Consider the following 60,948-nt stretch of genomic DNA (forward strand, 5'->3'; position numbering starts at 1 on the left):
AGATGTTTGACTTTCTGACTCCCAGCTTCAGGCATTTCAAGCATTTAGGGAGTGAACCAGCAGATAGTCAGTGTCTGTCTGTCTCTTTCTCTTTCTCTCTTCTCCAAATAAATAAATTAATGTAAAGATATTTGAGGGACAGACATTTGGCACAGTGGTTAAGATGCTATTTGGAATGCCTGCATCCCATAGCAGAGTGCTGATTCATGCTTCCTGCTAATGCACAACCTGAGAGGCAGTAAGAAGTAATGACCCAGTAATGACCCAAATACCTGGGTTCCTGCCACCAATGTGGTGGAGACCTGGAATAAGTTCCAGGTTCCTGGCTTTGACTTAGCCCTGCCCCAACTGTAACAGGCATTTGAGTCATAAACCAGCAGCTGGGAGATATTTGTCTCTCTGCTTTTCTTTTTTTTTTAAGATTTATTTATTTATTTGAAAGTCAGATTATTTACACAGAGAGTGAAGGAAAGGCAGAGAGAGAGAGAGAGAGAGAGAGAGAGAGAAAGGTCCTCCATCCACTGATTCACTCCCCAACCAGCTGCAATGGCTGGAACTGCACCAGTCTGAAGCCAGAAGCCTCCTCCAGGTCTCTCACACAGGTGCAGGGGCCCAAGGGCCTGGGCCATCTTACACTGCTTTCCCAGGCCACAGCAGAGAGCTGGACTAGAAGTGGAGCAGCTGGACTCGAACTGGTGCCCACATGGGATGCTGGTACTGCAAGCTGCTATGGCTTAGCACACCTCAGTGCTGGCCCCAATCTGCTTTTTAAGATTTGAGGAAATAAGAAAGACAAGAGAGATGGAAAGGAAAGAAGAAAGGGGGGAAGGCAGGAAGGAAGATGTGGGAATGAATTTACTCAGACATAATAAGATGCTTTACCTTCAAGGCATGACTGTTCTCAGTAGCTTCTTGATAAACAATTATTGCTTACAGATTACGGAGAGCAAGTAACCAAGATTAAGCAGGGAAGGAGAGTGGTGAGTTTGGTAAGGATGCTGGCCTGGGTTTAACAAGGGGCACTGTGAAGTGCACTGTCGAAGGTCTAGACGGTGACTTTCCTTGATTGGGTGGATTTCAGCTGAAATGAACCCTGTGCAATGTGTTCCAAGGCAAGATCTTTCCCTTGAGGAAACAGCTTGCTCTTAGCAGACGTTGGAAGCAAAATGTTGGGCTAGTGGCCTCTGCATGGCTTCTGCCAGGGCACCACATCCCCAATTAAATTACGTAAATGCTACCAGTGAGCTAACCAAGGACCGGCTGGAGAGTGTCAAAAGGTACACCTTCAATAATTAGACAAAGTACGATAGTGACTTTATTGTTATTGTCCCTAATTGAGGAAATTTTAGCTCTCCAAATAAGATAAGTAGTATATAAAGGAGCCTGACACTTTGTCCAGTATATTATTACATAGTAATTAATCTGTGTTCAAGCTACTGCTTATTACAAAATGATATTTTACGTAGCATTTGCTGAGCTGAAAGGCTAGCTGCTCCAGGACATGGTGCAAGTTCATGCTCAGTGTCCATGTAAAGCACAGGGTCTCCTTCGCAGCGCTTCACCTGCGTTTGGGATCCGTGCTCCTGTATATCATGCCTTGGCAGTTTTAGTGACTCTGGATCCCTAATAAGATGGATGTTGGCTTGTTCTACCTAGATATGCACTGAGCATTGCATCTCTGCATTATCAACTTGTCATTTCCAAATTGTAGGAGCCCTGCAAAGATCAATAATGTTTTAACTCACAGGACTAAAGCCATTATTAATCTTCCTTTTAGTGCATGGCTAACACATACACACACACAAAAAAATAGAAAATTGTATTTAAAGATTAATGTTGGAATGTTCCATTGAAATTCCAGCATCCACATAAAACATGAACTTGGGTTAAATGAATGGTTTTATAATTCAATTTAACTAAGTTAGAAGGGTTCTAATTTATTATTTTGGTTAGCAATTTTATTAAAAAAAGTAAAATAAGGAGATGTTCAAATTTGTATCATTATTAAATGGTTAATTATAGTATAAACACCATGATTTTGTGAACCAAAATAGAAATACATATCCTTAGAGGCAGGTTTAATCATTTGGATCTAGTAGTACAGTGTTTATTCATTCATTTTTAGTCCATTAGAGTGTAAATTAGATTTGATTTGCTTGCTCTGATTGGCTTAATTGCCCCAGTTACAGCTGAAGTACAAATAAAATTGTAATAAATTGAACAGATGTTTAACCTACTCTACCAAGATCTTTAATAGTCAATTCCAATTGCAATTTACATTCAGCAATTTAACAAGACCCTTAGGAAGCATATTTGATTATTAAAACAAGCTGTTTCTCTGTGTGATGGAAACAAGACTGTTGTGTCATGTGCTTTGGCTTGGTACAAAATTTGTGTGTGTATAATTTTGTTTATCTCATGTTAGGAAAATAACTATAACTATATATATATAACTGATATATGTATGCACATTATGTGTGTGTAACTAATATATGCCTATAGACATTAGCTTGCTAGCTTAAAAAGTGGGAATCCTATTCAAGTTGATGCTAGAAGGGAAATTTTAGAGAACTATAATATTTTATAAAGAAACAAACAATTACTATTACATTTTCCACAATATTTCACTAACATTAAGCTTTACACTAGTGGAAGACACTCATATTAATTAAAGCATCAATTAGGAAACAAAGAACCAGTCCCAGTATTTAGATTCTAGACATCATTCACCCACTGCTCATATGAAAATAAAAATCTTCTTACCAAAAAGTGCATAGCATTGCACCAATATCTTCTATAATCTGTTCATTTTATTTTAATGTGGCTCTTAACATACTAGATAATTTTTGTGTGATCTGCTCTTAAGAATGCTTGTAGAAACTTACACATTGAAGCACCTGTATTTCTTCAAAAAGGAAGTTAGGATGAATTTTATGTCTCGTTCTGCACAATTATAATGTGAACTTCCAAAGAGATTCCCAGTTATTATACACTGAGGCCATGTTTAGGTAATAAGAAAGTTAGTTTACTGAAAAATTAAGCTTTAATATAGATTTAGAATCACTGAGTTGAAAACTGATTACCCATTAAGAGTCAGCTAATCCTGAAGTGAAAACTCTAATGTCTGCAGACATCAGGCAGGCATCTTAAATGAGTGAAGCTCTCGGGTAGGGACAATGGTGAACTGGCACATGTGTACATCCTTTACAGGACACTGCCACACGAACTTGCAGCCAACTTTTGCCATGATAGAATGCAGTCAAGGAAAGACAGAGATTCTCATTTTCATTAATAGCTAGGAATCTACATTTTTGCTGGCATATTCTTGATTTTAAAAATACATATTTATTTCTAATGACTTAAAAAAAATTTTAACATTTCACATGTTAATCAGCAAAACCAAAAATATGTGAACCAACATGTCCCCAGTTTATGGATTGCTGTTGACCCATTTATTGATCCAGTACCAACATTTTACAGTTGATGATATTAAGGTCTAATTCAAGTGACCATCATACCTTAGTGGTCAAACAGAAACTAGACATTCTATATACAGAGAGTTAAAACTACTCCTTTTGATTCAGATCCCATTATGACCAATATATCTACACAATATTGAGCAAATTTCTTGATTTCTCTGACCTTGAGCTTCCCAATGTATGAAACAGAGATAGTGATAGTACTTAGATCATAAGTTTGTTGAAGGGATAATGTGAAGTATGAATAATGTGTAAAGAGGACTTAGCAGAATGCCTGGCCAAAGAAAGCATTTGATAAATGGGAATTACAGTCATGGTCATTGGAATGGTCATTCTAAAGCTTCCTGGAAAGAAAGAAAGAATCTTAATGGGAAAGCCTAATCTGATTATTCAAAAGTTAGAACTATAAATATTTTTTACTGCTTTGATAGTTAATATTAGGGAATGTCTCTGTCATCTGCAGTTCAGGGAAGAAGAGAAGAGGAAGAGTGGAAAGAGAGAAAAAAGGAGGAAGGGAGCAGGCGGAGGGGACATCCCTAAGGAGCACTGTATTCTCAAGGGACCAGCTTACAAACTCGTATCCAGTAAGTGAGCGGTTCTTGACCAATATCTCCCCCTACCACCAACCCTCCATACTGCTGAATAGATGATAACAGAGAATTGATCCCAGGGGAAATGTTCGTTTTTCTTACTAGTTGGTTATGTCTACAGTAGACAGTCATTTCAGGGCACTCTGATAAATGGAAAGTAAATAAAAGGAAAAGCTGTTTGGAAACTGTTTCATTCCATCTTGTTCTTCTATTCTGAGTCCAAAGTGGTATAACCCTTATCCAATCCACCTTTATTGCAGAGGACTGGTTTTTGATGTACATCATGTAAATATGGCAACATTCTAATGCCATATATAATAGGCAAAAATCTAGAATTTACTTTCCAGTTATACCACTCTAGTCACAGGAAAGAACAAATTAAAAGCTTATAACTGTAATAGCAAATATGATCTTCTTGTTATTTTTCAAAAAACCAAAAAAAGAGAATTTGAGTAGCTCTGAGCCAAATTTGCAAAAGAATATAAATTATCAGAATATTGAATATGACACAGCAAAATTTTCTTGACTGTCACTGTTAGGAATTCAATTCAGCAAAAATTATGGTACGCATTAGTAAAATGAACTAAAATTATATACAAATCTTATTGAGAAAATTTTTAAAAGAATTTGTTATTTTCTCATTAAAATGTGTTTCTAAAAATTGCAATACCTTTGCAAATAATATCTGCATTTTTAGAAATTGTTTTCTATGATTTTAAAGGATTTTTGATTTTATTGCATAGTAAAATGAACCAAAAACATCATGCTAAAAAATGACACTTAAGATTAGGATTTTTGGCATTTTGTGTAAAGGGTAACTTCAAAGGAAGACTCTGATGCCTTGCATTAATAAGGAAGCATATGTTCTCCTGGTAACCCATAAGGAATAGGCTAAATATAAAGCAATAGAAGAGTTAAATCACATCCTGAGCAAATAAACTAAAATTCATGAGACATTTCCTAGCCCCCACATTAAATTTTCTTTAGGTAAAATTTGAGTTATGAATGCCAGTGTTATCTTATGATATCAAGGGATGAAACTGTGGTGAAGTAACTGAATTGGTCTCTTTTTGGAAAAAAAATGTTACAGGTCAGATTGTACCTGAATTTTCTTATCACTGAAAATGTTTTCAGGCACTGTCTAATAGTGCTCAATATTTTAGGCAACATTTGCTTACAAAACATGCTACAGGGACCCATCCAGGGACTGTGGTTTTTTTCTGTTAGCAGAGGAATCTTACAAGTCACTCTCTTTGGGGTCACCACAGAGTATGCAGGCTCTTCATGATCCTCTTCTTGCCTCCGTAACAGCCAGAGAACTCATGGCACACTGTTCTCAGGATCCCATGGATAGCTGAAAACCAGGAATAAATCCTTTAAAAAGGTTTTTCTAGTTTTTGTTTTTGGTTTTTTTTTTTTTTTTTTGACTACAAAAGAGCTCTCATCCGATCTATTTTCAATCATTTGATACTGTTTTTCTACTTCAACTCTTGAAAATTTGAAAACTCAGGGTTGACAGAAAACATGTTCCTCTGTAGCTAAAGAGCCCATGTGATGATTCCCAGGTATCTTCCATCTCAGCACTGAGATGCTGTGCCTTTTTCACCAGCATGGGAATTGTGTGGTATCCTTATACAAAGCTTTTCATTGGTTAGATTTGATTAGTTGAGAGGCAGAGAAACAGAGGGAGACAGAGACAGACAGAGCTCCCATCTACTGGCTCACTCCCCAAATGCCCACAAAAGCCCGGGCCGGACCAGACTAAGCCAGGAGCCCAGAAACCCATCCAGGCCCCCCACATAGGTGGTAGAGACACAAGTACTTTAGTCATCAACTGCTGCCTCCCAGGCTGTACATTAACAGGAAGTTGGGATATGAAGCAAACCTGGAACCTGAACCCAGGCACTCCAATATGGGATGAAGACACCCATCCCCTTAGACAAAGCTTTTAAGCCTAGAGTTAAGTGGAAAGAATGGAAAAACTGACAAGGGACAATTGTGAAGGCCTCTGCCTGAATTACTTGGAGAAGTAGTTACCTGTCGCTCCCCCTCTTCGTGGAGGAACGACACTAAGCCCTGCCTAGGCTTCATATCCGAGTCACGGCACCATTATGTCGCTCCCCGTCTTCGTGGGGGAACGACACAAGACCCTGCGCTGTTCTCTCGTCTGCTCGGCCCTCCCCGGGTTTGCTGCTGGTTCTTCCCGGGTTGGCTACTATCCCTTCCACCTCTGTGGAAGGGCAGTTCCCCCTGGCCGCATTCCCCACTTCCGCAGGGGAGCGGCACACCGCCGGCCGGCTCTCTGGGGGCTGCACGGGTTCCCTTAGATGTTCCCCATAGATGTTCCCGGTGCATGCCGTCTCTCTCCTCCTTTATAGTCCTCCTCTGCCAATCCCAACTCGGCTGCCCACACGCCGAGTACGCTGCTCTCCAATCAGGAGCAAGTCCTACAGTTAATTGGTTGAACTGGAGGCAGCTGTGCGGAAGCTGTTTACTTCTCTCCCAGCGCCATATTGTGGGAGAGCAGATGCATAGAATAAGTCCTAATTCGAGTAACTTAGTCTAGTCCGGATTGCTCCCCACAGTTACCTGTGTAAAAGAAAGGCTTCCTAAATTTTTCAGTTCTTCACAAATTAAGGAATTGCTTTTTTCAATGTTTTTTAAAAAAGTATTATATAAAGGGAACAAATTTCATGTATTTCATATATGTAGTTTTAAGAGCATAATGAATTCTTCCCAGCCTACCCTCTCTTCCTCCCTCTCTCTCACCCTCCCTCCTCCTTCCTTCTTTATTTTTCTTTTAATTTTTACAATGACATACTTTGAATTGAAAGGAGTTGGATCTAAACTCCTCCCCACTTAAGTGAAGGTTCTACAGACCTGCTGCTGGCCTGCATTAATTCCTGCAGCACCGTAGGGTGGAAATGAGTACAGACTAGCATCTGCATGGATATATGTAAGTATATGAGTGTATACACAAGAGTGAGGAGAGTGTCTGGGTGCAGCTGTTATTCCTCACTGTACCATGTTAGCATATAAACAATGCTGGATCTGCCACATAGAGAAATAAGAGATTTTAAAATTACTGGGGCAGGGGTGGGGGTGGATGCAGCATGTGGCACAGTGATTAAGCCACCACCTGCTATGCCAGCATCCCAGGTCAGAGTGTTGGTTTGAGTCCCAGCTTCTTTGCTTCCAATCAAGTTCCCTTCTAATGTACCTGGGAAAGTAGTGAAAAATAGTCCAAGTGCTTGAGCCCCTGCCACCCATGTGGGAGACCTGAGTAGTTTTCTAGCCTCCTGGCTTTGCTGGCCCAACCCTTGCTGGGACCTGTTTGAGGACCTTTCAAATAAATTAAAACAACTACAGAAAAAGAAACTTAAAAAATTACTCTGAAGATTGTCCTTACTACTGTGGCTATAACAAATTGTCACAAATTTACTTACTTAAAACAGCATTGATTCATTATCTTACAGTTCCATAGCCAGACATCACATTAGGCTAAAATCAAGGTGTCAGCAGAGCCGTGTTCCCTCAGAAGGTCTGGGAGATAATTCATTCGCTTGGGTTTTCCAGCTTCTCGATGCCTCTCTTCTGTCTTCAATGCCAGCCCCAAAGCATCTTCGAATCTTGCCTTGACTGACCTTCTAAGAAACCTTGTGATTATACGGGGCCTTCCAGTCATCCAGGATCATCTTCCAGATTCCAGATTCTAATTCAGTCATACTTGCAAATTCTCTTTTGCATGTAAGATGAAATGTTGCAGGCGCAGATTACAGTAAAGACATCTTTGGAGGCTCATTATTCTGCCTACCTTGATGTGAAAGAAGAACATAACTGACTGCAAGCCAGAGCTTCCTTTCTGTTGCAGCTCCCTGAGCAGAACAAGCAAGCACAGCTCTCAAGCCGTCCACAGGAAGATGAGAATGGATGGCTTAAATCCAGGTCATCTCACGTCAGGCTGAATTGGGAATGGGATCAAAATTTAACTTCCTCAAATAGAAGCTGGGAAGGCCTACGTCTTACCCAGCTCTGAAAAGATCAGGTCATGTTCTTGGAGAGTGCATCTGTCCCAAGCTTGCTGGACTGAAAGTGTAACCTCCCAAGAGAAGTCCCCAGTGCATGTACAGTCTTAGTGTTGAGTGCAAGATAAAGGAGCAGCCACAGAATCTTTGGACTTGAGTTGGTCCATGACCAACCTCTGACATAGTCTTTGTACATGATGGTCAAATGACTGCTTCCAAAAATGTTTTGGTGGTGGTGTGGCTGCCCTAGAATTTTCTCCAGGGCTTATAAGCCGTGGTGTTCACTAGTTTGAGAATTAAACACAGTTCTTCGAGAGTCTTATTAACTATCTTTGCTTTAATATTTCTCTTCAGATTTTACATTCTAGCTCTGTTATAAATTTCTTGTATTCTCCTATGAGACCATGATTTTTCTCTGCAATTCTTTTCATTATAAATTATACAAAATTGAAAACATAATATGCTGTCATTCTTCTACTGTAATTATTTTACTGAGCTTTCCTCACTAATTTTAATTTTTTTTTTTTTTTTTTTTTTTTTTTTTTTTTTTACAGGCAGAGTGGACAGTGAGAGAGAGAGAAAGGTCTTCCTTTTGCTGTTGGTTCACCCTCCAATGGCCGCCGCAGCTGGCGCACTGCAGCAGGCGCACCGCGCCTATCCGAAGGCAGGAGCCAGGTGCTTCTCCTGGTCTCCCATGGGGTGCAGGGCCTTAGTACTTGGGCCATCCTCCACTGCACTCCCGGGCCACAGCAGAGAGCTGGCCTGGAGGAGGGGCAACTGGGACAGAATCCAGTGCCCCGATCGGGACTAGAACCTGGTGTGCCAGCGCCACTAGGTGGAGGATTAGCCTAGTGAGCCGCGGCACCGGCCTCCTCACTGTTTTTTTTATAATATATATAAAGTATCTTTTTGGCCGGCACCGCGGCTCACTTGGCTAATCCTCCGCCTGCGGCACCAGCACCCCAGGGTTCTAGTCCCGGTTGTGGCACCGGATTCTGTCCTAGTTGCTCCTTTCCAGTCTGGCTCTCTGCTGTGGCCCGGGAGTGCAGTGGAGGATGGCCCAGGTCCTTGGGCCCTGCACCCGCATGGGAGACCAGGAGGAAGCACCTGGCTCCTGGCTTCGGATCGGCGCAGCGCACTGTCTGCAGTGCACTGGCCATGGTGACCATTTGGGGGGTGAACCAATCAATGAAGGAAGACCTTTCTCTCTCTCTCTTCTCACCTTCTAACTCTGCCTGTCAAAAAAAAAGTATCTTTTTTAAGATATTTCACCCAATTTTAAAATTGTTATTTACCTTATATATTGAGTCATAAGAATTCTTTAATAGTCTAGAAAACAGTTTCTAATTAGATATTTTTGATTTGCAAATGTTTTCTACTGTCCTGGGTTGTTTTTTTTCACTTTCAGGAAATTAGTATGCTTTGAAGCAGGAAATCACTAATTTTGATAAAATGCAGTTTTTTCTTCTTTTATTGCTTGTGGGTTTTGGTGTCCTATCTGATTATTGCTTTGTCCAAGGTCACAAAGATTTGTGCTTGTGTTTTCATTCATTTAAGAATTTTATAGGCTTTTAAAAAAGATTTATTTATTGATTTGAAATGCAGAGTTAGTGAGAAAGTGAGAGAGAGAGAGAGAGAAAGAGAGAAAGAGAGAATCTTCCATCTACTGGTTCACTCCCCAAGTGACCGCAACAGCCAGAGCTGGTCTAGGCTGGAGCCAGGAGCTTCTTCCTGGTCTCCCGTGAGGGGCCCAAGTATTCTGACCATCCTCTGTTGCTTTCCCAAGTACATTTGCAGGGAACTGGACTGAAACTGGAGCATCAGGGACAGGAACTGTTGCCCATATGGCATGCTGGTATAGCAGGCTATGGCTTAACTTGCTATGCCACAACACCAGACCCAGAATTTTATAGTTTTAACTATTATATTTGGGCATTTGATCTACTTTTTTTTTTTGTGGATGGTGAGATAGAGTTCCAAAGTCATTCTTTCACATGTGAATATGCAGTTTTCTCAGCTAATTGTTGAAAGGCTATTCTTAGCCATTGCATAGTCCTAGCATCCTTGTTGAAAAATCAATTGTTAATAAACACGATAGTTTGTTTCTTCACTCAGTTCTATTTCATTGATATATATCTACCTTTATGTCATAGTTAGTTGGTCATAATTAAAAAGTGTCTCATGTAAGTTGGAATTCATGAAAGCATTTAAGTATATTACGATAGAAATAACCAAAAAACAAAAAGAAAACAAAACAAAACAAAAACCAGTCAGGATGTTTTTCATTAATTTCTGCATTACAGAGAAATGAACGATTTGGAAATGTTAAATGACTGTGTACACAGAAATGCTTCAAAATTTTTGTGGAAAAATTGAATTAAAAGATAAACTTATTTTGGCCCTCCAGAAATTGTATTCATGCAGTCATTGCATAATATGTATCTTCCACCAATATTTTGAAGTGCCCTTTTAAATTAAAATCAGTCAAGCTAAAGTAAGAAACAGACTTAGTATAATTGCTATAACCAGTCCATATAGCTAAACATAATTAAGTATTTCCTACCAGTGAGGCTATTTTTACCAAGAACCAAAGCAGATTGTTCTTAGTCATTAAAATCAGTGCTTCCAGCCTGTACCGTGGCTCACTAGGCTAATCCTCCGCCTGTGTTGCCGGCACACTGGTTTCTAGTGCCATTCAGGGAACCAGATACTGTCCTGGTTGCTCCTCTTCCGGTCCAGCTCTCTGCTGTGGCCTGGGAGTGCAGTGGAGGATGGTCCAGGTCCTTGGGCCCTGCACCCACATGGGAGACCAGGAGAAGCCCCTGGCTCCTGGCTTTGAATCAGCGCGGTGCGTTGGCCGCAGCGCTGCCAGCCGCAGCGGCCATTGGGGGGTGAACCAATGGAAAAAGGAAGACCTTTCTCTTTGTCTCTCTCTCTCTCACTGTCTACCCTGCCTGTCCAAAAAAAAAAAAAAAAAAAAAAAAAGCAGTGCTTCCTGTAAGTTTAGGCAGATTCAAGCAAATACCAAATCTAGATTCAAATATGTAGGGAATAATACAAATCCAAGGTGATGTTACTCAAAAAAAAAATCTAGTATTATTCTGATAAGGCGTTTTGCCTGCCTTTAATCTCCAGGATCACTTCATGACCTGGGTAATGGGATTTCTTCAGTTGATAAGTGGGAAAAGTAAAGGCTAGAGAAATTACTTTCCAATATCACAGAAATAATGGACAGTCAGGATTTATCCAGATTAGTTTAAACTCAAGCGAATTGATAACTGTTAAGTTCTGTCTCAAATCTGGGTGTCCAGCATTGTTCAATCCACATCATATTACATAAATTAAAATGTATTTCTATTGATATGTTAACCCAGTCATCACATCCCACCATAATGATTGCTTGTAGTAAATCATGTGGGAAGATGGGAACAAACATAAATTATAGGTTCCATAATGCTTAGAAAGCTTTGGTATTGGTAGCTATCTAGCAGTCCATCTAATCTGAACTTTGGGTTTACCTAGGTGGGAACAGAAACTTGGTGGAATGAAACGATTTATTCAAGAGCACAAGTGGTGAAGCCCAGTATAGATTACAAATATCACTGTTTTTCCTTTAAACTAATAACCCCACTGTACGAAACTCCATCTTTCATCAGTTATTGTTTGGTATAATTGTGATCATACCCTTTAAGATCTAAAACTTTCCGGGCTATAATTCTCTTGAATGCTTCTTACTTAAGTGCAAGTGCAGTACATATGGATGAGAACATTTACTGACCCCACCTGAGCTTAACATGATCTCCTCCAGCTTTCTCAGCTCCAGTAGCCTACTCTTCACCACTTGGAGAGACAGCGTTTGTCAGCCACACTTTGTCCAAACAACTATTCCAACCCAACCTATGCCATATCGCTTACCTGCCAAATTAGGTCTTCGACTTTTTCCACTTTGTTTGCTTAGCCCTTTGACCAAAACACAAAAGGAAAACGTCATCAAAGGTGACACACTGAGTTTCCATTCTATCTCTTACATTCCAAGTGATATGTGTATAATCTTTCCCTATGTTGAACTCTGACAGTCAAAGCTAATTTTTAAGCTTTATTTAGTAAAGGCTACAAATGCCACTTTAATCAAATACTTCATCTTCTATGGAGTCTCTTTTTTCTATTTAGTTTTTCAGGGACAAAAAATTTTTCTTAAGACTCTAGACATTTTGCCTGTAAATAATATAAATAAATTTAGAAACAAACATAAAAGAGTTCACTTTATTTCCCTGTCAATTCACAGAAATTAAAAAAAAATCCAAATTCTTTTCCTTGTTTCTGCCTCTCTCAAAAAAACAAAATCATTGAGTTCAATTATTTTTAATTACTAACTTCTCTGTGCAGAGATAGTTTTAATTAATTCTCCTTTGTATCAGAGTCAAAACATGGAACATAAACCTAGCTGGCAATTCACACTTTTCAGTTGCCTTTTCAGAGTTTTCCACTTTATTCTAAAATCTTCTGCACAAAAGATAATACCACTTTAAACAGAAGCAAGCATTTTATTAAAGTGAGATTCCCACACCGGGGAACAACATGGAAAGCTGTGATCTGAGACGACAGTTGGTTTACTCTTACCATTTGATCACAAAATTTCTGTGCCATCTGTGGGAAGCCACACAGGCAAATGTGTCATCACATCTAATAATGAAAAGAAAAAACAGCCAGAACGTGCTGGAGAAACAGACTGCTTTAATTACCCTCTCACAATGCTCCTGTAGAATTTGGAGAGAAAGCAGTGTGCTTGCAAGTTATTTATGCCAAGAGGTAGCCGCCACTGCTGAAATTAAAAAAAAAAAAAATCAGGATGTACATGGGCCTTGTAATGTCAGTATGTCCATGAACGTGCACAGTACAGGTTGTGGGAGAAATCTGAAAAAGGGATTTGATAAGAAAATAAAACATAGAATGAATGCCCATAGTCTACCATTCATGTACTGGAACCTCAAAATTACAGTCTTCATTTTGAATATAACCGGCAGCGGGAAAGTAGGAAAAGGCTGGCCGTCCATCAGGAAGTCTAGAGCAGAAAGAGTTGACCTGTCCAATGATTAGTGCTGAAATAGCCTTTGGTCCTCAACTTACCCTTTCTTCTTTCGAGCTGAGACCCATGACGTCTGTTGTAATGTGTTCTTGCCCTCTACCACATACATATTCTCAAAAAGATAGGAGAGCATTGCCATCTTCTCATTTATTCTGTAATAACATTAGTTGTGTCCTGGGAAGCTAAAAACAAACAGGAAAGTTACCGCGATTCATGACCTCACCTTCCTCAGTGTTAACATCTACCCCTCCTCATGAGTGGTCGCTCTAAGTGCTTTTTCCACTTCATGCCAATATCAAAGGTGTATACTTTCACTAGCCAGAAAATAACCATTTCAATCGTTTTCATTTTCCATTCAATTTCTGTTTTTTTTTTTTTATATTTAATTTCTGTTCACATTTACCCCAGCTGCCCACTCCTCCCTGTTACAAGTCAAGTAATTCTGACTCTCAACAACAGGAACATCTTTCCATGGTCAGCTCCCTAATTCACATTAGGATGTGGTGTTGAGGAATGGTCACTAGATGAAGGGACAGACATGTTGGCATGTTAGAGCACAGTTACATCTGTGTCCTGAAACTCATTCTCATGCCGACTCGCATTGCTTTTCCTTTGAACCTTTATGCATTCAGCAACTATTGTTTAGCATCAACTATGAGCTATGTTCTAGCAGCACCAGTGAAACAAAAATTTATAATGAATAGAGATCATTGACCCCGAAACTTCAAAGTCTGGTTTAAAATGAAACAGAGAGAGTTTGAACTTTAAAAAAATAGGAGAAGTTGGGTATTGATTATGGATTGTGACAAATATACTAATATAATTTGTTAATAGAGAAAGTTGATTGTGGTGTAGATGAGAATTCTTTGTATAACTACAATTATAGTTTTGTAAATTTAAAACTATTCTGAAAAAGTTTAAAAAATTATAATTACAGCCTTTTTCCTAGGATTTTTTCCAATTGACACATCTTCAATATAATGTATAATATTGTAGACACACACAAATGTTAAGATTTAAAAATACGTAGAAGTCTTAAAAATGGCACATGATACATAGATGGGTTTGAGTAGAAAATATTGCTGTCTAGATCAGTATATTTGAAACATTTCTATTATAAGGTTTTTCCTATGATTCTTTTTAAAAATATTGATTGAACACCTTCCAAGGACAAGACAGTGTTGTGGGTACTGTAGGTACAATCATGCATTTGATGGACAAGATCAGGGTCCTCATGGATCTAATGCGCTGGTGATAATAGATATGATTTTTCTAAAAAGCACTATCTATCGTATTAAAGAGGTAGAAAGTGCTAAGGAGATATTAAATCCCAGTAAGAAGAGGGACAGGGGGATGTTGAGAAATATTTTGCAGCTTAAAATTTAGTGCTAGGGAGGGCCTCCCTCTGAAAATGGACTTTTGAGCAAAACCCAGATATGAATGAGTTTGTGAATTGTTCAGATACCTCAGGGAAGATCATTAATCATCTTCAAACGAAGTACAGAAAAATTTTGACTTGTTTTCCATTTAGCACATGTCACAAGTATTTCATTTTATTTTAACTTTCATAAGAAAAAATCTGTCAACACATAAATTTAATTATGACATTAAATTTGGTTTGAAGATTAAACATAAATTAAAATATAAATTAAATTTTAACTGCACATTAAACACTGTTCAAAAAGGCAAAACTGTCTTCAGCATCTGATATTTGATATTTTTGCATTTAGTGCTTTTTAAAAAAATCAACAGGCTTCAGAATCCTATTTACAAGTGCATTTCTGTAAATAACATATTGTGAGGGGGAAAGTCTTCATTCCCAGCAAGTAAAAAATCAAAGTGGAAATAATCATCAGTATGTCTTCTTTGTAACATTGGATTTTGAAGTATCAGTTTTATCTTAAATTTCAATATAAAATTTAATCACAAGTACAATTAATGACAACTATGAAGTTCGTGTTGAGATCAATTTGTAGACTGAGCATAATTTTTATCTTTCTATTAATTTATTGAATTTCTGGATTAGGTTTCTTTGTACTTAATAGATTTTACCAAGTCTATTATGGACTTAAATTGAAAAATATGTGGCCCATAATAAAAACACATAGGTACAATTTAGAGCTACATAGCTGTCAATCACTAACACCAACTGGGTAGCAAAGTTGAGCAGAATAACAAAACACTGGTATTATTGACTCAGGGTCATGGTAACTAATATTCAATGACCGCCTCTAATAATCACCAATCCATACTTGGAAACTCTAATGAGTCTATTTATTTTCAAATTTTTTAACAATTACTTTGTTTTCCATTTTCTACTTTTATTTGAAGTGCAGAGAGATGGGTTTGTTTCCTTACTACTTGACAGATGAAAGAATTATTTCATTGCTTCAGAGGCACCATTATTGTCTGTTAACACTGTGAACTACCTTTGGAGAATTTAAGTGGGGAAATACTGCATTTCAGCAACTTGATTGCAAAACAAAGAGCTGTAATGGAAGATAGTGTTGGACCCAGTGAGTTCAGAAAGGAGGACCCATACTCCGTGAATCCCTCCAAGAGTTTGTCTGAAAGTTAAGTAGGAAGAATTGAGTAGAAGGAAAGGAGAACTCTTCTACACAAAGATAGAGAGATATAAATGGCCTCAGTCAAATCAGGGAACAGTCAGTGTTTCTGTGCCGTGGGCCCAGATATGAACCAGATGAGGGAGCAGAAGTTAAGGGAAGAGGATCAAAAGCTTTGTAGGTCATGCAAATTAGGTTGTTCTTTATCTTGATGTGGGGAACAAGTGAAGAGTTTTAATCATCACTATAATGCATCCTAACCATGTGTTAGGAAAATCATTTGGGCTAAGGGAAAGGAAGAACTAGATACCTATGTCTTATTTTTATTCTGACACCTGTACAATATGTCTTATAAGATTTAAGGAGATTTAGAGAGCTTTGAAAAAGTAAATCTTCCTCCTTCGCTTCTACCCTTGAGTGTATTCCTGTGAGATGGAAGCCTTCTATTCATGCATTCTTGGCTTAAAATCACCAAAATGGGGATCAGAGTTCTCAGTCTTCAGTGTTTTGGGATATTATGTTATTTTTATCCCAGAGTAAAGGGAAGCCCTTGAGGTGGATGAGTGTGTGCAGCTGGGGAGGGAGGGGCAGATGGTTTTCAGAGGCTAGGTTGTGAGTAGTCCATCCTTAGGAAATGAACTGTCTTGTGTAATCAGAAGAAAACAAGTTGGCCCAGTGTTCCTGAAGGATGTCAGGGACTGTGAAGGGTCTGAAATCCCAAACTACTTGCAGGGTAGCAAGTTAACCTGCCAAGGTCTCATGGATACTCACAGATAACACCAGGCACCTGGTGAGAGGCAAAAGAACTATTTTGCTCATGACAATAGCAAAGCTCTTCCATTGTTACCAGCTTATTCCTGTTCCCTCCCCACCCCCAGTTCCCATAGGGCAATACCATGAGGGCCAAATGATACCAGCATATGCAGTAAGTTTAATTGTAGGAGAGGAAACCTGCACTTAGGAGACCCTGGTCTTCTGTAATTGGCAGCTTATAACCAATTGCCTAAACTGTGCTGGGAAGGGAGGCATAATCTCAGAACACAAAGCATTTCACTACACTGTGATGTCTCTAAAGATGTTCAGAACTAAAGACTCTGCCTGAAGACAGGCAAAAATGCTACAGACTCATTAAGAGTTGTCTCCCAGTAATGGATAACTGTGTATATTATTGCTCAGGTTATGTGTCTTTATTGAGCTTATTTTCTTAAAAATAAAATGACACCATTAGCCAACTCCTAGGATAGTCTGAAATAAAATATCCTAAACCCAAGAAGAAGAAAAAAAAACGTACTCTGTATGTTATGATGGAGCGCATTTGATAATCCTGTTGAAAATATCACGGTTTCTTGTCACCGTATACTGCACTAATCATACACAACTAATAGAAACATGAGTGATTCCAACCCAGAAAGCTTAACGGTTAACCTCTGAAAGTGGAAAGGTGTAGAAAGTTAACTAATCGTTATCTCTAAGTAAGCAATTGTACTTATGTGCTCCTTTTCTGTTTTTATGAATCCTGTTCCTAAAATGTTCTTTAAGCCTGTTCTTTTGTCTTCTTGATGGTTGCTACTGTAGACACTGATTTAAAATTTTTTTCAATGCTAACATAACTTTGTAAAGTATTGCAAATGTCTTCTGAGGAATATATATATATATATTCACATACACACATATAAATTGCCTGAAGGCACCTGGAGCATAGTAAGTGTTCAATTAATATTAGTACTTTCCTATTATAATGTTTAACATTCTGTGATTTCAGGCTACTGATGTTATAGAGCCTGCCAATGCCACCATTTTGTAATTAAAATCACAAAGCCATTATGTTTCATAACAACTATAAAATCACGATCATTTTCACTAATTGCCATATATCTTCAGAATCAATGTAATTTTGATTGCAAGTACTGATTAAAAATGATACTTAAATACCCTCTTAGCGAAAACACATTTGTAGCTAAAGCATGATTTTAAACTACTTCCTCCTTCATGTTTCCTTTTCAGAAAGCTGTGGCCATCGCGTTCAAGAGCGGAGGGAAGGAAACACAGTCTTGGAAGTGGAGAGGACTAGATAACTCAAACCAAAAACAGGAAGTCAACATGTCTACCCTCCCTCTGATTTGCGGCAGAATTAAGAGAGGGATGAAGTCTCATGCACGTGGGAGTCTCTGCAGTGCAGGACTTGGAACTCGGACCTGAGAAGGAGGCTAGTTAGACTGACAGAAGGGAGCACGGAGAGCAGAGGGGCCCTTTTCCAGTTCCCTGTCTGCGAGATGCATTGGTAGAAAGGGTTCTGAGTTCATTTCATGTGATTGCAGCATATGTACATGGGCATCGCCAGAAAAACTGAAGATTTGAGTTTGCTAATCATTCTTTGTTTTCCATATGGCATAGACATCAAGGTGAAATTCAGGGAGCCCATTACTGAAGCTGCCGTCGTCAGAGCAAGATAGCTTGACAGCAGCGGCTTTGGGGCGATCCACATGAGGCAGAGGCAGAGAATGGATGTCTCAGGGACTCAGAGGAGTCATCCAAACCCATGAAGGACAAGGGCAGGTGAAGTCATAAGAGAAGGTCGTCTGTAGTTCTGAGACCTTGGCAAAGTTTTTATTATGAGTGCATCCAACAAGGACATCAACAGCGGATTTCAGCAGATTCTTTAGGATCAGAACTAGTTGAGTCAAAATGTAGTGGAGCTCAGTTCACATTCATCACACATATTCCTGCCAACTCCAGAAACTCTGTGGCCCCTTCCCATACTCCTGGCCACCATCTTGGAAACCAGTCAGGAGAACTTAAAGCAATCTGAAACACCAAGCAGTGGTCCAAAAAAATCAAGTCAAAGCTAAAGAAATGCATCAATTGTTTTGTTTCACTTTGCTTTAGATGAGAGTAGGCTTAGTTGTCTTTGTTTTTATACCCTCTACCCAACAGATAGACTCTTTGTTTTAAAGATTTATCTATTTTATTTGAAAGGCAGAGTTATAGAGAGAGGGAGGCAGACACCCATCTTCCATCTGCTGGTTCTCTCAAATGACCAGAATGGCTGGGGCTGGGCCAGGCAGAAGCCAGGAACCTGGAACTCCATCCAAGTCTCCTATGTGGATGGCAGAGGCCTAAGAACTTGAGACATCTTCCACTGCTTTCCCAGGCACATTATCAGGGAGCTGGATCAGAAGTGGAGAAACCAGAAATCGAGCTGGTGCCCATACAAGATGCCAGGGCTACCCACTATGCCACAGTGCTGGCCCAAATATATTGCTTTTTGATATACCAAATTTTATGTGTAGATTTCAGTTCCAGATTGTAAGGTTTTTTTTTCTTCTTCCTTCTCAACCAATAACACTTTAGTAATTTGGTGTCTTTAGGTAGTTATAAAAGGCTTAGAGTACAAAGTTATGAGATTAAATAGAAAGAGCTGTGAGTGGTTGTGCAAATTGCTCATTAAAACTGATCACCTTTTTCAGTGCTGGCAAGTCTTCACGGAGTAGAGAATAACTCCACCAGCATATGCAGCTGACACTGTCCATCACCTGACCGGACTGGTAAGTAAAGCCATCAGCCCATCAGCCTCTGGCATCAACCTCATCCGAATCAGATAAGTAAAAACTTATTCTGACTTATGGTACTGCAAAGCAGAGCTCTTGGAAAAATAAGAAAGTTGGTGGTGATTTCGAACCTGGTCATTTAAAATAAAATATGCAAAAGCTCTAGGAAGGGTATAAAAATGCCATGCAAATAGGGTAGCAAGTTGGTGAAGAGCTGAGATCAAATAGTTTTCTCATAAGGTGTGCCACTTCATTTTCCTGCACTGAGAGGCTGTATATTGAGCCAGTAGAGGGCACCTGCCCTTAAACCAGGCTGCTTGGTGGCAAATTGTGTTTGGCACTCACTAACCTTAAGGAAGTCACTCAACCTCACAGGGCCTGGGTTTTCCCACTTGTAAATAGTAAATGGGGACAACAATAGTTCTGATTCTTCAGACATTGCTTAGGATGTCTTAAGCACTGTGGAAAACATAGCTGTTGGTATCATTATTGTTATTGACACTATAATTACCATGACAATACTACCATGTGGGAGCCGCAGGTGAAGGCTGGCAAGCAAGATTACCGTGGCTTGTGCCTGCCCTTGCAGTTTGTAGTGCAACAACTGATACAGACCAGAATGAACAGCCTCTGGTATGGTCCAGTACCCGGTAAGTAGGTTGCAACAGGAGTGTGAATTGCATTTTAAATGTAAATCCAGCATATGTTGGGAAAATTTAAAAGTACTAGGGGGCTTTCAAAATGTCTTCCGAGAGGCCCTGGGGTTTGAGCAGTGATTCTTCTGAAGAGAGAAGGGGAAAGGGTAGAAAAAAAGAAAGGGAAGAAGACAGTGGAATTCAGTAAATCTTTTCGGAGATCAGTGTATTTCAAAGATTGGAAATCAGCAAATAAAATGCTGGGCAGGCTGGCACCCCAGCTCACTAGGCTAATCCTCCGCCTGCGGTGCCGGCACCCCAGGTTCTTGTCCCAGTCGGGGTGCCAGATACTGTCCCTATTGCTCCTCTTCCAGGCCAGCTCTCTGCTGTGGCCAGGGAGTGCAGTGGAGGATGGCCCAAGTGCTTGGGCCCTGCACCCGCATGGGAGACCAGGATAAGTACCTGGCTCCTGCCATCGGATCAGCGCAGCGCACCGGCCATGGCGGCCATTTTGGGGGTGAACCAACGGAAAGGAAGACTTTTCTCTCTGTCTCTCACACTAACTCTGCCTGTAAAAAAAACAAAAACAAACAACAAAAAACAAAACAAAACAAAAAAAAAAAACGCTGGGCAAAGAGCTTGCAAAATACATCTGTAACTGTGTCCAAAGTGCTTGGAAAAATAAGACTCCTCAGCAGATTTAAAATGTTCCTTTTACTCTTGTTATTGACAAAATTAACTAATTATTTTAATCTTTAGCAAACCTTTATTATCTCCTGAGGTTCTGTTTACTTAAATTTGATCTAACAGCCATGGTTCCTGAGATACATCTTCAGAGAGCCAGATTGTGCTGTTCTTCCACAAAAATCAACTAAGGGTGATCTCCTCCTCACTCACCAAAAATCTAAAAAATATTTTAAAATGCAATGAGCTTGTATATAGAGTTCTCTCATTTACGTTATTCTTGCATACATTTTCTTTAATATTTGTTGGCTATTATCAATAGTGTAATAACAAGGGGTAATGGAGCTAAATCAATAAATAAGTGAAAGAAAGTTAATGAAAAAACCTGGAAACCGATCAGGCTTAGCTTTATTTTTGTGGACATGTGGGCTATGATTTTATAGCATGCACATGGTATATTGTTCTATTTTTGTTCCCAGTCCACTGAGCAGAAGTGCACATGCCAGTATTTCCTAGGGTCCCACGCTTCCTAACTTTCAGGAGCTAAGACATATGAAGGAGATTGAACCCACCACAGTATATGCTCAGAGCTTTAACACAATCTAACAGAACCTGTGTTTCTCTGCCCAAGATTTCTCTGCCAGCTTTGCAGCTATTTGAGACACTGCAGGGTGATAAGCAACCATTAACATCGGCTGTGCTATTTGTGATCTGTGGAGACTCATCCACCGGGAACAGGACTGAGAACATTGTATCCCAGAACATTGCATCCTTAGTCCTGAAATGAACAGCAGCTTGATTTGATTGCAAAGCACAGTGGGAGAATTTGGAAAAGCATATTGTAACTCTAATTCCATGGGGCCTGTCCACCTTTTAATTATTAGGAAGGGCTTCCCAAAGTTGTAGGAGCCATCATGCAGCACATGGCATCTTGAGCAAGAAGGCTTGCCTTTCCCATCTACATGTTGACCTTGGGGAAATTACTAAATTCATCCTGAGTGAAATGCAAGGGGGAGTTGATAGTGATGCCTGTCCCACACATACTGCAGAGGGATTTAGGGAAGAAGGCAATAATACCAAACTTCAAATCTCCTGCCTCAAGAGCCTGTGACAACAAAACAAGGACAAACTTAGTGCTGTCCAGAAATGTGCCTACCTTAAAGAGCTCCCTCCAATCCAGGTTCCTGCAGCATTTTCAAGGCGTCTTCCCCTTGTGTGCTAACAGCCAGCCCCTCCACCTCTTGACTCCTAATGCCTCTGATGCTATTGAGCAGCAAGATACTGTACCCACATTGTGTAGCTGCTCACTACCAATGACCTGACCCCAGAATGAGACCAAGTCAGGCTTCTCCTAAAGCTCCCATCATCAGAGAGTAACTTCAAGAACCCGTTATACGTAGCTTGTAAGAACCTGTTACTCAGTAATGTTACAGAGCAGAGTCAGGACGCTGTGTCTGGCTCCCGCTCTCACAGCCATTGCATACATTGAGCTCCATAGAGACAGCGCCGGGACAAGTGAGAGCCGAACGGACACTGAGCGATTCTGTGCCTCGCTGAGGAAAAATAACTAGACATGGGCAAAGGAGACCCTAAGAAGCCGAGAGGGTTCTTTGTGAAAGCTTGCCAGGAGGAACATAAGAAGCACCCAGATGCTTCCATCAACTTCTCAGAGTTTTCTAAAGAAGTGCTCAGAGAGGTGGAAGACCATGTCTGCTAAAGAGAAAGGAAAATTTGAAGACCTGGCGGACAGGCTTGTCATGAAAGAGACCTGAAAATCTAGATCCCTCCTAAAGGGGAAACAAAAAGGAAATTCAAGGATCCCAATGCACCCAAGAAGCCTCCTTCAGCCTTTTTCTTGTTCTGTTCTGTGTATCGCCCAAAAATCCAAGGAGAACATTCTGGTCTATCCATTGATGATACTGCAAAGAAAGTGGGAGAGATATGGAGCAACACCGCTGCAGGTGGCAAGCAGCCTTACGAAAAGAAGGCTGCCAGGCCGAGTGAACAATAGGAAAAGGGCATTGCCACATACCGCATTTAACTCCCCTGTCCACAACTCACTCCTTTCAAAGAAAAAAAAAATTGAAATGTAAAACAAAAAAAGGAAGATGTTACTCAAGGAGCCCACAAACCCAGACTCACCTTGTGTGCAGGTTAGATCTGACTCTGATTCCAGTTGTATTCCTGACTCCTGATGTGTTTTTTCTCCTTAATTGGGTATTCATGAGGGCTTTTAAGTTGCCAAAGATATATCTGATTTCTTAGAGTTTCCAGAACCCTGAAATCCTAAAGTATGCACCAAGAAGACAAAGTAAATGGGATGTGTTATCCATGAATGTATTTTGAAGTGTATGCACACTTGGAAGTGTATGCGCATGCGCACGCGCACACACACACACACACACACACAAACTGAATTGTAGGGCAGTACTTATGAGTATTCCAAACAGTATCCTATATATTTGGTATATTGTGAACATTCAGGAAACTTAAGACCACAATCCCACTCAGTCATCTCATTAATTTCTGATCTTGAATAGTCTTTGAAAGACCATAACCATGTAATGGCCAGTTATACAATCTGAAGATACCAGAACTATTTGGGTCTCAAATTCAAAGTCAATTTATTTTAAGCTTGATCATTAGAGAAAGATACTAGAATTGGGAAAAATTTCAAATGTGCAGTTTCCTTCCATGGCACTTTTGCATTTTAGCATTTTCCACTTTTTTGTGCTTGTTTCTTATCTCCCTCTCATTGGTCTATAAGCTGTGTGAGGGGAGGAAATGCAACTCTTAATTTATACCTAGAAAGTAGGTGTGGGGAGTCGACATTGTAGCACAGCAGGTTAACCCACTGCATGTGGTGCCGGCACCTGCTGTGAGCATTGGTTCAAGTCTTGGCTGCTCCAGTTCCCATCCAGCTGCCTGTTAATGCACCTGGGAAAGCAGTGGAAGATGGCCCGAGTGCTTGTGTCCCTGCCACCCCTGTGGGAGACCGAGGTAGAGTCCCAGGCTTCTGGCTTTGTCCTGGCCCATCCAGGGTTTTGCAGGCATTTGGAGAGTAAACCAGCCAATGTAAGATTCTCTCTCTCTCTAACTCCATGTTTCAAATTAAATAAATCTTTAAAAATTAATTAGGTCTAGCACATAACTGGCACTTTAAAAATGTGCTTGCAATGACTGACTGAAAGGTGTGGGGCAAAGTGAGCAGGAACAAAAGCGAGTCCACCCAGAGAGGGGAAGGGAGTGAAGGAGCCAGCTGGTAGACCAGAGAGCAGGGTAGCAGGTGTCCGGACGTTCTGTGACATGGCCATGCCAGGGACAGGTAATGCTGGGGAAGCCTTGGGCCTGAGGAGTGCTCGGAATGGGGGAGCTTTCCAGTTAAAAGGGATAAAAGCTTACTGATGTCTGTGCTCACAAAACCAGGTAGTGGGAACACAGGGAGGATGTGGCCCTCCCTCTACTCAGGTAGCTCCCTTTTCTCTGAAGCAGCATGCTAGGGAGAGGTGTGAAGGGTAGGCTCTACAGGAACCACTGACAGCCGTGAACCAGCCAACCTCATCCTACCCCCTAGCCTGAAGACTCAAATTCAAGGAAGAAAAAAGAAAAAATGTGCAACGTTAAGCCCTGAGTTGCACAAAGCAAGAGACGGTGGAGGAGGGTCCTCGGGGACTGGGGGAGGGGGAGAATGTGGAGGGTGGGTGTTCCGGGGTTGGCACAGAGAATGATGGGGGGAGGTTCTGGGCTTTGGGAAAGAGCAACTGTTGCTGCTCTGTGCAAGTTGTCACAGTGGCAGCTGGGAAGTGTGGGAGGCCTGTAGATTAGGGAGGGGGCTGTGGGAACCACAGCAGCAGTAGGAAGCCTCAGCCGCCCCCAGGGAGGCCCGGTGGACCCTCCAAGCAGTCCTGATGGTGAGTTTCTGGCACCATGGGTCCTGATATCCCTGCCTTCTCCCCAACCAGCACCCAGTGCCTGTCAGGAGCTCACCCCACGTCGTGGAAAGCAGAGCCGGAGTATCGGCTCAGATGCTTCCATTTTTAATTCCCAAAATCAAAGGGCTTCACACTCAATGCTGCTGCAGATCTAGCAGTTGCTGCTGAACTGGAATCAGAAAACTCTGCCATGAGAAGTGTAGACTTCTCTTATGTTTAAGAAACAAGAAACAATTAGACAGGTGAGCAAAGAGGATATTTCAGAGGCTTAGATAATAGGTGCCCTATGACAGAAGCAGCTTGGTACTCTAACCTTGAAACCTTGCTAGGCAATTTGTAAACACGTTAGAACATGTGCAGCAACAGTTAGGAAATGCAGCTGAATGTTGCGGTTACAAGGAAGCTGGTTTTGTGCACATGGCTGTCTTCTTGGGCCTTTGCTCTATGTTGTAACTTATGTCAGTCCCCTCTCGTGGATTTATGTGGCAGTATTCTGCACAGAAACCTCAGAATACTTCCCACAAATGTCTGCTTTATTCCTTTAAAACCGACATGGAGAAGATTCTTAGAGGTTAGCGTCGAAAGAAATCGTTTCTTCCGTGGAGGCAGTTTCTTTCTTTCTTTTCAGTTTTTTTTTTTTTTTTTTTTTTTTTTTTTTTTTTTTTTTTTTTGACAGGCAGAGTGGACAGTGAGAGAGAGAGACAGAGAGAAAGATCTTCCTTTGCCGTTGGTTCACACTCCAATGGCCACTGTGGCTGGCGCACCGCGCTGATCTAATGGCAGAAGCCAGGTACTTATCCTGGTCTCCCATGGGGTGCAGGGCCCAAGCACTTGGGCCATCCTCCACTGCACTCCCTGGCCACAGCAGAGAGCTGGCCTGGAAGAGGGGCAACCGGGACAGAATCCGGCGCCCCGACCGGGACTAGAACCTGGTGTGCCAGCGCCGCAAGGCGGAGGATTAGCCTAGTGAGCTGCGGTGCATGCCGAGGCAGTTTCTTTTTCAGTGAAACTCTGAGTATTCACACATATTCTTCTTACCCTGCCACTGGCTTGCTTTTGCTCTCCAGTTTCCTGCCTGCACCCAGTTTCCCACACTTACTTGCTCTTTAGACTGAACCTCCTTGGATCCTTGATCCCTCTCTCAGCCCTTTTGCCAGGCTCCCGTTCTCTCCGTCTGCCTGAACATGATCAGATAGGGAGAGACACTGTCAGGGCTTCTTTCCTCCGCATTTATCTCCTTCACCTCCCGAAAACTGTAATGCAAAAATGTAATTCCAAAGTGAAATTCGGAACTCATGTTCAGAGCTCGTCACTAACAGCTGTTTCAGAATTTTAAACATACCCCTTTCTTTCAAAAAAGTTAACATTATGCCTTCCACAGGAGTGGAGAATTGCTTGTCCTAATATTTGAAATCAAATCTATATCTATTTGATGAGTCAAATGTTGTTCTATGTGAATTTTTATTTTTCTTTTTCATGCTAACCCTAATTAATTTCCAAGGTCTCTGTAAGTACTAATTAAAAATTTTATTCAGAGCACTTCCCTTGCTACAAGAATCTAGTCATCTTCATCTAACCTCTATGCAAAGCCTGCCACTGTTTTCTTACTATGTCTGCTGTGCCCACTCACTACATTTATTTCACACACACACACACACACACACACATACACACAATCATTTTTTAGCACTGCTTATATGCAAAGACAGTGCTTAAGTCTGGTAGTATTGTAGTAATTAAAACCATTTAGTCTTTCTCTTTCCACATGGGAGGCTCATCTACAAGCCACAGGGTCAAACTTAAAACTACAAACTGAGAGACATGTTCAGAGGGAAAAGAAGGACTCATGCTGTTAGATCATGGAACAAGGGGATCATGGAGGGGAACATGAGAACAGCTGGACATCAAAGTGTCCCTAAAGAATAACACTTGATCCGAAATCAATAGAACGAGAAGGGGTTAAATAGGAGAACCTTCCGCCTGTGGAGGGAAAGTTGGACTGATAGAATGGTTTTTACATAACCCCTGGATATATACGAAGGACTTTGACATTTCTGTAGACAAGAAAAAAGGTAGTACATCTAAATATTCAAACAAGATGTACCAATATACTGAGGCATTCGACAAATATTTTTTAATTGTTAGGGATAGGTATTACTAGTGGTAATGGCAGAATTTTTTAATTAGTAGAGTCATACTTATATTCTGAAAACATTCTAGCTCCAGAGTGGAGAAAAAGTGAAAGTGGTCTAGAATAGATGAGTTGGGATTTGTTGGACATTAGCAATGTAGCAGCATGAGGAAAATAACATGGCTGCAAGAGACAGGAAGAAGTGGGTACCTTTGAGAAATTTTTAGAAGGTGAAACTGAGAGAATCAATGGTGGATTATATTTGAGACTAAGAGATAAAAAGTGTCATGGATGGTACTTAAGTCTTTAGCTTTCATAAATAGTGGTGCCAAGTTAGGAAAATTAAAATATCCTGTATTTTTAGATATAATTTTTGTGTTTCTGAGAAAATTAAGAGGAGAGATAGAGTTGGCAGTTGGATAAAGGATCTGTAGTTGAAAGAAGTCTGAGATGGAGATATAAATTTAAGTGACTATATATGACTGAAGCTGTGTTCTTATTGAGATTCCCTGAGAGGAAGTATGTGAGGGAAGAGACGATGCGACACAGGGAAGTGCACCTGAAAACAGAAGAAGACTAGGGGCCAAGTGGAGGAGCAGGAGGAGATGAGGAGGGAGTGATCTCTTGGAAGCTGAGGCAAGAGGATTTTTCATGATGAGTGGAGTCCCTTAGCTCACATCACATTAAGAAAAAACTAACTCACTGCGCCCACAAATATAAATATAAGATAAAACTATGACTGTCTTACAATAAAACATAGGAGTCTTTGTGACCTAGGATTAAGCCATGGTTTCTAGATATGACATCAAAAGTGCAAATAACAACAAAAATATATAAATCGTACATCATCAAAATTGAAAAGGATACCACACAAAAAGTGAAAAGACAATCCACAGAATGGAAGAAAAAAATGTACATTTAATATATAAGGGATTGGTATCTAGAGTATATAAGGAATTCCTACAACTTAATAATAAGAACACAAATAACCTAATTTTAAAATGAAAAAAAAAATTAACACGTGTAGACATTTCTTCAAAGGAATTTTTACCAATGGCCAATAGGTTCCCAATGTCATTAGTCAGGAACTGTAGAACCACAGTGAGATTCTACCTCACATCTATTGAGAAGACTAGAATCAAAAAATGGGATAAAATGCATGTGGGCACGGCGTGCAGAAATAGAACCCTCAGACATGAATTCATGTGGATACAAAAAGATGTGGCCACTTTGGAAAAACATCTGTAGTTCTTCAAATGGTCAAACATGGAATTACCTCGTGAGCCATCAATTCCACTCCAAGGTGCGTGTCCAAGAGAAATAAAAACATGTGCGCATGGGGCCCGCACTGTGGCACAGCGGGTTAACGCCCTGGCCTGAAGTGCCGGCATCTCATATGGGTGCTGGTTTGAGACCCTACTGCTCCATTTCTGATCTATCTCTCTGCTATGGCCTGGGAAAACAGTGGAAGATGGCCCGAGTCCTTAGGCCCCTGCACTTGCGTGGGAGACCCAGAAGAATCTCCTGGCTCCTGGCTTCAGATTGGCGCAGCTCCAGCCATTGCGGCCAATTGGGGAGTGAACCAGTGGATGGAAGACCTCTCTCTCTCTTTCTCTCTCTCTCTCTCTCTCTCTGCCTCTCCACTTTCTGTGTAACTCTGACTTTCAAATAAATAAATAAATCTTTTAAAAAAAAGTGTACACAAAAGCTGAAAATGAATATTCATAGAAGAATTATTTAAAATAGCAAACATTGGAATCACCTCAAATATCCATCAGTTGATGAATAACCAAACAATATCATATATCCTACAATGAAATACTATTTGACTATAAAAAGAAATGAGCTACTGATACCTGCTACAGTATGGATAAACATTGAAAATATCCTGCCAAATGAAGAAGCCACTCATAAGGATCATATATGTATAACTTTACTTATGTGACATACACAAAATAGGCAAATCCACAGGGACAGAAAGTAGGTTGATGGTTGCCAAGGACCGCTAGTCTAGGTATTGTGAGGAGTGATTGCTAATGGTTACGGGTGATGAAAGTGTACTAAAAATGATTTCAGTGATGATTGCAAAAACTTTGAAAATCCTAAAAATCATTAAATTTTTCACTTTATATAAGTGACTTATCTGCAGTGTGAATTATATATCAAGCTATCATTTTAAAAGAGTAATAGAATCATCAAGAAAGTTAAAGTTTACTGAAAAGACTAGGAAGTTAAATATTTAAAATTTCCACTGAATTTCATGCATAGGTATCCTCACTGAGTCCTCACTAAGAGCTATTTTTTATTAATAAATTGGTGGGGTGAAGGAGTCAGATTGGAGTGAGATAAGCAGTGAGTGTGAGGTTAGCAAAAAGAGTAGGGGGTAGCCAAACAAATGCAGGGAAGTTTCATTCAAGAAATTTGTGAAAAAGAAAAAGAGAGAGTGTTAGTCGGATGAAATGAACCATCAATAAAAGCAATACAAGAGACTTGAGAGTGTTTAAATGATAAATGTTGTGGATTGAGGGAGGAGGGAGGAAACTGATCAGAAATAACAGGATTTTGAAGCCGTATATGAGACATACTTGAATGACCATGAATGTTAATGACTCTTAATCTGACATTTGCTGCAATCTTCCCTAGCATGGCTCAGTGGCTCATGCATGGGTGTATTTGGGGAAAGGGGAGGTTGGAGAATAGTAAGATCCAAGATTGCTAGAACAAAAAAAGCTGTCAGGGCAGCCACTTAATGGATAGCTCTGGAATCTAAGTTTGCTAGGGAGGGTGAGAAAGCAAAAGACAGCTAGACTAGGAGAGAGCAAAGGTCTCTGTAGGTTGAGGGTCCTGATGAGACTGAGAAATAATCATGGCAGGATTAGTAATGCAGGCAGCTAGAAGAGGAGGCTGGAGTCCAAAGTGGGATGCTTAGGTTGATGGTGGCAGAGGTAGGGCAGTGTCTGACCAGAGAGCACACAGTGTGACAGTCGGGGGTGGGTGCCTGCATGGAAGTGGAAGCTATCAGAAACTAAACTACAGGGAACCGAGAGACAAGCTGTTAGGAGGTCATGCACATGTTGAAATCACTCAGGATAGTTATGGCCTTAGAGTAGAGAGGAAGACTGTGAACCAACTGGCAAGTCTCAGATGCTTGAGGGAGAGAAAACAAGAGGCTGGTGAATGACATTGACAGAAGAAGAGAGTGGTAGCAAACCATAATGACGCTGGAAGCTATAAAGTGGCCGGGAATTAAATATGTTTTCTTTCTTTCTTTTCCCCCTTTTCTTGTTTCTCAGTTTGTTTTTGTTTTGTTTTGTTTTTTACAAAAGAGTAGAGTAAATGGTCAAGTAAGAGGAAGCAAAAATAATATACTTCCAGAACTTAGGATCTCAAGAGAGCTTCAAGATGACAGAAATGGGGCTGGTGTGGTGGTATAGCAGGAAAAACTGCAGCCTACCACACCAGCATCCCATATGAATGCCTGTTCAAATAGTGCTACTCCACTTCTGATTCTTGCCAATGTACCTAGGGAAAACAACAGAGGATGGCCCAAGTATTTGGGCCCCTGCAACCTATGTGGGATACCAGATGAAGCTCCTGGCTCCTGGCTTCAGTCCCAGACTTTGTGTTCATTTGGGAAGTGAACCAGTGAATGGAAGATCTCTCCCTCTTTTTCTCTCCCTCTCTATATATAACTCTTTTGAATAAAAATATAATTTAAAAAAAAGATGACAGAAACAATCAAACGTGCATTATAGGAAGCATCTCATCTCCGTTTTAAGACATAGTGGACCAATTGGTCAACTTTTCTCAATAGCGATCCATAATTATTTTCAGCCACTTGAAAAGGAGAGAGAGAGGGAGAGAGAGAGCGCGCGCAAGAGCACTTCCATCTACTGGTTTACTCCCCAAATGCCAACCACAGCCAGGGCTGGGCCAGGCCAAAGCCTGGAATTCCAAAGCTTGGAATTCCCACCTGGGCCTCCTACATAGGTGGCAGGGGTCCAAATACTTGAGCCATCATTTGATGCCTCCCAAGATGCATTAACATGAAACTGGGTTGGAAGTGGAGTAGCCAATCTGGGATGCAGGTGTCCCAAGCAGCACCTTAACCTTTACCCACCCATTTCTCCCCTTTAATTTTTGCATTAGCTTCTTTTTCTCTTCTTTTCTTTTCTTTTCTTTTCTTTTCTTTTCTTTTCTTTTCTTTTCTTTCCTTTTCTCTTCTCTTCTCTTCTCTTCTCTTCTCTTCTCTTCTCTTCTCTTCTCTTCTTTTATTTTTATTTTGACAGGCAGAGTGGACAGTGAGAGAGAGAGACAGAGAAAAAGGTCTTCCCTTACCGTTGGTTCACCCTCCAATGGCTGCTGCGGCCAGCACACTGTGGCCAGCACACCGTGCTGATCTGAAGCCAGGAGCCAGGTACTTCTCCTGGTCTCCCATGCAGGTGCAGGGCCCAAGCACTTGGGCCATCCTCCACTGCACTCCCAGGCCACAGCAGAGAGCTGGACAGGAAGAGGAGCAACCGGGACACAATCCGGCGCCCCAACTAGGACTAGAACCCTGGGTGCCGGCGCAGGTGGAGGATTAGCCTAGTGAGCTGGGGTGCCGGCTGCATTAGCTTATTTCTTTCTCTAATTACAATAGTCATGTTGTAAAAGATAATCAGCATTTTGGTTTTCTTGTATGTATTGTTTTAGTATCACAGCTCAAATTTTTACAAGCTGGATAATGGTCTACTAAACCTAGAAACGAAAATCTGGGGGTTTAGCCAGAAATAAATTGAATCTATATGGTACTTTTCAAAGTAACATGGGATTATAAGAGAAAAGATCATCCATTTAATGTTCTGTGTGTCAATACGTTGTTTTTACCAACTTGCTTATCATGTCCAATGCCTATTATCTGGATCCATCACTAGAATATAAACTTCAGGAGGGCAGGCCTTTTTCTTCCTCTTGCTCTCTGGAGTTAGGACACTAAGATGTGTGTTGAGCATGGAGAAATCACATAATAGTTATTTGTTGAATGAACACATGAGCTCATCTAATTAACAGGCTTTTTCCTGAGTCCCTGTCAGTTCTGCACCAGCACTGCCCTGGGTAAACTTACACTCTCACTGGAGAGACAGAACTTGGAACAAAGAAGGTTTTGTGTTAGAGGAATCACAAAACAAGAAGACGTCTGCTTGAGCTGCACTCTTCAAAAGAGGGCATAACCTGCCAGGGAGAACAAGAAAAAGTTATGGGTGGAATCCAGACTAGGAATCTTTTGCCAAAGAGAGACAAAATAAAGACCAGGGAGGATAATGGAGCAGGTGCACTCAGGTTTGACACATAGTCTGTGGCAGCAGTTCCCACTCCATAAGCGCTACATTCTAGTAATGTTTAGGGGAACCATGGTCAAATAAATCTATGAAATGATCAAATAAACAAAGGTAAAATAGTTCTTTACTTCAGCATTTTTAGATCCTTTGCCAGTAGGGTTTGTAACTTTCCAAGAGGAAATATCTGATGATGGATTTTCACATGTTTCAGTGGGCATCTGTAACATGAGGCATAGTCTAGAAAAATATTGATCCAAATACAGCATGGTAATAGGAAGCTCTGAGGTTAGACCTCAGCTTTTCTGTCAGACTGGCAGTTCAGAAGCCAGCAGATATCTCTGGGCCACTTCGTTATGGCACATGTTGTTTAACCATTTTTACCATGCAGTTGTCAGCTAAGAATCCACCTCTCAGGACTCTTAGAGCAATAGACCAGCACAAACTTCAAGCAGGTTGGTCAAGGATTGAGACTGCATGGCCGGATGTTACTCTGTACAGATTTTAATGATATTAATGGATGCTTTGAGTTACTTCCAGGGGATTCTGGCTACAAGAAGTTATAGGGTTATGGGAATTAGAAGAAGAGAAGATATAGGGAATGCTGGAGGTGACAAACAGCAATCTCCCAAATAGCAATGGGTTAGAACTTGAAGAGAGATACCTGATAGTGGATTCCAAGCACTAAGGAGTGAGTGTTGGTTTTCAACGGGAGAAAAATCTAATTGTAAGAGTAATTATCAAATTGTAAACTTTATCTTCCACTATGGTGATTCCTAGATGCTATCATCTCTGTTTTCTGAAAGATTATCACCTTGTGCTAGTTATACTGGGGGGAGTTGAGGAAAGATCTGTCCCATACTTTAAGAGTGAAGCAGAGTAGAAAGAGAGCGGTCACAAAATCGCAGAGTTGAGACATGGCTTCAGTGTGGCCCATCTCCTGCCATTAACGGCATTTAGGAAATGAGCCTGCAGATGGAAGCTTTCTATATGTCTGGTTTTCTCTCTTTTTATGTCTTTCTGCCTCTCAAATAAAGAAGATAAATAAAATTCTTTTTAAAAATCTAAATTTTTAAGCAGAAAAAATACCTTTCCAGTGTGAATTGTCATTGACATTGAGCTTAAGTTCATAAAATAATGTTATCAAAATACAAACAAAAATAAAAACTTTATGGAACTTGTAACTCCTCAAATGTTCATTCCAGGCTTGGCTAGGGTTTAATGGACCTCAATTTAAAAGCCCCTCAGAAAAGTAGAGCGCTTTTGTTTCTGCTACCTCTACTGGGTAACAAGCTGCTTCACAGTTTGTGGTTTAAAATAACACTTAATAGCTCGTGATTCTGCAGCTCAGCCATTTGGATTAATATCAGCTGGGATGTTTTTCTGCCAACATGATGTGAAGTCACTCACGGAGCTGCAATCAGCTTGCAGCATACTATTACATAGGATTGGATGGTCTGAATCTTTACCTGCAGGCAGTTGGTTGTGGCTGTTAGCCGGGAAGCCTCAGTTCTCTTCTATGTAACCTGTCTTCGTCCAGTAGGCTACACCAGGCTTCTTTAAATGCTGATGATCAGGCCACAGTCCAGAGGATGAGAGTGAGGGCTGCTACGCCTCTGAACCCTGCATTCCAGAATTTGCATAGTGGTACTCCTCCCAGAGTGGTCAAAGCAAGTCACAGGCCAGCCCAGATTCAAGGAAGGGGAAATGGACATCGTGCTCCAGAGAAGGAGCAGCTAAACCACCGTGTGAAGAATCCGACATACATAAATGAGAGAACTTACTGCACCCATTGTAACAAGCAACCCATTAGAATCATGTCAGACTTCAGTGTCAGACAGTTGGGTTTGAGCTTTTATTATTACACTGTGAATCAAAGGCTAATTCAAGTCCTATCTCCTCAACATCTTTATTCATAGAGTCCTTTCCTGTCCTCTGTGCTCCTTTCTCTATCTGAGGTTATCTATTTAAAAATGTGTTTACTAGGTTAATATCATCCATGGGAACAGAGCCTGCCTGTTTGTTTTCCCTCACTATTGAATCACTAAACACTTAAAACTGGGCATATGACATAATAGTCATGAAATAAATCTTATGGAATTACTGAATGGATGAATGTCAAAGTTATGACAGAGGCAATACCTGAGTCCTATCTTAAAAAATCATTTTGATTGCATTAAACAGAAACGAGTCAGATGATAATACTAACTCATGTGAAAGAATCAACATGTATAACACTGAATAGCTAAGATTTCAACCTGAGGTCAAAAACATAGATCTTTTAAAATGATAATCATTTACAGTTATTTGCATATATTAGTGTAATATACCAGAACAGGAAGTTATTAAAGTAAATAAAACTGAACATCTTATAAAAGAAAATTTTAAAGAATTAGCAATAGTTCTATAGACAGTAAAGATATTAAGAGTAATATCCTGTAACACAATAATATATAAATAAAGAGATTGTGATATATTTTAAATTTTTTTAAAGATTTATGTATTTTATTTGAAAGGCAGAGTTATAGAGTGAGAGGGAGAGACAGAGAGAGAGAAAGAGAGAGATCTTATATCCACTGGTTCACTCCCCCAAATGGCTACAATGGACAGAGCTGTGCCAATCCGAAGCCAGGAGCCAGGAATTTCTTCTGGGTCTTCCATGTGAGTGCAGGGACCCAAGAACTTGGTCCATCTTTTATTGCTTTCCCAGGCCATCAGCAGGGAGCTGGATCAGAAGTGGAGCAGCTGGGACTCAAACCAGCACCCAAATAGGATGCTGGCACTGAAGGTGGTGGCATTACTCACTACATCGTAGCGCCAACCCCTTAAATTTTATATTTAATTAACAATTATATGCATGGGATTCCCTATGATTTTTTAAGCTTTTATTTATTTATATGAGAGTTAGAGTTACAGACAGAAAGAAGGAGAGACAGAGAGAAAGGTGTTCCATCTGCTGGTTTACTCCCCAAATGGCTGCAGTGTCCAGAGCTGGCCCCATCCAAAGCCAGGAGCCAGGAACTTCTGAGCTCCCATGTGGATGCAGGGGCCCAAGCACTTGGACCATCTTCTATTACTTCCCCAGGCCATAGCAGAGAGCTGAATCAGAAGAGGAGCAGCCAGGACACGAATTGGTGCCCATATAGGCTGCTGGCACTGCAGGTGGAAGCTTAGCCTACTGTGCCACAGCACCAGCCCCCCACTATGATTTTTGATATTTATTTATATTTTTGAATGATTAAATCAAGCTAATTGAGATATCATGATCTCACATACTTATCATTTTCATGGTGAGAGCATTCACAATATACTCTTTTAATGATTTTGAAATATATAATGCATGATTATTGACTATATTCACCATTCAGTGAAATAGACTATGGAAATATATACCTTTTGTTTAGTGAAATTTTGTACCTTTAACTCTTGTTTCCCTTTTCCCCACCTACTTTATTCCCCTAGCCTCTGGAAACCCCTGTCTTACTTCTGTGAGTTCAACTGTTTTAGATTCCACAGACAACTGAGATCATGCAATGAAATACTCACACATTTTTTAAACTATGAGTATATATCAAAAAGATAATCTAGCATATAAATAAAAAGGAATAAAATTATTCTATTAAAATATGTATTATGGAAAATAGCTTCAGGAAATGCATAAAGACCAGGCACAAATCACACCATTATATATCAATGGATTTGTAACAGCTATGTAAAAATCGTAAATGCCAGAAACTAGTCCAGCAGAAACTTTGCTTCACAGTTTGAATGTTATACAAAGAAAATATTCCATAATAGATATATGGAAAAAAAACCAACCAAATGCATATATCTCTTGCTTCTATGGGATCTCTTCTGAGGTTTTTCCTAAAGAAATTCAAATACAACCCCAATAAAATTAAGCATATTTTAGTTCCAAGATGTTCTTGCAACTTAAGAATAGAGATACCAATGCATGCATGGACATTTTTTCATTATTGAGGGAAAATATATTGCACAGAGAAAAAAATAATAATTTTATTGATATTTGAAATTCTGCAAACAACCTAATGAAAAGTGAAAGTTTAGATTAACAGGATCGAAGGAATAATGCTCCTATATGTAAAAATTAAGTTTACTACTTCGTGCTAGAATACATAAGAATATGAAAGTTCTGTAAGAAGTATCTTAAAAAATAAACATTTACAGGGAAGTTTGTGGTGCAGAAGTTTAAGCCACTGTTTGAAACACTGGCATCCCATATTTGAGTGTCAGTTTGAGTCCTAGCTGCTCTGCTTCTAATCCAGCTTCCTGCTGATGTGCCTGGGAAGGCAGGGGAAGATGGTCTGGGTACTTAGGTACCTATTACCATGTGGAAGACCTAGGTAGAGTTACTGGTTCCTACATGGGAAAGAATCCTGCATAATTCCTGGTATTTGATGTGGGGTGGTTGGAGCAAGCACTGAACACAGTCCAGAGGGAGGTCTGTGCAGGCTCAAAGTAAACATATCACCCCAGCTCCACAGACTCACTTCCTTGTAAGGAACCAGCCATGGTAGAACTGAAGTGTGGCCTTGTGTCACTGAGCCTAAGGAAGAACTATGCAGAAGAAAGCTGGGCTGTAAATAACATAATGGCATCTTGCACAGAATATTCTCCATCCTCACCATCTTCATTAGGAATGTTTTTAGTATTTAAACTTAATTATAAGACTTAGAATTTCTGATGCATAAAGTCCTAATATACAAAATATATAATAATCCAATCCAGTGAAAAATATTTACACCCATATGCTGCATAATGCCATTTGGGTCAACAATGGATCACATACACAATGTTGAGTTCATTAGATAATAACGGAGCTAAAAAAAATCCCTATGACGTATTAATGTTGTACCACAGTACAATACATTACTCACATGTTTTGTGATGATTCCAGTGTAAATAAAACTGCTATACTGCCAGTCATATAAAAGCATAGCACACACAACTTATGTACAGTACAGAATACTTGATAATGACAATAAATGCCTATGTTTACATAGGCTTATATATCTCTTATCACATATTTTTTATCATTACTTTAGTATGTACTCCTTTTACCTATAAAAATATTTGCCTCATGTAATGTTCAGTCCACACCAGTAGTGGCCTCATACATCTCATGGACACATAGCCTGTTTACCGTATCTCTTGACTACATCATTTTCTCTTGCATTTGTGTTGTTGGGACTATCATGACCCTAGGAGAAATTTACTGTAAAGCCTAGGTGTGCAGTAGGATATGCCAACTAGATTTGTGTAAGTACATTCTACAATTTTCACCCAACAATGAAGTTTTCTAATGATGCATCTCTCAGGATCTGCCCCTGTTATCAAATGATGCATGATGACATTACAGCCTACTGGAGGCAGAGGACTATGATAGTTGTTGAGAAGATGGAAGTGAGTAAACATTACACCTGCTTCAGGGACATATAATCCAGCACAGATTATCACATACCTTCAATTGACTATCATAAAATGTGATAAGAGCAATCAAATTGATATAAAATGATGATACCACATGATGCCTCATTGAATGAATCTGTCTTCCCGGAGGCCAGATGTTGTTTGCTGCTTTTTAAAAATGATTTATTTAATTTATTTGAAAGGCAGTGTTACAGAGGCAGAGAGAGAGAGAGGCAGAGAGATCTTCCATCCACTGATTCACTTCCCAAATGGTTGCAATGGCTGGAGTTGGGCCAGACTGAAACCAGGAGCTAGGAGCTTCCTCCAGGTTTCCCACATGAGTGCAGGGACCGAGGGAATTGAGCCATCTTCCACTGATTTCCCAGGCACATTAGCAGGGATCTGGATTGGAAGTAGAACAGCTGGGACTTGAACCAGTGCCCTTATGGGATGTAGGCGTGCAGGAGGCGTCTTAATCCATTACACCATAATAATAACCCCTGTTTGCTGTTTTATATACGAACACCAATACTAATGCCTGCCCAAAGTATGTGGTCAATGAATATGTGTTGAATGAATTAATGAGATAAAATTAATTATTGACATTTGCTATGGGTGTGGAGCTTGTATAAATTACAATGGCTATTAAAGGATTGCTATTTTAGGGATCTATTTTGTAGATAAGGAAAAGTGACTTTGAGGATTAATTTTCCTACTTTCAAAAACTGGTAAGTGATAAAGATGAATGGAGAGCTAGCTGTGCCCTCAAAGATCATGTTCTTTCCGCCCTATACCAATCAGGCCCAATGCTGCCTTTCTGGAATATATGTTTTAATGTTCTCTTCGGTTTCCCAAAATCGGTTCACTGAGAATATATCTTTGCATTCATAATTTCATAAAAATCAATGTGATGCTTCCATACAGTTAAGAATAAAAAGACTGTAACATGCCAAGATAATAAATACATGAATGCTTAAGTCTGACTACAGCAGAACACGTAATGAAGCAAATACTTCCCTTCATCCATGGAATCACCACGACTCAGAACTACAGAGCAGAGTGACAGAGGAGACTGTTACTAGCAGTTCAGACACCACTAGTGCAGTTGCCAAAAACTCTTGATCACATTGCAAACGAGACAATACACCATCTCCTCTCAATTTACATGGCAGTTGTACTTCCAGAAAAGTCACTAGATGTGAAAACTATGCAAAAATACAGACACAAAATACTTCTTTACTGAACAGAACTAGCTTCTGCCCGCTAAATGCCAGAAGTGTCTGTTATTCCTCACACAAACAAAATAGCCTCAACTATTTCCCAACACCACAAAGGGGGCATCGCCACCTCGTATGGAACAACTGCCTGACTCAGCCTCGGTGAAGAGCTCTGAGACGCCAAAGGGAGAGACTCGAGTGTGGCCTTTCCTGTCTGAGGTGCAGCGGTCAACAAAGGCTCCATGGAGAAGGCAAAAAATAACTGACATTTGTAAGTTCAGAAGGACCTCTCCAGGCTACCACACTTGGTGCAATTTCAGACAGACCTCTTAGCATACTGAGCCTTGTTGATGGAGAACTAGAATACAGTAGAAAGTTCCAGGCCGTTGTCACATCTGTGTGGAGAAAATTTAGTTGCTGACTTGAATAAGTCAGATTCTAATGCTACTGCTCTGAAAAGACCTTAGCAAAGGTTTTTTCATGTAAACTGTGCACTGTGATTTTTTAAGACCCCTCGGAAGCCTATTCAGAGATATCTTTCCTCAGTAACATGTAGAGCACCAAACATATTAGGCTACAAATGCAGAATATTTGAGTACTGGCATTATAGTGCATCTGGTTAAGTTGCCACTTGAGATTTCAGCATCCCATATTGGAAAACTGGTTCAAGTCCTAGCTACCCCATTTCTAATCCAGTTTCCTGCTACCCATGTGAGACACCATGCTGGAGTTCCTGGCTCCTGGCTTCAGCCTGGTCCAGGCAGGGCTATTGTCTAGGGAGTGAACCAGTGGATGGAAGACCTCTCTCTCTCTCACTCTTTCTCTCTCTTTCTCTTTCATTCTCTCTCTCTCTGTCACTGTTCTTTCCAAATAAATAATTTAAAAAAAAAGAAATGTTGCACAGTGCATCAGGCTTCTTGCCTGCAACACCAGCATCCCATGTGAGCGTTGGTTCAAGTCCTGGCTGATCCACATTGCATATCAGAACACCAGTCAAGTCTTCCCATTCCACTGCCAATCTAACTCCCTGCTAATGCACCTGGGAAGGCAGCGGTGGGTGGCCCAAGTACTCGAGCCCCTGCCACCTAAGTGGGAGACCCTGATGAAGCTCCTGGCTCCTGGCTCTGCCCTGGCTCAGCCCTGGCCATTGCAGCCATTTGGGAAGTGAAACAGAAAATGGAAGATCCCCCTCACTCACTCTCCCTCCTTCTTTGTCATTCTGCCTTTCAGGTAAAAAAATATATATATCTTTAAAAAAACACTATGAGAGAGATAATATTCTATCCACTGGTTCACCCTCCAAATGACTGCAATGGCCAGGGCTGAGCCAGGCCACAGCCAGGAGCTCCATCAGGGTCTCCCACATGGGTAGCAGGAACTCAGGCACTTGGGCCATCCTCCACTGCTTTCCGAGACACATTAGCAGAAAGATGGATCAGAAGTGGAACAGCCAAGATGCAAACTGGCGCCCATATAGGGTGCTGATACTGCAGGCAGCAGCTTAACCCTGTATTCCACAATGCTGGCCTGAATAAAGAGATAAATCTGAAAAAGAAAAAGAGTAGAAAATAATTTGTCTAGAGGTATGGTCTGTGTGGTGTTGTTCCGTAAGTTGGAGTGTGAGCCTTTCACATTTCCAGAATACCGTTTTGGTTCCCTGATGCCTTGGGCATGTCTTAATCATGGTGCTGTGCTTAATAAATGTCTCTGTTTGATTTGAAGCCTCATCTACTGTATTGAATCAACAGAGCCCTGCATTTGTGCCTGCATGTGTTGGAGATGCTGTTAAAGCATCTGTCCAAATTAGCGCACTGAGCTTCATTTCCTTCCGTAGGGGAATCCTGTAATTTTTCTTACTATAGAGTTCTTCTAAAGGCCCTAATTGTTTATTTTCCCTGTTGTGAATGAGTCCCTTGGAGCTGTTAACAAATGACTCATAATAAGTTAGACTGGATGATCTCTACAGTTCCCTCGCAGTTCCAACATTCTATGATCGTGTAAGTGGAACATTAATTTCCCTAGTTTCTTTTTTTAAAGATTTATTTATTTATTTGAAAGTCAGAGTTACACAGAGAGAGAAGGAGAGGCTGAGAGAGAAAGAAGGAGAGAGGGAGAGAGAGAGAGGGAGGGAGAGGGAGAGGGAGAGAGAGAGAGAGAGAAGGAGAGAGGTCTTCCATTCGCTGGTTCACTCTTCAATTGGCTGCAACAGCTGGAGCTGCGCAGATCCAAAGCCAGGAGCCAGGAGCTTCCTCTGGGTATCCCACGTGGGTGCAGGGGCCCAAGGACTCGGGCCATCCTCCACTGCTTTCCCAGGCCACAGCAGAGAGCTGGATCAGAAGTGGAGCAGCCAGGACTCGAACCCGTGCCCATATGGGATGCCAGCACTACAGGCAGCAGCCCCACCTGTTATGCCACAGTGCCGGCCCATAGAGCTAGAGAACTAAAATGTCTTGGACAGATATGGAGAATATAAAGTGGATTTTGGTGGACAGTCACACACTCCAGCATGCTAAATACAAGGTGCCCTGGGAAGGGTGTTTGGGTACAAGGAATTACTCACATGCTTGTGGTGCTAAGACTTGGGTGGTGTTTGGAAAGATGTTACGGAACCAGTTTATCTTTTTCTGTGTTTGAAGCAGGGAAAAAAGATGTGTATTGGGATAAGAGGCTTAAGGAAGTTCTAGAAAAGTAGGATGAGCCAAAAAAGGAAAAGAGAGCACAAAACAAAGACATGTGAGAGGTGAAGTTACAGATTTATGTAATGGACATTGGCGACTAAATCCGCAAGAAGATTTTCTTGGTTAGGGTAATTTTAAACTTAAAAGAAACCTCTCTGATTATTTGCAAAACCCCCACAGTGAGCTTGCTGCCAATAAGCCCACCCGAAGCTGTAAGCCTATCGTTTGGGGTCTGAGGAGGACAAGACTTGCTGACAGGGAAGGATACATGTTTAGAGGAAGGCATCATTGTTTCATAATTTTACCATTTTCTATTTTTATGAAACATATGCTGACCTAGGTTACTTTGGTTTTTGTTCTTGTCATACACACACACACACACAATCTACCCTCGTTTCAGACAACCTCATTTTTACAGGATCTTTCACTCCAAAGAGAATGAATAATGAAAGTGCAAATTCACACTTAGAGGACCTCTAAATGCAGCTAAATAGAGACGATGTTATTAAAATGACTCTTCTGTAGCCCATCTCTACCTGCATTTGTTGGGATTCTGTATCTCCTGCATCTCCAGCCACATATCCAATTCTGTCCTTCAGGGTTCGTCTTTAGTCCTGCTTATTTCTCTCAGAAACTTCCTTAGATGACCATTTGTCCATTCTGCTTCATCCTTTGCATAAGGTCCACTTGATAGGTGTTCCCATTTAAAATGATTTCTTGTCCACTAAGGCGCTACACACTTTTATTAATTTATGTTTGTGTGCTGTAATTATTTACCTTTTACCTAGGTCTGTACTCTTTTCAAGGTGAAACACTAGAGTTATTTGTATTAAAGTCAGGATGGCTGCTCACATTTATAGTTAACATTGTTTTAGAAATTGAAGACTTCTAAACAGCAGTGTAAGTATAATTATTTCAAATAATAAAACAAATTTATGATGGTGCTGGAAATTGTACATTCAAGAAAATCAACTCAAACTTGTGATATAGAGTGTGAGAGGTTTTGTAACATGTTTAGAAAGAAGTAGGAAGATAAATTGGGGCACAAAAATATCCCCCATTAATTAGAAGTGGAGTCTGAATCAGAACCTATGACGTCAACATCCGTGAAGATGCTCTGGCGGCTGCATACTAGAAATTCGGCTTAGCAAAATAGTGAGATGTGGAAGTCCAGGGAATAAAAAAATCTCAAGGAGAGAAGTGTGTGTTTGACACAGAGGTTAAGATGCCTTTGTTCTACATCAGAGTGCCTGGATTGGACTCCCGCCTCTGACTCCCTATTCCAGCTTTGTGTTAATGCAGACCCTGGGAGGCAGCAGGAGGGGCTCAAGTAATTGAGTTCCTACCACCCATTTTGGAGACTTGGATCGCATTCTCAGTTTCAGCCTGGTGGAACACTGGCCATTGCAGCCATTTGAATAGTGAACCAGCAAATGAGAGAACGCATTCTGTATCTGTATCTGTATAAATATATGTATAATCCTCCTCATCATCTATCTCTGTATCTCTATGCCTCTCAAGTAAATAGGAAACAGTAATAAAGAAACAGAACCAAAGAGTGTGAGACTTGAGCCTGGAAGGACAGTGGTCCAGCTGACATAAATAGGGATGTCAGGAGGTAGACCTTGCTGCATTTCCTTGGTGATGAAATTTGGCTCTCAGTGCAGGGTAGGCAGGTAGAGAAAAGATTTTTCTGTATCTGTGGAAAACTATTTTATAAGGTGAAGCAGGCTTAAAAATCTACAAACGGGGCTGGTGCCACGGCAAACTAGGCTAATCCTCCACCCGCAGCACCGGCACACCGGGTTCTAGTCCCGGTTGGGGCACCGGTTCTGTCCTGGTTGTTCCTCTTCCAGTCCAGCTCTCTGCTGTGGCCCGGAGAAGGCAGTGGAGGATGGCACTGGGAGACCAGGAGGAAACACCTGGCTCCTGGCTTCAGCTCGGCATAGCGCACCGGCTGTGGCGGCCATTTGGAGGGTGAACCAACGGAAGGAAGACCTTTCTCTGTCTCTCTCTTTGTCTAACTCTGACTGTTAAAAAAAAAAAATCTACAAATGGAGGGATGGGGGATAGATTCTTGAGATGCCAGAGAGCAAACCTATGAAGGCAGTGGCAGGCCAGTGCAGAAAAAACCTGTAGGAATGATTGGCAGTTGTGCAAGAAGTAAAGCCTGGGAAAGAACCAGAGTGAGAAATGAACGAGGAACATTACTGTGCATATGTAATATTTCACAAAACAGTTTTGTATAATTTCTGGGCACAAAGAAATCTTATGGCAATTTGTACTCTCGTAAATAAAGATACTGCTATTAAGATATGCTGTTGGATCATTAGCAGAAATGAATCACGACCATAGCCCAAGAAACAGGGTGAGAATGCGTTGAAAATGACAGGCAGAACGTGATTCTCTAACAGCAAACAGACAAGAACTGCAATGCTCTGAACACATGCAAGACCTTTTCCTGTCTTTACTGTAAAGTCGCTGCCAAATTACTCAAACTCCCCTAAGGGAGAAAAAAAGGTTCAAATCATCCTTAACAAGGAAAGAGGAGGAGTGTTGAGAAAAGAGAATAACCAGGGAGCATTTAGAAAGAAGCTTTGAGGAGTAGTTATGTGAGGTATCCTTAAGGACTATGTGTTAGACTGTGTTTAAGACCCAGTAAGGAACCTTGAGAGACCTTTGGGCACTTCAAGGACTCAGCACACAGAAAAGTCCCCTGGACTGTAGGAATCTGGTGAAACTATTGTCAGCGACTACACACCTGTCACGTCTGTCGCTGGTTCTTGCTGGGCTGTCACAGGACTCAAAGTCTTGCACAAAATGTCTTCATGACCTTTGGGTGGCGTTTGGCCCTATCTGTGGAGTTACACTGAGCCCTTCAATAAGGGGAGACACACCAATGGCAGCAGACATCTGTGGACTCCCTTTGGTGCTGGAGCATGTGTTCTGGCTACAAAAACTTCTGGAATCTTCCAAAATTCAACATTGAAAAAGGTCAGGCTTTGTAGATAATTTCAAATGCCTATGAATCCAATTATTCATGATAAATCCAAACGTACAACAAAGTGGAATGGTGCTTAGCAGTTTGAAAATTAAATTAGACAAGAAAGGAGAAAAATTAAAATTGAGATAAAGAAAATACAAGTGTAGTAAAAAATGGATTTTCTCCAGATTTCAGTGTCCATCATAAATATTTTAAGAAAGTGATGCTAATTTCCAGAGAAAACAGTAAACTCAAGAAGGAAGAATAGAGTTAGACAGTGAGAGAGAGAGAGCCAGAGAGACAAGTCTTCCTTTTTCCGTTGGTTCACCTCCCCCTCCCCAAGTGACTGCTAAGGCAGCCACGTTCCGAAGCCAGGAGCCACGTGCTTCCCCCTGGTCTCCCATGCTGGTGCAGGGCCCAAGCACTTGGGCCATCCTCCACTGCACTCCCTGGCCACAGCAGAGAGCTGGCCTGGAAGAGGGGAAACCGGGAAAGAATCCGGCGCCCCAACCGGGACTAGAACCTGGTGTGCCGGCGCCGCAAGGTGGAGGATTAGCCTAGTGAGCCACGGCGCCAGCCAGAAGGATAGCTCTTTCTGTTCGTCTCCTGATCCCTCTGTCTCTCTGTCTCTGTCTATCTTATGCTCTCCTTCTCCCTCTTTTCCTTCTTTGCCCCTTCCCTCCAGTCTGTCAGGTTTCCCCCAATAAACCCTTTCCCTTACTGTGGTGTTTGGTGTGTTTTGTAGCAGCCTTACAATAGTCTCACACGCTCATAGATTTCACCATATCAGCCTCGTGGGTAGTGGGATTTTTCAGGCATTTCTGATTTTATATTCCGGGCCGGCACTGTGGCAGAGTGGGTAAAGCCACTGCCTGAAGTGCTGGCATCCCATATGGCCACTGGTTCCAGTCTCGGTTGCTCCATTCCAATCCAGCTCTCTGCTATGGCCTGGGAAAGCAGCTGAAGGTGGCTCACGTCCTTGGGCCCCTGCAACCATGTGGGAGACCTGGAAAAAGCTCCTGGCTCCTGCCTTCGGATTGGTGCAGCTCCGGCTGTTGTGGCCAATTGGGGAGTGAACCAACGATGGAAGATCTCTCTCTCTCTCTCTTTCTCTCTGCCTCTCCTCTCTGTGTAACTCTGACTTTCAAATAAATAAATCAGTCTAAAAAGAAAGGAAGAATAAAAGGAAATGGACCTTTATAAGATAGGTCAATAGCGTTTAGAATTCCATAATGTTTAAATTCACAAAATCTGGTGTCATAAATCATAAACTAGATTAAAGTAACAGATGAAGGAAATCCTAACTTGATCTTACAAAGGGAAAGAACTTACAGAATCAAACATCATTTTGCTTACTGAACAGCACCCTAAAATATTTCTTTTTTTTCTTTTTTTTTTTTTTTTTTGACAGCAGAGTGGACAGTGAGAGAGAGAGACAGAGAGAAAAGTCTTCCTTTTCCGTTGGTTCACCCTCCAATGGCCGCTGCTGCCGGCGCGCTGCGGCCGGCACACCGCGTTGATCCAAAGCCAGGAGCCAGGTGCTTCTGGTCTCCCATGCAGGTGCAGGGCCCAAGGACTTGGGCCATCCTCCACTGCACTCCCTGGCCACAGCAGAGAGCTGGCCTGGAAGAGGGGCAACCAGGACAGAATCTGGCGCCCTGACCAGGACTAGAACCCGGTGTGCTGGCGCCACAAGGTGGAGGATTAGCCTATTGAGCCGCGGTGCCGGCCCCTAAAATATTTCATCCTTTAAATACTGTAGCTCTTTACCAGAGAGTACAAGTGTCATTAATTATTCCACATCATATTGCTTCCAATCTCTTCAAATTAATATAATTCAGACATATTGTAGGGAACAGAAACCTTCACAGCAATAAAATCGATAGAACAGATCTTATAAATTGTCATGTACTTTTCTGCCTTTCAAAAATACATATCCTGACAGCAGGTATATCTCTGTGTCTGATTCCAGTGATTTGAATCTCACAAAAATAAGTAAAATACAGTGTAAAAATGGGCTAATCAAAAGTCATAAAAGGTTTTATTTTTTAAGTTAGAAATTATCTAGTCCCCAACTCAGCAGGTAAATAAAGGGTCCTTTAGAAAGGAAGCTGTGACGTCATTTTATAGAGAGCTTTATTAAGGTAAAATCCTGCATGAGTACCTCTATGCAAGAATATAAGAGGAACCATGATTTCAACCGTCATAGGCTCTCTCTAAGTTATTCTGAATGTAATTGCTCACCAACTTATACCCCCATGTGGTTTTCTTGTAGAGACCAAAACACTGGGTCATATCTGTGCCTTTGCTAATCAGAGTATCAATCTAGACGAATTTAGCTGATTGGATCTTTTGAAAGTTATGGTAAAAAATGAATATGATTCAAGTTAAACAGCTTGATGGACAATGATTCTGTAGAAATGGTCATTAGGGCAATGACAATAAAATTCAAAACTATCTGCCCAATTCAGTAATTGTGTAATAGCTTTATATGTAAGGCTGCACAGGTGGTCTAAGTTTGGGGAGATAGAAAAATGGGTAAGACAAATTTCTTTCTAAGTCTTCACAGCATCAAACCGAAGCCAAGGCTGTAAACTCTATAACAAATGTGTAAAGCACAGTGCTATAGGCTCACCACTCTCAGAAGAAATTTCCTGTTGATCAGGGACCTGAGAATCCTCCAGAGAAGGTAGCATTTGCAGAATTCCTTCACTGGAGAGAAACGGGAGAGACAGCAAAGAGAAAAGGAGATTGCAACAGAGATTGTTGCAAGATCCTAGGTAAGAGGATATGAGGGGAGAGGGAACAGTAAGTAAGGTTCAGCCATAGGGAAATGAAATGAGGCACTGGGGACAAAGTCGGATGGCAAACCAGAAACGAGAGCTGGAGGCACAGTCAGCCAGGGAGACTAGTGGGAGGAATGGAAGGGGTGAGGCCTGCAGTTATTCTCCTCTTATATAAAAGAAATTTCATTCTTACATACAAGTTGCAAAGATTAGGGTAAAGAATTCTCATAGCTCTTCACCCAGATTCACCAAATATAAGAATGAAATCCTGACATTTGTACCGATGTAGAAGGATTGTTTTGCTAAGTGAAATAAGCCATACCTAGTAAGACAAATATCACATTTTCTCTTAATTGTGTAAGTTAATATATAAAGAATATAAAAATTATGTAGATATCATATTATTTGGTATATAGTTATAAATATCACTTCTCTGAATTATACTGTATACATAACAATATACCCTTCTTTCCCCATGTTACGATTGTTGTCATGAATCCCACATCTTTGATACCAATATCCCTGCTTTCAAAAAACTTATGTGTACATATACAGTATTTGTATATGACACAAATGTAGCAAAATATGAAAATTTTAAAAAGGCATTTATAAAAACATTCCCCCAAATATCACAATTTATCATATTTGTTTTATCACACATTCTTCTCTTCCTTTCCCTTGGCGCATTTCTATTTTTTTCTTTTTCAGAAAAAAATCGCCTTTGATCTCTGGATACTGAAGATGACTGACACCCTGAACCTGAAGATACCGAGAGCTGTGATAGAAGTCATTGCAGGGTGAATATGAAGGAAGAGAGCAGTGTCCTGGGGACCATGTGAGTGCAGAGAGGCTGGGAAGGAGCACAGCCTTGCCCACATTGACTTTGTGTGCTGCTTCTCTGGTTGAAACGGTTACCCTTTGTAGCAGCTGAACCTCCCCACAGTCCCAGCTGTGACAGGGGAGGGTACCCACCTCTCCAGCTAGATCGTCAAAGGCGTGCTGGGGATCAGATGCTGTAGCAGGCCCACCTACACACGTACCTAGATGGCTGTCCTTCCCACAATTCTGGACCTTTCATTCATTCGCTCATTCAACAAGTATTTATAAAGGGCTTCACATATCAGTGTTTTACACAGTGGAAATTCAGCAATGAAGAAAACAAGTCTCTTTCATGACACATACAGGCAGGGGGGTGACGGAGCGGAGGAGAAAATAAACAAGTAAATGTGCATCCTGAGATGATAGGGCTCTGAGGAACAGGACAGATTTTGGTAGTTATCGTAGATTAGGAGGTCAGGAAAGGCATCTTGGAGGAAGTGACATTTGAGCAGAGACCTAAGGAAATGGGCAAATGAGCCATGTGACATCAGCCTGAGAGAATTTCCACAAAGAGCAAAGGCGTTGGACTGGGGGCATATTCAGTGGGTTTAGGCTATAGTAAGAAGACTTCTGTTAAACCAGACCTATACCTAAGCAAACGCTAAAATAATAGAACAAAGAATCACACTTACTAAGCCAACAGAGGAGATTAAATGGAGCATTAAAAATATTGAATTGAGGCAGGCGCTGCGGCTCACTTGGGTAATCCTCCGCCTGCGGCGCTGGCACCCCGGGTTCTAGTCCCAGTTGGGGCGCTGGTTCTGTCCTGGTTGCTCCTCTTCCAGTCCAGCTCTCTGCTGTGGCCCCAGAGGGCAGTGGGGGATGGGGCAAGTGTTTGGGCCCTGCACCCACATGAGAGACCAGGAGAAGCACCTGGCTCCTGGCTTTGGATCAGCGCAGTGTGCCGGCTGTAGCGGCCATTTGGGCAAGGGGGAGGGGTGAACCAACAGAAGGAAGACCTTTCTCTCTGTCTCTCTCTCTCACTGTCTAACTCTGCCTGTCAAAAAAAAAAAAATACTGAATTGCAAAGTAGGCAGAATAAGAGGAAAGGGGAACTAAAGAAAAAGTGGTAAGGTAGATGTTATGGCACAGGGAGTTAAGCTGCCTCTAGGGATGCCTGCATACTATTATCGGAGAGACAGATTTGAGTCCTGGTCACTCTAATTCTGATCCTGCCTCCTGTTAATGCATCCTGGGAGACAGCAGATGACAGCTCAAGTGCTTGGGTCCCTATTACCCTTGTGGGAGATCTGGTTGGAATTTTAGGCTCCTGACTTTGGTCTAGCCTATTCCTGGTTGTTATGGGCACTGAGTGAACAAGTGGATAGAAGATTCTCTCTCTCTCTCTCCCTCTCTCTCTCTCTCTCTCTACCTTTCAAGTAAATGAAAATAAAATATTTTTTAAAAAGGACAAATGACAGAAATAGAAAACAAATAGCATGATGATATCTCAAACACAATCATATCAATAGCAACATTTAATATAAAAGATCTAAACAACCAATTAAAAGGTAGGGATTATTAGTTTGGACAAGATCAACTAAGACTGCTTACAAGAAACACAATAAATATAAAGATACAAATAAATAAAAATAAAAACATAGGAAAAGATGTAGTCTGCAAACCCTAATTTTAAAAAGCTGGAGTGGCCATACTCATATCAAGTAAAGTAGATTCCATAGCAAAGATTATTTTGAGGAATGAATAGATCATTTTGTGAAAAATTAAAGATATTTCATGAGAGGATATATCAATCCTAAATTTGTGGACCCCTAATAACAGAGCTTCAAATACATGAAGCAAGAGTGATGGAACTGCAAGAAGAAATGGAAATCCGCAGTTAAATCAGGTATCTCAATAACTCTCAATAATTATTAGCATAAGCAGATAGGAAATCATCAAGAATATAGTAGAATTGACCACTGTCAACAGACTGGACTTCAATGACATTTATAGAATTCTCTGTGAAGAAACAACTGAATACACGTTATTCTCAAGTGTGCTCAGAATATTTACCAAAACTGAATATATGCCTGACTCCGTCCAGACAGTGGCATTCAGCCATCAGCATGCACCTTCCCCACACTAGCTCACCTACCTTCTGATACCTTCTTTTCTTTTTAGTTTCATAGGCAAAAAAATTCAATCACAAACTTGTTATTGCACTAAAAAAATTCCATAGTCCAGACCAAGGCTACAGTTTGGTCCATCCACATTATTCTCTTGGTCCACAGGTTTGCTTAGCCTAAACTCATTCTGCTTCTCTACTCTAGGGTGTTCTGTGGACTAAAATCATTAATTCCCTCTAGGTACAAGTTTGAGTTTTCATCATATTGTTATACATTAGGAATTCTCTGAGTTAATTACTATGAGGTTCCAATGGACATCATCCATTTGCTATTATAAAATAATCACATTTAAGGCCGGCACTGCAGCTCAATAGGCTAATCTTCTGCCTGCGGTGCAGGCACCCCAGGTTCTAGTCCCGGTTGGGGCGCCGAATTCTGTCCCGGTTGCTCCTCTTCCAGGCCAGGTCTCTGCTGTGGCCCGGGAGTGCAGTGGAGGAAGGCCCAAGTGCTTGGGCCCTGCACCTGCATGGGAGATTAGGAGAAGCACCTGGCTCCTGGCTTCGGATCAGCGCAGTGTGCCGGCCGCACGCAGCACACTGGCCGCAGCAGCCACTGTGGGGTGAACCAAAGGAAAAAGGAAAACCTTTCTCTCTGTCTCTCTCACTGTCTAACTCTGACTGTCAAAAAATATATATAATCACATTTAACGTCATCAAATTAATGAGAATATCCAGAATAGGGTTGCCAGATTAATGCAAATAAAAAATCCAGGACAGACATTTAGTTAAATTTTAATTTCATATTAAAGATAATTATTTTAGTGTAAGTATGTCCGATATACTACATGGAGCACCTGTATTTTATATCACCTGGAAACAGTAGGTAAGAACTACACAGTAAATTCTATAGTGAAGGATTAGAAAGACATGGTGCTTATTTGTGATGGGCAAGTAAATAACTTTAAGATCCAAAGCAAAACCAAAAGGGCAGCAAGTGGAATGATAAGAAGCACAGAATCAGTGCAACCAACACCTGACACAGGAATAACCTCTGTGAGTTTACCCAAGAGATGGCTGTTTGGCCCAGCATGAACACTGGTCCAATTAGAGTGCAGTTCTTGAAGCCCACAAGCTGCAAGCACTGTATTTGTCTTGAATCTTTCTTATGCTTCCACATGCAATAATTAAAATAACGCTGCTATTTCTATTTTTATGCCTGTATATTGCTCTGATTTTTAAAATGAAAGCTTTAATCTATAATCACGTGCCAAGGCTCTTGAGCAAAGTGTACGATCTTTATTCATAAAACCATTCCCTCAAGTAACCATTCTGTATGGGTTAGATTAAGGGAGGGTGGGAGAGGAGAGGGATAAGGGAGGAGGGAAAGGGGGAGGAAGTATGAATAAAATTGCTTTTGCCAATAATGAACTTGTAGTTACAGGAGGCAAGGAAAATGGATGAGTTTTAAGAATTTCTCAGGGCTACAACACTAGTTATTTTTACATTTTAACTTCTAATTCAAGATTATTCCTATAAAGGAGTAAAGCTATACACTCTTAGAATAGTAGTGGGCTTCTATAGCACCAAGCACTCTACACTGAGTACAGGAACCAATCTTAGTGAAAATGAAGATATCAAAACATCATTTGGCCCCCTATCTTCAGACAAAATTTTCCTACATTCCCCAGGCCAAAGGGAATGGATTCTAATTTGAGAGGAGTGTCAGGAAACTCTTAGAGGAACAAGATTATACATCTTCTTTGCCAAATCATTTTAGTCTTTCCTGCCAAAACAGACAGGAAGTTATTTCTATAACTCACCCCCAGTAACTCCTATTGTAGTTCAGGTTGACATCCTTTGAAACCTATTAATATATTCCATGGAGAGAGAGAGAAAGAACAGCTAGTTACTATCTTCTGGACAGTCCTCATTCAGGCACTGGAAAATCCTGACTAATTAGCTCCATCAACCTTCTCACAGATTTAATCATTTCACGTCTTGTAACCTTTGTTAATAAGTCTTATTTTTCAAGGCTTTGTTCATTTTTTAATCATTAGTTACACCGTTGCCTAAAGAACAGTGCATAAACCCGTTGAAAAAGTGAAAAACTCAAATAATTCATTCCAACAAATGAAATGCTAATGCTGTTGCTATGTAGCAACGCTAGGTTCATTAGATGCCTTTGCCCAGCTTACCATCTGCAGATCGCTTTCTTTTATCCCACCAGCCTCGGAGCATTTTAAAGGGTGGAATGTGTCATACCCCATTTATTTTGATGGAAAACCAAATCACATCTCTGTTATCTATAAGACAAAACAAAGCTTCCCCACTCTTGGGCTAATAGTTCTTACTAGAATTATGTTCTTTATGATTATTTTTTAATTCTCCTAAGAGACACATTTTCTATTCGAGTAATTATTTAATTAATAACTATCAAGCAATTTGATGAAGCAAAACATAAATATTGTTTAGCACAAATTTTAATCACAACTGTTATCTTGAGCCAAATGGGCTGAGTTTTTATATCAGTGAAGTAATTTCTTTCACAACTCTGGGAAAACTTATGAAATAAAATGAGTGAGTAGATTTCTCCTTTCAGAGTCTTATTATCTTTGTTTATCACCTTATGACCTGAGCCTCTCAACCCATTCCAGCCATACATAGCTTTCCTGCTGCTTGTGGATGTCGGGATCCTTCCAGCTGTGCAATGCACCTGCACCTCATCACCATCCCCATAAGTGACATAGTCCTCTTAGGAACAGTGACTCAGCTATTTGCCAAAATCTGCCCCTCATGTAATCTCTCCCCCTAAGACCTTTCTCTGCTAGATGTTGAGTAGCTCACTCAATAAATTTACTTGTTCTAGAGACTTATATATTCTTTTTTAAAGATTGATTTATTTTATTTGAAAGGCTGAGTTACAGAGAAAAGGGAGAGAGACAGAGATTGATCCTCCATGTGCTGGTTCACTCCCCAGATGGCTACAATGGCCCAGACTAGTCCAGGCTGAAACCAGAAAATGAGAACTCTATCTGGGTCTCCCACATGGGTGCCAGAGTCCCAGGCACTTGAGTCATCTCCCACTTTCCCCAAGCACACTGATAGGGAGCTGGATGGGAAGTGGAGCAGCTAGGACTCAAACTGGCACTCACATGGGATACCAGCATCACAGGCAGCAGCTTAACCCAGCGAGCCACAACACCAGCCTACAGCTTTTAGATTCATTAGGACAAAGTACTAGAATCTGAGAAAGTGATTTTAACTGGGGAAATTTTAAGTGGGGAGAGGGGAACCTTCAGCCATTACTAAGCACTGCAATCCTTGTTCTACAAAAGATACTGAAAGTATTAGGATCATAAAACCAGTAGAGAAAGGAGCTGATTTCAAACTGAGTCTGTGACTCCAAAGCCCTTAATCCACTGCAATTAAGAACAGTTAGGGATAATATTTTTTTAGAACTCATCTCATGAATCCTCCATTTTATCCATACTTCCTTATGTCCCATAGTTTTTATCACATTCTATAGATACTACTTTAGCACTAGACCACTGCACATACAGATAAGCAAATTTCCTCTTCCTTTTGCTGGGTGTACCATATTGCTGATTCATTAAAGCTGAACTCATGGCCATCAGCACCACAACTCATCTCTGAATGCAGCTGATCTGACACACATATTCTCAGCAAACAGCTCATCACAGTCTCTTTGCACTAAGGAACATTAGACAGCACTTCAGAACTATGGTTGGGGCCATTCTAAATAGAAATATCCATCAAAAGAGCACAAAAATGTGAAAAGTTCGATACTAAATTGTCCATGAAAAGACACATGTTTACAGTATAAGAGCCAAAACAAGAAGGCAGAATGTCACCTTGTTCAACTTCAGCTAGGAAAACACACATGGACAACTCAAACTTTTTGCTGCTCTACACATGACTGCAAATGACCACAAAATTTTGCAAGCATTGATTGGGGGTTATACATAGGTTTTAGAGAGTAGGAAAATTTGCAAATGTTGAATCTGAGAATAATGAGAATTGACTGTATTATCCTCATTTTGTGGATAAAGAAGCAGGGGTAGACAAGATAAATGATTTGCTAAAGGTAACCAGGAAACAATGCAGGAGTCAATCTCTAAGGCTTTCTAGATGTAAATTCTAAAAATAAGCTACTACACCATAATACCTTCCACATTATTATTTACACTGACCTGTTGTAGGACATCCTCTGCCTGATCTTAGTAAAAAGTGCAAACAACATTGGCTGCCCCTAAGCTTTTCATGGTGCACAACCCGTATCTCCTTAAAGATGCATTCCAGGTTCATCCTTCTCTATTCTATGGGACTGAGAAAAGCTGCTTTCTCATCCATCTAGACTCCTGGTGGTGAGCTCAGAGTATTCTTGTGATGGATTAATGGCTTGTGAACCACAGGGCTGGTTTTTAACTCAGTTCCTCTCTATTCTGGTTGTGTGACCAGGAGCATTCCCAGTATGCTTTATCAAACAGGGATTGCAATGCTGATTTCAAAAGATTATCCTGAGGATTAAATAGACAGCAAGTGTAAGGAGTCTAGTTCACACTATACACTTGAAAATTAACATGTATTACTATTCAGGATTTATTCTTTGGAGACCTCCCAGAACCTATTCATCACTTTATTTCTACATTCAGATCTCGAACATCAAAAGCAAGCAAACAAACAAAAAGCAACTATCACTTACCATGACTATGATCCTAACAGCCACACTGTCCTTTAAAACTCTATAGCTGAGCTCTAACTACACTCCCCTGTTTGTTAAGGGCAATATGTATGTGTGATACATATATAGCAGCGTAAGGGTAGAGGTTCCAATATTCCATAGTCAAACACAGCTTAGAAACAAACCCAAACCCGCTTAGAATTAAAGCTAAGTCTGCCATGAACAGTTGCTTCTAAACTTCAACCTCTTTAAAAAGCACTTATGTTTTGATTTTCAATTCTAGTTCAGAAATCACTCCATCTGGTCTGGCCAATCAGGATGCACAAGAAGCACTGAATTTAGTTTACTTTATATATATATATATATATATATATATATATATGGATAATACCAGAGGATGTGTTAATGTAAAAATGAAGCACAGTTTGAAATAATGCAGTGAAAAAGATGGAAAGATTTCATCAACATTTCTGTAAACCCAGAGGGTTCGCATGAGATGGGAGACCCAAGTGCCTTCAAAAGGAATGTCAGAATAGCTTCTTAAGATGATGTTGAAGAAGCCTTTACCTCATGGCAAGCAAGATTAGAAAGGAGAAAAATGCTGCTATTTTAAAGTGTGAGCTGACTAGGCAAGGAGAAATACCTATGTCATTCCCTTTATCCCCATCTTCCTACAAATGGGAAGATCACAAACAGTAAGATGTAGATTCGAATTTCCTCTCTTGCATTGACTGTGTGACCTGGGCAAATTAGTTCATCTAGATGAGACCAGAGTTTTACCTATAAAACTTGTGGGAATAATATCAACCTCACAAATTATTGTAAGAAATGAAATTTAAAAATACATCTGTTGCAATGGAGGTCCCAAAAAGTCTTAATTTATTTTTTTTAAAGATTTACTTATTTATTTGAAAGGCAGAGTTACACAGAAAGAGAGAGAGAGAGAGAAGGGGGGAGGGTATCTTCCATCTGTTGGTTCACTGCTGTAATGGCCAGAGCTGAGCTGATCAGGAGCCAGGAGCCTCTTCTGGGTCTCCTACATGGGTGCAGAGGCCCAAGCACTTGGGCCATCTTCTACTGCTTTCCCAGGCCATAGCAGAAAGCTGGATCAGAAGTGGAGCAGCCAGGACTAGAACCAGTGCCCATATGAGATGCCAGCACCTCAGGCGGTGGCTTTACCTGCTACTCCACAGTGTTGGCCACTTAATTTATTCTTTCTAAAATGTAGTATTGATTGACAATATAAATTTGAATTGAATTTCTTCATCAAGGCAATTCAATCACTTGTTCAACTTTTACTGAAGATATTCTGTTCTAGGCACTGTAATGAACCATAAGTCAGAAATCCTTTAGTATATGGGGTAAGGGGTTGATGAAGAGGTATCATGGTAATATCCATGGACATCTATTCAGAGATGTGCAAGTCTTTTAACTTTTTGTACAATGAATTTAAAATATTAGTAAGGACTTTAATCTTACAGTAACCCCCTAGAGGGAATTAATCACTACTTTCTCCATAAAACTTTCCTACATCCCAACCAGGAGTGATCACTTTAAGTTCTTACCTCACCTCTCATTTATGCACTTAACAAGAATTACTGTATTCATTTTTTCATTTGATAAAAATTGGTGGACTCCTACTATACACAGAACATGAAATACACACTGGAAAGAAACTGGATACCTAGTTTTAGTCCCTGCAATGAAGAAATATTCCAGCTGACTATAATATATAAACACAGGTAAATGTTTTGATGCCATAAAGGCAGTAACTAGCGTCATGAAAATAAGGTCACTTCTCAGTGTGCTCACAGAAGGCTTCTTGGAGGGTGAACCTTAAAGACGGATGACATTCCAATAAACAGCACAAATTAAGTGATAGGAAGCACAAGGTCATTTGGTCTCTACACACACTCATGGAGAGCTGCCTTGCATTGCTATCGAATCATGTTCACATCTCATCTACCTTTCCAGGTTCTTCCCTCCTTGACAGCCACAGTGATGTGCATTGTTCTTCTCTGTTAACTCACATCGTGTAACTTTATGTCCATGGATCCAAAGGTTGATTTTTCAAATGTAGTTTGGATATAATCAGTGGCCCTCAGTCCTTTGCAGAGTGTTTGATTCATCTCCTCCACCCTGCAACTCATTCCTCTCTGTATTCATTATGAGCATAATTCAAAGAACGCTCACAGGAGAAAGCCTGTGCTACTTTTTGAGACCCAGGGAAGGAAACCTCATGAGGCTTTCAAAGGAAAAATGCCTACAACTCTGGAGTCCTGCAGCTGCCCTCGGATCACAAAGAGCTCGTCACCGATCATGATGTGTCTGCAGGCCGCTAGCAAAATACACCCGTGTTACAGAGGCGGTGTGTTCACCTTCTCATCTTCTGTGTTCCTTGTGGCCTCTTCCTTCTCTGGAGTTTGACAAAATCCTTCAAAGGAACCTTGTCCACCCCTGGCCAGGAGGTGGAGTCCTGAGCTTTGACACAGGCAATCTTGCTTCCCTTCCTTGTGAGGGTTTGCTCAAAAGGTCAGATCCAAGCCCTCTTTCAGGGCTGTTTCCAATTCTAAGGTAATATCAAGTCATGAAGTTACTAGAGCACTGAATTAGCATATGCTGTTGCAATTTTTTTGGCATGAATGCAGTTTTATGTAGTTAGAAAAGGTTATTACTATGGTTTTTGGAAGGAAAAAATAAAATGGTTAGAGAAATAGGCCTGATATCATTTTTTAAAAATATATGTGTTCTAAAATCTCAGCAGCTATCTCAGTTCAGAAAATATGGCTCTGAATTTCAATGCATTTTGAACCACGGCTCCAGTTCACTGTCAGCAGCCTTAAGGTCGCATCATCCAATCCACATATATGCATTGGTTAGAATTGGAAAATGCTTCTCTTCCTGGGATGCTCCAGGATTTTTTAAAATTATTATTATTATTATTATTATTATTATTATTTTAGCACCTTCACATTCTTTTTTGGTTCCTACTGGGGAGGTTGAAGGTGAGAGCTGATTCCAAAGGCTTTGGAAAAATATTTTATTATAGAATACAAACCATGTAATTCCTATTTCAATGGCATGTTCTGGTTTTAAGATAAGATAATGATCTCATTGTATAAGTAGAGAACAAGTTCCTAACCAAGTCAGTGTGGTGAGTAAGGAGGTTACACAGGAAACACATGTCAGAGTCAATGTCACCATCATTTTTGTTCCCATAAAAATAACACCATTACTCTTGGCTTAAATGTGTTGCAGGTAGTGTTGGAAAAATATTGGTACACAATATATTCTCTTTTCCATTGAACTAATAAGTACATAATAGAAATTCTAGCCTTTCTAAGTACCAGAATTTAAAAATGTATTGCCCTTACCTACTAAATGAAATAATTAGTATGTGTTGGAGTTAGTAGAAAGCTAAGAGTTTACCTGGTACAACTTCTGCTTTCTCAAGTTCTTGTGGCTGGTAGATGGTGGAGCAGCTCTCAGAATCCATTCCCTCTCACTGAAAGTCCATGAATTTATACCTAATACTCTTTATCCTGCTTCTGAGGTAGTGACAGAAGCATGTGCAGTTTTAGAGAGATGCATCCCCCTTCTGCATTGTCCAGATTTGGCTGGTGGGCAGAATAATGCTCCCTCCTCCAAAGATGTCAGTCAAGGTCTATGTGCCCAGAACTTGTAAATATGTTAGGTTAGATGGTAAAGAGAGATTAAGATTACAGACAGAATTAAGGTTGGTGATCAATAAACCTTGAACTAGAGAGATTATCCTGAATTATCCAGGTGGGCCCAGTGTTATCACAAGGGTCATTACAAGTGAAAAAGGGAGGCAGAAGAGTGAGAGTCAGAGTGATGCTATGTGAGACTCAACCAGCTATGGCTGGCTTTGAATGTCTGGATAGAGGAGAGCCATGAACCAAGGAAGCAGGCAGCCTCCAGAACCTGAAAAGGCGGGAAATACTCTCTTCCCAACAGCCCTCTTCAAAATACAACACAGGCATGTTGACACCTTCATACTTTTTTAAGATTTATTTGAAAGCCAGAGAGAGAGAGAGAGAGAGAGAGAGAGAGAGAGAGAGAGAGAAATCATCTATCCACTGGTTTACTACCCAAATGACCGCAACAGCCAGAGCTGAGCTGATCCAAAGCCAGAGCCAGGAGCTTCTTCCAGGTCTCCCACACGGATGCAGGGGCTAAGCACTTGAGCCATCTTCTACTGCTTTCCCAGGCACCTTAACAGGGAGCTGGATCAGAAGTGGAGCAGACAGGACTGGAACTGGTACCCATATGCTGGAATGCTGATATTTCAGGTGGCAGCTTAACCTGCTGTGCCACAACTCCAGCCCCATGAAACTTCATTAAGCTAAAAAATACTTTGCTCACTTGAGATTGGCTTCGTAAAAGGGCATCACCCTGCATTCCCCCAACCCTGCAACACACACACACACACACACACACACACACACTTGTTGGTTAGAATCACAACCAAGGACAAGCTGCTGGCTGGATGCCTCCCTGGTCTGGAGCAGCAGGGCATTTCTTATGTTGCCATGATTTTGTAAGATTGTGGTTTTTTTTTTAATTGTTTTTTGGGCTAAGAAACATAGAAAAATGCACTGAAGTATTTTTTAACTTAACCTTCTATTGTTTTAATAAGAAAAACGAACTTCTATGAACTTTTCCATGTTCATTTATAGGAAGTCATAGACAGACAATGAAATAGTCTGAAGACCAACAGTGAATCCAAGGCAGAACCAGTGAAAAATGAAGGGTTTGAGCATGCTTGCTTACTTGGATCCCTAAATTAACTAAGAAATATTTGTCCTTCCTAAAGAATTAATTTAGACCATTCTTTTGTCAAAAGTCTCACCTGCTTTTTAAAGAGTTATTTATTTGAAAGAGAGAGAGCAAGTGCAAGCTTCCATTCACTTGTTCACTCCCCAGATGGCTGCAGGAACTGGGCCAGTCTGAAGCCAGGAGCCAGGAACTCCATCTTGGTCTCCCACGTGGGTTGCAGAGGCCAAGTACTTGCCCTATCCTCTGCTGCCTTCCCAGCTGCATTAGCAGGGAGCTGGATTGGAAGTGGAACCACCAGGACTCAAACCAGCACTCCAATATGGCATGCCAGCATCACAAGGAGTAAGTAAACCTTCTGCACCAAAAAGCCAGCCCTAAAATTCTTATTTACCTAACAAGACTCCACAACTTGAGACCAGCACTTCCAGGCCCACATCCATCAGGTGTATCTTCTACAGAGAGACAGGTATACTAAACTTGGAATCATCTCAGACATCTGCCCCTGCTGAACATGCTCAATCCCTGCAGCATGGCTGATCCCTACAAAGAAAAGTTCGAGGAGTGGACATGTGGAATTAGTGCACACAGCACCCTCACGCTCACACAAGAACCTCCTGGGTGGAGGCAGAAAGGCCCCGTGTCTTCTGTCCCCCTACGCTTCTCCTCCTAAGTATTAACAGAAACCAGAGAGAAGAAACATTGAAATTAGCATGAGCCCTGAAGATTTTTGGAAGCCTTTAGCCATTTGGTGGCCATGGTGATAAATGAAGCCATATTCTCACGATGTGTGAACAACCCCCTGTGGGTTTTCAGCCAGTGAGCAGGCTCCCTGAAAATTGGCCTCAGGTTTGCAGCCCTTGCAAATTGCCCTCTGGTTCTCCAGTGCCTACTCACATTGTGGGGGTTGGGGGAGATATAACATAAGATACATTTACACCTAATAAAAAGGACCTAGTTCTATTGGTTGCATAGGAGTAATTGAGTTCAGAATCTGGGCTCTGTATTAAACACATCTGAAGAGCCAAGTTTACCTTTATTCTGTTCCTTAATTAACAGTTTCTAAATTGACAATTTTATTTCCACACTGTCTTTCTGTGGCATAGCAGGTTAAAGCCTTGGCCTGAAGTGCCAGCATCCCATATGGGTACCGGTTCTAGCCCCCGCTGCTCCTCTTCTGATCCAGCTCTCTGCTGTGGCCTGGGATAGCAGTGGAAGATGGCCTAGGTCCTTGGGCCCCTGCACCGGTGTGGGAGACCCGGAGGAAGCTCCTGGCTTCAGATCAGCGCAGCTCCGGCTGTTGCGGCCATCTGGAGAGTGAACCAGCAGATGGAAGACCTCTCTCACTGTCTCTACATCTCTCTGTAACTTTTCCTTTCAAATAAATAAAATAAATCTTAAAAAAAAAACTGCATT

At 40.9% G+C, this 60,948-nt stretch overlaps 1 long non-coding RNA gene across 1 annotated transcript; it reads left to right on the forward strand.

Moving 5' to 3' along the window:
- The first annotated feature begins 3,876 nt into the window (after nucleotides 1-3,876).
- Nucleotides 3,877-60,069, forward strand: LOC127483445 (uncharacterized). Its single transcript, XR_007909670.2, has 4 exons — nucleotides 3,877-4,063; nucleotides 17,749-19,289; nucleotides 47,795-47,921; nucleotides 59,683-60,069. It is a non-coding gene; the product is annotated as an uncharacterized lncRNA (long non-coding RNA).
- Nucleotides 60,070-60,948: the final 879 nt, after the last annotated feature.

The sequence above is a fragment of the Oryctolagus cuniculus genome, chromosome 13, assembly GCF_964237555.1.
Source record: "Oryctolagus cuniculus chromosome 13, mOryCun1.1, whole genome shotgun sequence".
Lineage (NCBI taxonomy): Eukaryota > Metazoa > Chordata > Mammalia > Lagomorpha > Leporidae > Oryctolagus > Oryctolagus cuniculus.